Source organism: Pristiophorus japonicus, chromosome 8, assembly GCF_044704955.1.
Source record: "Pristiophorus japonicus isolate sPriJap1 chromosome 8, sPriJap1.hap1, whole genome shotgun sequence".
Taxonomy (NCBI): domain Eukaryota; kingdom Metazoa; phylum Chordata; class Chondrichthyes; family Pristiophoridae; genus Pristiophorus; species Pristiophorus japonicus.
Window position 1 is genome coordinate 143,490,105 of NC_091984.1, and position 72,089 is coordinate 143,562,193.

At 47.6% G+C, this 72,089-nt stretch overlaps 1 gene segment (V, D, J or C); it reads left to right on the forward strand.

The window, feature by feature from the left end:
• Positions 1-25,022: 25,022 nt before the first annotated feature.
• LOC139269170 (immunoglobulin kappa variable 3-20-like) lies at positions 25,023-38,808 on the forward strand (the record flags this gene model as incomplete). The annotated part of the segment is given in 4 exon segments: positions 25,023-25,071; positions 25,258-25,543; positions 31,576-31,696; positions 38,614-38,808. Coding segments are annotated over 4 exon segments (651 nt in total), but the record flags the coding sequence as incomplete, so codon positions are not given.
• Between the last annotated feature and the right edge of the window lie 33,281 nt (positions 38,809-72,089).

Sequence of the window (72,089 nt, forward strand, 5' to 3'; positions counted from 1 at the left end):
CCCCACAGTCCCAACAGGATCGCCCCCCTCGATACCCAGCACCCAGTCCCACCAGAGCCCCTGACCTCCCCGTGACCCCCATGATCCCTCCCCACCCCCCGATCACGCCAGTCCCCCCCGTTCCACGCACAGTCAGCCCCCGATAAAGCCCACCCTCCCCCGGCCCGGTCTCCCTTCTCCTGGGTAACAGTCTTGCACACACATACACACACCTACAGACAGTGCTGGGTAACAGTCTCACACACACACACACACACACCTACAGGCGGTGCTGGGTAAGTCACACTAACACGCAGCAACATGTACACGGTGATACACTGACTGCTCCTCTCCCTAAGCTGAGGCCTCACTTGGTACAGTTTTGTGCTGCTGCCATGAGCCACCCGTTAAGGAGAGAGAATGCAACATTGTGACTGTGGCCTCCTGCCCCCAGATTGCCCCCAGCAGTCAGCACACAGTGCACAGTGCGATCCCACCATCGGGGGCAGCCCCAACAACCCCAGTGTGCAGAGTGAGAACCAACAAGCTCCCCGCTGGAGTGGAACTAAACTACAGAACCAGTGGGAACCTGTTCAACCTGCGCAGTCTCCAGGCCAGATCCAAGGCCACTCCAACCTCGGTCGTCGAGCTACAGTATGTGGACGATGTCCGCATCTGCGCACATACAGAGGCCGCACTCCAGGACATAGTCGACGTATTTACTGAGGCATACGAAAGCATGGGCCTTACGCTAAACATCTGTAAGACAAAGGTCCTCCATCAGCCTGCCCTCATCACACAGCACTGCCCCCAGTCATCAAGATCCATGGCGCTGCCCTGGACACCGTGGACCACTTCCCATATCTCGGGAGCCACCAATCAACAAGAGCAGGTATTGACGACGAGATCCAACACTGCCTCCATGCGCCAGTGCAGCCTTCAGTCGCCTGAGGAAAAGAGTGTTTGAAGATCAGGCCCTCCAAACTGCCACCAAGCTCATGGTCTACAGGGCTGTAGTAATACCTGCCCTCCAATATGGCTCAGAGACATGGACCATGTACAGCAGACACCTCAAGTTGCTGGACAAATATCACCAACGATGTCTCCGCTAGATCCGACAAATCCCCTGGGAGGACAGGCACACCAACATCAGCGTCCTCAGTCAGGCTAACATCCCCAGCATTGAAGCACTGTCCACACTCGATAGCTCCGCTGGGCAGGCCACATAGTCTGCAAGCTAGACACGAGACTCCCAAAGCAAGTGCTGTACTCGGAGCTCCTTCATGGCAAACGAGCCAAAGGTGGGCAGCGGAAACGCTACAAGGACACCCTCAAAGCCTCCCTGATAAAGTGCAACATCTCCACTGACACCTGGGAGTCCCTGGCCCAAGACCACCCTAAGTGGAGGAAGTGCATCCGACAGGGCGCTGAGCACCTCGAGTCTCGTCGCCAAGAGCATGCAGAAACCAAGTGCAGGCAGCGGAAAGAGCGTGCGGCGAATCTGTCCCCACCCACCCCTTCCCTCAATGACTGTCTGTCTCACCTGTGACAGAGTCTGTGGTTCTCGTATTGGACTGTTCAGCCACAAAAGAACTCACTTCAGGATGGAAGCAAGTCTTTCTTGATTCCGAGGGACTGCCGATGATATGATGAGAATGGGATGGTTTAATCCCAGCAGCTTTTAGTGTCTGTGTTTAATCTTGTGCACTCCAGGGGTTCGAGGACAAATTGATCGTTTTGAAATGATTGATAATTGGCTTTGAATCAAATCTCCTGCCAACGTGCCATTGATTGACAGCCCACTCAGCCAATCAGGACAGACACTTACTGAAATGCAGCCAATCCAGCTGAGGGGGAGGTGGGACATTTCCAAAGCACTCGCCAGACACAGACTAAATATTATTCACATTTATTGCCTTTTACAGATTCACATTTAGAGAAACAAGATTTGAATAAACAGCCCAGCGAGAGCGAGCTGGAGACATTCACAGGGAGAATGCAGCTTTATTAAAACAGTTGTGGGGATTTTCTCCACACCGAGAGAATCCTGTCCCTTTAAACGTGGACAAAACCTTGAATTGTAACAGCAGGGTGAGCAGGGAGGGGATCTGCTTACTGAAGCGGCACTTCGCAGTTTAACATTAGTTTTACTCTGCTGACAGTCTTCAGCATCTTCGAGAGGTTTTACTTGGCAGCACGAGTCAACACTGTCCCATCAAACCCTCCCAGGGCAGGTACAGCACGGGTCAGATACAGAGTAAAGATCCCTCTACACTGTCCCATCAAACACTCCCAGGGCAGGTACTGAACAGGTTAGATACAGAGTAAAGCTCCCTCGACACTGCCCCAATAATGTGCCTTACCCCCTGACCCTCAGATGCTTTCCCTGACCCAGTCCCGAGAAGGAAGAGAGTAGAAATGCAGTGCTGACAATGACCTTTGTCCTCCCGGCTCACCCCCTGTTCTATTTAAAGTTGCGTCTCCCCCGCGGATTGTCCCTGACACACTACGCACATTCTGCTCTCCTGACTCCCTTGCTGAGGGGAGAGGAGAGACTCTCGTGGGTGAGGCTGCAGGAGAAGCTGGCGTTGGACTCCCAGTCGGAGCCAGAGAGGGTCAGCAGGCTGCTGACACTGTAGGTGTTGTCCGAAGCTCGCAGGTAGTCGCTGGTCTGGACCCCGGCCGAAATGGTCGCCCCGTCCTTCTTCCACTCCATCTCCACCGCATCGGGGTAGAAGTGATCGGCGAGGCACACCAGGGTGGCAGTGCCCTTGGTCGTGACCTCCTCCGGGGAGGGGGGCAGCAGGGTCAGCGTGGGCGGTGTCTTCCCTCGGCCTGAAAGGGAGGAGAAGGATGTTTAACAGGTGTATATTAGTCTGTGTGTGTGTGTGTGTCACTGTGGGTGTTTCCGTGTGGGGATAATTCACATCTGATAACGGAGAGTTGGGTTAATGAACTCCTGGCTGGCGATTAACCATTAGAGGCGAGCAACACTAATTCTTAATCTTCTTTGCCTCGCTTGATAAGTTCAATATAAATATAAATGCGTTTGAAGTTAAGGTATTTAAAAAAAAAAATCTTTCATTTATATTATGCCTTTCACAACCACCGGACATCTCAAAGCACTTTTCAGCCAATGAAGTACTTTTGGAGTGTCGTCACTGTTGTAATGTGGGAAACACGGCAGTCAATCTGCGCACAGCAAGCTCCCACAAACAGCGATGTGATAATGACCTGATAATCTGTTCTTTTGTCATGTTGGTTGAGGGATAAATATTGACCAGGGCACCGGGGAGAACTCCCCTGCTCTTCTTCAAAATAGGGGCATTGGATCTTTTACATCTACCTGAGAGGGCAGACGAGGCCTCAGTTTAAAATTTCATCTGAAAGACGACACCTCCAACAGTGTTGCACTCACTCAGCACTGCCCTGCAGTGTCAGCCTCGATTTTTGTGCTCAAGTGCCTGGTATGGGACTTGAACCCACAACATTCTGAATCAGAAGCGAGAGTGCAACGCATTGAGCCACGGCTGATGCTCAAAATCATACTGGGGTGAGGTCAAGGGTGAGGCTACAATTAGCCTCAGTGTACCAGGGTCAGGCAGGGTCACTGCTCCCAATGATCCCGTGACCTCCTGGAAGGTCAGAGTGCGCAAACAATGGCCGAGGGTCAGGATCAGGGCCCTCCCACTTCAATGAAAGAAAGCCTTGAATTTATATCGCGCCTTTCACAACCTCAGGATGTCCCAAGGTGCTTTACAACCAATTGTACACAGGGAGATTTACGAGGATGTTGCCTGGACTGGAAAATGTTAGCTATGAAGAAAGATTGGATAGGCTTGGGTTGTTTTCTTTGGAATAGAGGAGTCTGAGGGGAGACCTTATTGAGTTGTATAATATTATGAGGGGCCGAGATAGAGTGGATAGGACGGACCTATTTCCTTAAGCAGATTGGCCAACAACCAGGGCATAGATTTTAAAGTAATTGCTAGGAGGTTTAGAGGGGATTTGAGGGGAAATATCTTCACCCAGAGGGGGTGGGGGTCTGGAACTCACTGACTGAAAGGGTGGTAGAGGCAGAAACTCTCATCACTTTTAAAAATTACTTGGATGTACACTAGAAGTGCTGTAACCTACAGGGCTACGGACCAAGAGCTGAAAAGTATGATTAGGCTGGATAGATCTTTGCCAGCCAGTGCAGACACGAATGGCCTCCTTTCATGCTGTAAATTTCTCTGATTCTATGAGCTCCCAGACTGCAATGAGATTATGACCAGATCATCGGCTTTAACTATGTTAGTTGTGGGTTAAATATTGGCCAGGACACTGGGAAGAACCCCCATGCCCTTCCAATAATGATTATGAGATCTTTCATGTTCACTTAAGAGGGCAGATGGGACTTCGGTTTAACGTCTCATCTGAAAGACGGCACCTCTGACAGAGGGAAGATATGTTTGAAGGATCATCAAATGAGGCCATATGGTTTAAACTGATGAACAGAAAAGGGACAATCACACTGCTGGGAGTGTACTATCGACCCCTAAACAGTCAGAGGGAGATAGAAGAGAAAATATGTCGGCAAATTGCTGAGAAGTGCAAAAACAATCGGGCAGCAATAGTCAGGGATTTCAACTCCCCTCACATTAACTGGGATGGAATCATGTCAAAGGTATAGAGGGTGCAGAATTCTTCAAATGCATTTAGGAGAACTTTTACAGTCAGTACGTAGCAAGCCCAGCAAGGGAGGCGCGGTTCTTGGCTTAGTTTTTGGAAATGAAGCTGGGCAGGTGGAAGGGAGATCAGTGAGAGAGCATTGTGGTGCTCGTGATTATAATTCAGTTAGATTTAGTGTAGTTATGGAAAAGGACAAAGATAGAGCAGGAATAAAGGTTCTCAATTGGGGAAAGGCCAATTTTACTAAGCTGAGAGGTGATTTAGCAAAAGTGGTCTGGAAACAGCTACTTGAAGGTAAATCAGTGTCAGAGCAGTGGGAGGCATTCAAGGGGGAGATAGTGAGGGTTCAGAGCAAGTATGTTCCCACAAAGGAAAAGGGTGGCACTCCCAAATCTAGAGCCCCCTGGATGTCAAAGGGCATACAGGATAGGTTATGGCAAAAAAGGGAAGTTTATGTCAAATACCCAGAGCTAAATACTGCAGAAAGCCCAGAGGTGTATAGAAAGTGCAGGGGTGAAATTAAAAAGGAAATTCGAAATACAAAGAGAGGGCATAAAAAAATACTGGCAAGTAAAATCAAGGAATACTCAAAGATGTTTTATAAATAAAGAGCAAGAGGATAACTAAAGAAAGAGTTGGGCCTATTGGAGACCAAAAAGGTACCCTGTGTGTGGAGGCGGAAGACGGGGGAATGGTTCTTAATGAATATTTTGCATCTGTCTTCACAGAAGAGAGGGACGATGCAGACATTGTAATTAAGGAGGACAAGTGTGAAATATTAGATGAGATAAACATAGTGAGAGAAGAAGTATTAAGGAGCTTAGCATCTTTGATCGTAGAAAAATCACCAGGCCCGGATGAAATGTATCCCAGGCTTTTAAGAGAAGCAAGCGGGGATATAGCAGAGGCTCTGACCATCATTTTCCAATCTACTCTGGCTACAAGTGTGGTGCCAGAGGACTGGAGGACTGCTAATGTGTACCTTTGTTTGAAAAGTGAGAAAGGGATAGACCGAGTAATTACAGGCCAGTCAGCCGAACCTTGGTGGAGGGAAAATTATTGGAAACAATAATTGTCATATAGAAAGGGACATATTAATCAAGGACAGTCAGCATGGATTTATTCAGGGAAGGTCGTGCCTGACTAACTTGATTTAATTTTTTGCGGAGATAATAAGGAGAGTCGATGAGTTTTGCATCTTTGATGTCGTACACATGGACTTTTGCAAGGTTTTTGGTGAGGTCTCACATGGCAGAAAAGTAAAAAGCCCAGGGATCCAAGGGAAAGTGGCAAGTTGGATCCAAAATTGGCTCAGTGGCAGGAAGCAAAGTGTAATGATCAACGGGTGTTTTTGTGACTGGAAGGCTGTTTCATGTGGGGTTTCAAGCCAGGTTTGCTGATAATACAAAGATGGGAGGAAAAGCAATGTGTGATGAGGATACAAAAAACCTGCAAAAAGACAGACAGGCAAAGTGAGTGGGCAAAAATTTGGCAGATCGAGTATAATGTTGGAAAGTGTGAGGTTATGCACATTGGCAGAAAAAAATCAAAGAGCAAGTTATTATTCCAATGGAGAAAAATTGCAAAGTGCTGTAGTACAGCGGGACCTGAGGGTACTTGTGCATGAAACACAAAAGGATAGTATGCAGGTACAGCAAGTGGTCTGGAAGGCCAATGGAATCTTGGCCATTAATGCAATGGGGATGGAGTATAAAAGCAGGGAAGTCTAGCTACAGTTATACAGGGTATTGGTGAGGCCATAGCTGGAATACTGCGTGCAGTTTTGGCTTCAATATTTAAGAAAGGATAGACTTGCTTTGGAGGCAGTTCAGAGAAGGTTCACTAGGTTGATTCCAGAGATGAGGGGAGTTGTCTTTTGAAGAAAAGTTGAGTAGGTTGGGCTTCGACTCATTGGAATTCAGAAGAATAAGAGGTGATCTTATCAAAACATGTAAGATTATGAGGGGCCATGCAAGGTGGATGCAGAGAGGATGTTTCCACTGATAAGGGAGACTAGAACTAGGGGGCTTAATCTTAGAATAAGTGGCCGCCCATTTAAAACTGAGATGAGGAGGAATTTCTTCTCTCAGAATCTTTAACCTCTAAGTATTCTCTAATCTTTGGATTACTCCCGGTGCCGCGAGCTAGTGAATACAGAAACAGGAGGATAGAGCAGATGAATGTGTGACGGGAGAGATGGTGCAGGCGGGATGCATTAGGTTCCTGAGGCATTGGGACCGCTTCTGGGGGAGGTGGGACCTGTACAAGCCGACCGGGTTGCTCCTCAACAGAGCCGGGACCAATAGCCACGAGTGGGGCATTTGCTCGTGCTGTTGGGGAGGGTTTAAACTAGCTTGGCAGGGGGATGGGAACCGGAGAATAGATTCAGTAGGGAGGGAAGTAAAGCTGGAATTAGAAAGCAAAAATAAAGAAAGTGAGTTTGAAGGAGAGAGGAAACAAGCAGATAAAAAGGGTAAAAAAACAAATTTAAAGGCTCTTTGCCTAAATAACAAAATAGCTGAGTTGATGGCACAAATAGATACAAATGAATATGATCTGATAGCCATTACAGAGACGTGGTTGCAAGGTGACCAGGACTGAGAACTAAATACTCAGGAGTCCTTGACAATCCGGAAAGGACAGACAGAAAGGTAAAGTAGGTGGGGTAGCTCTGTTGACAAAGGATGGAATTACTGCAATAGTGAGAAATTATATTGGCTCAAATGATCAGGATGTTGAAACTGTTTGGGAGGAGATAAGGAATAATAAGGGGAAAAAGTCACTGGTGGGCATAGTCTATAGGTCCCCTAACAGTAGCAACTCTGTTGGTCGGAGTATAAACCAAGAAATAGTGGGGGCCTGTAAAAATGGAACAGCAATAATTATGGGTGATTTTAACCTCCACATTGATTGGATAAATCAAATTGGTCAGGGTAGTCTTGAGGAAGAGTTCATAGAGTACATAAGGGACGGGTTCCTTGAGCAGTCTGTAATGGAACCAACCAGGGGGCAGGCTATCTTAAATCTGGTCCTGTGTAATGAGACAGGATTAGTAAACAATCTCCCAGTAAAGGATCCCCTTGGACTGAGTGATGATAACATGGTTCAATTTCAAATTCAGATGGAGGGTGAGAAAGATGGATCTCTAACCAGCGTACTAAGCTTAAATAAAGGAGACTACAAAGGTATAAGTGCAGAGTTGGCTAAAATGGACTGGGAAAATAGATTAAAGTGTAGGACAGCTGATGAACAGTGGCGTACATATGAAGGAGATATTTCACAACTCTCAAGAAAAATATATTCTAGTGAGGAGGAAAGGGTGCAAAAGAAAAGATAGCCATCCGTGGCTAACTAAAGAAATAAACAACGGTATCCAATTAAAAACAAGGGCATACAAAGTGGCCAAAACTAGTGGAAGGACAGAAGATTGGGAAGCTTTTAAAAGCCAACAAAGAATGACTAAAAAAATGATTAAGAAGGGGAAGATAGACGATGAAAGTAAACGAGCACAAAATATAAAAACAGATAGCAAGAGTTTCTATCGGTATATAAAAAGGAAAAGAGTGGCTAAAGTAAATGATGGTCCCTGAGAGGACAAAACCAGGGAATTAGTGATGAGGAACATGGAGATGGCAGAAACTCTGAACAAAGATTTTGTATCAGTCTTTACGGTAGAGGACACTGAGATGAGGAGGAATGTTTTCTCTCAGAGGGTTGTAAATCTGTGGAATTTGCTGCCTCAGAGAGCTGTGGAGGCTGGGTCATTGAATATATTTAAGACAGAGATGGACAGTTTCATAACTGATAAGGGAATAAGGGGTTATGGGGAGCGGGCAGGGAAGTTGACCTGAGTCCATGATCGGATTGGCCATGATCGTATTAAATGGTGGAGCAGGCTCGAGGGGCTGTGTGGCCTACTCCTGCTCCTATTTCGTATGTTCTTAAAATGAGGAGGAGTGGGACTAATTGGGTAAATCTTTCAAAGAGCCGGCACAGGCACGATGGGCCGAATGGCCTCCTTCTGTGCTGTAAGATTCTAGTCTGTGAGCGCGGTTCACAGTTTTCTCCCACGTCATTAACAAACGTACAGCTGTGACAACCTCTCTCTTTCACTTCCTCTGTGGGTGAAGTTTAATTCTTCCGATCTGACAATCTCTTCAGTTATTTTTTGCACGGGGGATTTCTGCTGTGGTCTGAGTCTCTAATAATAACGGTCCAATCAGGCAGAATAACAGCAGCTCGGACCGGCTAGGACAGCGGACCCAGGCTCAGTGCTGACCCTGCAACGTCCTCCTCACCAACATCTGGGGACTTGTGCCAAAAGTGGGAGAGCTGCCCCACAGACTAGTCAAGCACCAGCCTGACATTGTCCTACTCACAGAATCAGAGCTTTCAGCCAATGTCCTACTGCACCCCCACCACTGACCTTCCTGCCCCCGAAATCCGTGAATCCTTAAACAGGAACCCGTTTGAAGAACAGTTTGTATTGAAGTTCTGGGTGTGAAAGAGTCTTTGCTGAGAAAACAATCACTATCACGAGAGAAAAAGTTACTCGGTAAAATAATGGAACTAAAGGTGCACAAGTCCCCTGTACCTGATGGCCTGCATCCTAGGCTCTTAAATGAAGTGGCTGCAGAGATAGTGGATGCATTGGTTGAAATGCATCAGAGGGTCTAGTGAGGAGGAGGAACTGAAGGATATCCTTGTTCGGCGGGAAATTGTGTAAGTGAAATTGATGGGATTGAAGGCCGATAAATCCCCGGGGCCTGATAGTCTGCATCCCAGAGTACTTAAGGATGTGGCCCTAGAAATAGCGGATGCATTTGTGATAATTTTCCAACAGTCTACTGACTCTGGATCAGTTCCTTTGGACTGGAGGGTAGCTAATGCAACACCACTTTTTAAAAAAGGAGGGAGAGAGAAAGTGGATAATTATGGACCGGTTAGCCTGACATCAGTACTGCGGAAAATGTTGGAATCAATTATTAAGGATGAAATAGCAGCGCAATTGGAAAGCAGTGACAGGATTGGTCCAAGTCAGCATGGATTTATAAAGGGGAAATCATGCTTGACAAATCTTCTGGAATGTTTTGAGGATGTAACTGGGAGAGTAGACAAGGGAGAACCAGTGGATGTGGTGTATTTGGACTTTCAAAAGGCTTTTGACTAGATCCCACACAGGAGATTGGTGTGCAAAATCAAAGCACTTGGTATTGGGGGTAATATACTGACGCGGATAGAGAACTGGTTGGCAGACAGGAAGCAGAGAGTCGGGATAAATTGGTCCTTTTCAGAATGGCAGGCAGTGACTAGTGGAGTGCCACAGGGCTCAGTGCTGGAACCCCAGCTCTTTACAATATACGTCAATGATTTGGATGAAGGAATCGAGTGTAATATCTCCAAGTTTGCAGATGACACTAAACTGGGTGGCAGTGTGAGCTGTGAGAGGGACGCTAGGAGGCTGCAGGGTGAATTGGACAGGTTAGGTGAGTGGGCAAATGCATGGCAGATGCAGTATAATGTGGATAAATGTGAGGTTATCCACTTTGGGGGTAAAAATGCGAAGACAGAATATTATCTGAATGGTGGCAGATTCGGAAAAGGGGAGGTGCAATGAGACCTGGGTGTCATGGTTCATCAGTCATTGAAAGTTGGCACACAGGTACAGCAGGCGGTGAGGAAGGCAAATGGTATGTTGGCCTTCATTGCTAGGCGATTTGAGTACAGGAGCAGGGAGGCCTTACTGCAGTTGTACAGGGCCTTAGTGAGGCCTCACCTGGAATATTGTGTTCAGTTTTGGTCTCCTAATCTGAGGAAGGACGTTCTTGCTATTGAGGGAGTGCAGCGAAGGTTCATCAGACTGATTCCCGGGATGGCTGGACTGACATATGAGGAGAGACTGGATCAACTGGGCCTGTATTCACTGGAGTTTAGAAGGATGAGATGGGATCTCATAGAAACATATAAAATTCTGACGAGACTGGACAGGTTAGATGTGGGTAGAATGTTCCCGATGTTGGGGAAGTCCAGAACCAGGGGACACAGTCTTAGGATACGGGGTAGGCCATTTAGGACTGCGATGAGGAGAAACTTCTTCAATCAGAGAGTTGTTAACCTGTGGAATTCCCTGCCGCAGAGATTTGTTGATGCCAGTTCATTAGGTATATTCAAGAGGGAGTTAGATATGGCCCTTACTGCTAAGGGGATCAAGGGATATGGAGAGAAAGCAGGAAAGGGGTACTAAGGGAATGATCAGCCATGATCTTATTGAATGGTGGTGCAGGCTCGAAGGGCCGAATGGCCTACTCCTGCACCTATTTTCTATGTTTCTATGTAAATCTACCAAAGTTCCCTGGATTCTAGAGATGTCCCAGCAGATTGGAAAACTGCAAATATAACGACCCTATTTAAAAAAGGAAGGAGACAGAAAACAGTAAACTATAGACCAGTTAGCCTAACATCTGTCGTTGGGAAAATGCTGGTGTCCATTATTAAGAAAGCAGTAATAGGACATTTGGAAAAGCATAATTCAGTCAAGCAGAGTCAGCATGGACTTATGAAAGGGAAATCATGTTTGACACATTTGCTGGAGTTCTTTGAGGAAGTAATGTGCAGGATGGATATGGGGGAACAAGTGGATACGGTGTATTTGGATTTCCAGAAGGGATTCAATAAGGTGCCACATAAAAGAATACCGCACACGATAAGAGAACACGGGGTTGGTGCTAATACATTAGCATGGTTCGAGGATTGGCTAACTAACAGAAAACAGAGAGTCAAGATAAATGGGTCATTTTCTGGTCGGCAACCAGTAACTAGTGGGGTTTCACAGGGATCGGTGTTGGGGCCTCACCTATTTACAATCTATATTAATAACTTGAATGAAAGGACTGAGTGTAAAAAATCGAAGAGCAAATTATTATTTAAATGGAGAAAGATTACAAAATGCTGTCGGACAGAGGGACCTGGGGGCCCTTGTGCATGAGACACAAAAAGTTAGTATGCAGATACAGCAAGTAATCAGGAAGCAAATGGAATGTTGGCCTTAATTGCAAGGGGGATGGAGTATAAAAGCAGGGAAGTCCTGCTACATCTGTACAGGGTATTGGTGAGACCACACCGAGAATATTGTGTACAGTTTTGGTCTCCTTATGTAAGGAGGGATATATTTGCACTGGAGGCAGTTCAGAGAAGGTTCACAAGGTTGATTCCTGAGATGAAGGGGCTGACTTATGAAGAAAGATTGAGCAGGTTAATCAGAACATAAGAAATAGGAACAGGAGTAGGACATACGGCCCCTCCGCCATTCAATAAGGTCATGGCTGATCTGATCATGGACTCAGCTCAACTTCCACGCTCGCTCCACATATTCTTGTAAACTCCAAAGAGTATGAGAGGTGAACTTATTGAAACATATAAGATTCTGAGGGGATTCGACAAGATAGATGCAGTGAGGATGTTTCCACTCATAGGGGAACCAAGAACGAGCGGGCAGAGTTTAAGTATAAGGGGTCGGTCATTTGGAACTGAGATGAGGAGGAATTTCTTCTCTCAGAGGGTTGTAAATCTGTGCAATTCTCTGCCCCAGAGAGCTGTGGAGGCTGGGTCAGTGAATATATTGAAGGTGGAGATAGAAAGATTTTTGAACGATAAGGCAGTAAAGGGTTCTGGGTAGCAGGCAGGGAAGTGGAGCTGAGCCCATTATCAGATCAGCCATGATCTTATTGAATGGCGGAGCAGGCTCGAGGGGCCAAATGGCCTAATCCTGCTCCTATTTCTTATGTTCTGATGATTCTTTGGCCTAGAATTTCCCTGGTCCAGCACCAGCTAATAAGAGGGTTTTGTTCAAATAATTGGTTCAAAGGCAGGAAGCAAAGGGTAATAGTTAACGAGTGTTTTTGTGACTGGAAGGCTGTTTCCAGTGGGGTTCCGCAGGTCTCAGTACTAGGTCCCTTGCTTTTTGTGGTATATATCAATGACTTGGACTTGAATGTAAGGGGCATGATCAAGAATTTTGCAATTGAAACTAAAATTGGCCGTGTGGTTGATAATGAAGAAGAAAGCTGTAGACTGCAGGAAGATATCAATTAAATGGTCAGGTGGGCAGAACAGGGCAAATGGAATTCAATCCGGAGTAGTGTGAGGTAATGCATTTGGGGAGGGCTAACAAGGCAAGGGAATACACATTAACTGGTACGACACTGAAAAGTGCAGAGAAACAAAGGGACCTTGGAGTACAGGTCCACAGATCCCTGATGGTAGCAGGTCAGGAAGGTAAGATGGTTAAGAAAGCATGTGGAATACTTGCCTTTATTCGACGAGGCATGAATACAAGAGCAAGGACATTATGCTTAAACTGTATAAAACACTGGTTAGGCCACAGCAGGAGTACTTTCGTGCATTTCTGGTCACTACATTACATTACATTACAAGAAAGATGTGATTGCACTGGAAAGGGTGCAGAGGATGCAGAGGTTACAGGGCTACGGACAGAGAGCTGGAAAGTGGGATGAGGCTGGATAGCTCTTGATCAGCCGGTGCAGACACGGTGGGCCGAAACGGATTCCCTCCGTGCTGTGAATTTCTATCATGGACAGATGCATCTACAACAGGCAGATTGTTGAGGACGAGGTCAAGTAGGTTTTTCCCTCGTGTTGGTTCTCTCCCCATCTGCTCTGGGCCCAGTCTGGCAGATATGTCATAGAATCATAGAATCACAGAGGTTTACAGCACAGAAGGAGGCCATTTCAGACCATCATATCCGCGCCACCCAACAAAGAGCTATCCAGCCTAATCCCACTTTCCAGCTCTGGGTCCATAGCCCTGCAGGTTACAGAACTTCAAGTGCACATCCAAGTACTTTTTAAATGTGGTGAGGGTTTCTGCCTCTACTAATGAAGGACCTAATATTCCAGGTCCTGACCTACATCCTGAAGGGTGGAGGATGCTTGTGCGTGGATTTTTTTTAACATGTGGTGACCATTGCACACCAGCCTTCACACGGGCTCGACAGAGCTAGGTCTTGGTCCAGTGGCAAGGGTTAACCAGGACGACTGGAGACCTGCTCTGCTGTACGGACCGAGTGTGCACACATATCACAGTGTGGGCTGGCCCGTGCTACCCCTGGGCCCCTGGCCACACCCCCACGACACTCTGGGTGAAGAAATTTCCCCTCAAGTCCCCTCCAATCACTTTAAATCTATGCCCCCTGATTGTTGAGCTGGAGGAGGAAATTCAGAAACTCCAACCCTGAGTTCAAGCACAGACCATTGCTTCTTTGAGTATGAATTGAAGCATAATTAAAGTTACATGCTCTGTTGAAGATTTTGTTCATGGGAAAAAAACTTATTTTATTGTAGGAGAGAGCAATTTCAGGTAATATTTGTGTGTCTGGCTAACAGAAATAGGTCCATCCTACCAATTCTTTCCAGGCCCCTCATAATTTTGTACACCTCAATCAGGTCTCCCCTCAGCCTCCTCTGTCCAAAGAAAACAAACCCAGCCTATCCCATCGTTCCTCATAGTTAAAATTCTCCAGTCCAGGCAACATCCTCATATATCCTCTCCACCCTCGGTTTAACGTCCCATCCGAAGAAATCGTACTGTTAATGAAACACTGAAGGCAAGAACTTTGAAGTGGTGGGAATACTCAATGTATCAAGACAGGAACATTGTAAACATTGATTGTGACATCATGCACTCACAATCTCCCCATAGTATGCACAATGTGAGCACCAGACCCGAGGACAGAACCCAAGGAGATGTGCCCAGCACCAATCCAGGACAATGATCAATGTAAAGCCAAAGCTGAATGTTATCAGGGCTGCTTTGCCGATGATTGCCCTGTGATCGCGGGCACCAGCAGCACACACACCTCTTGTGGGTACAGTCGTGTTGTGGTTATGTTGCTGCAGAGCACTCCACAGGCCTGCAATAATAATCCCCACAATCTCACCATGGCCCTTTGACTATTTCAATTCAGCTCTTTTTTAAATTCTGGAAATAAAAAGCTGGACTCAGTAAAAGTGACCACAAAGCTGTCAAATTGTCACAAAAGCCCAATTGGTTCACTGACATCCTTTAGGGAAGGAAACCTGCCGTCCTTGCCACATAAAAGGTTGCTGCCCAAGATAAGAGCTCACGGGGTTGGGGGTAATATATTAGCATGGATAGAGGATTGGCTAACTAACAGCAAACAGAGAGTCAGGATAAATGGGTCATTTTCAGGTCGGCAAATTGTAATAAGTGGGGTGCCGCAGGGATCAGTGCTGGGGCCTCAACTATTTACAACCTATATTAATGACTTGAATGAAGGGACCGAGTGTAATGTAACCAAATTTGCTGATGTACAAAGATAGGTGAGAAAGCAAGTTGTGAGGAAGGCACAAAGATTCTGCAAATGGATATAGACAGGCTGAGTGAGTGGACAAAGATTTGGCAGATGGAGTATAATGTTGGAAAATGTGAATTTATCCACTTTGGTAGGAAAAATAATTATTATTTAAATGGGGAAAGATTACAAAATGCTGTGGTACAGTTCATTGATATCTTCCTGCAGTCTACAGCTTTCTTCTTCATTATCAACCATAGCCGAGTTTAGTATCATCTGCAAACTTAGTATCATCTGTAATCATTCTCCCTACATTCAAGTCTAAATCATTGATATATACCACAAAAAGCCAGGGACCCAGCACTGATCCCTGCCGAGCCCCACTGGAAACAGCCTGCCAGTCACAAAAACACCCATCAACCATTACCCTCTGCTTCCTGCCTCTGAACCAATTTTGGATCCAACTTGTCACTTTGTCCTGGATCCCATGGGCTTTTACTTTTGTGACCAGTCTGCTGTGTGGGACCTTCTCAAAAGCCTTGTTAAAATCCAAATACACTGCATCATATGCACTGCCCTCATCGACCCTCCTGGTTATCTCCTCAAAAAATTCAATCAAGTTATTCAGACACGACCTTCCCTTAACAAATCCATGCTGACTATCCTTGATTAATCCGTGTTTTGTTAAATGAAGATTCCTCCTATCCCGCCCCCGAGGTTAGGCTGACTGACCTGTAGTGACTCGATCTATCCCTTGCTCCCTTTTTAAACAAAGGTACCACGTTTGCAGTCCTCCAGTCCTCCGGTACCTGGGATTGCAATGTCAGCATCGCCCCTCTCGGCCAGCTCGGTCAGTAATGGTGCTACCGAGACACTCTTGGTGATGGACAGTGAAGTCCCCCACCCAGAGTACATTCTGTACCCTTGCTACTCTGCGTGCTTCTTCCAAGTGGTGTTCAACATGGAGGAGTACTAATTCATCAGCTGGGGGAGGGCGGGAGGTGGTAATCAGCAGGAGGTTTCATTGACCTGATGCCATGAGACTTCATGGGGTCCGGAGTCAATGTTGAGGACTCCCAGGGCCACTCCCTCCCGACTGTATACCACTGAGCCGCCACCTCGGGTGATGGAGGAATCTGGGACATTGGCTGAAAGGTCTGATTCTGTGAGTAGGACAATGTCAGGCTGGTGCTTGACTAGTCTGTGGGGCAGCTCTCTCACTTTTGACACTTTTGGTGAGGCGGACGTTGCAGGGTCAGCACTGAGCCTGGGTCCACTGTCCGAGCCGGTCCGAGCTGCTGTTATTCTGCCTGATTGGGCGGTTATTATTAGAGACTCAGACCACAGCAGAAATCCCCCGTGCAAAAAATAACTGAAGAGACTGACAGATCGGAAGAATGAAACTTCAGCCACAGAGGAAGTGAAAGAGGGAGGTTGTCACAGCTGTACGTTTATTAGTGACACAGGAGAAAACTGCGAACTGCGCTCACAGCCTAGAATCTTACAGCACAGAAGGAGGCCATTCGGCCCATCGTGCCTGTGCTGGCTCTTTGACAGAATTACCCAATTAGTCCCACCCCCCCTCTATTTCCCCGTAACCCAGCAAATTGTTCCTTTTCAAGTATATATCCAATTCCCTCTTGCAGACCTGGGCCCACAGCATTAGATTGCCCCTAACCTGGGCACCACATTGGCATCTCATTCATTCACTGGGACAGGAAATGCCTGGTGTGGGAAATGGAGTCCAGGGCTCTGAACATTCCCTCTCCTCTCCTGAGGAAGTCTTCATGCTGGGGTCCAGTTCCATGGGCCCCGACAGCACATTCCGACCTCACCTACTTCCTCATTCCACGTGTGTAAGCCTGGACCCTATCACCAGGATATCTGACTGCAGGAGGCCTCACCACTGTGTCCAGCACTGTCCTCACCCGAAATCCACACACAGTCTGCATTGATCTGGGGCCTTTAACGTGCCAAAGGTCACAAGACACTTATCATCGCTGTTGTAAGAACGTGGGGAACGGGGGTTCGGGGGGCTTTAGGAAGGGTGATTGAAGGCCTGGGTGCAAGGATGGCGTTAGCTGGAGGAGAGAGAGCTGGAGAGGGGGAGGGATTAGAACATAAGAAATAGGAGCAGGAGTAGGCCTACGGCCCCTCGAGCCTGCTCCACCTTTTAATATGATCATGGCTGATCCGATCATGGACTCAGCTCCACTTTCCTGCTTGCTCTCCATAACTCCTTATTCCCTTATCGGTTAAGAAACTGTCTATTTCTGTCTTAAATTTATTCAATGACCCATCTTCCACAACTCTCTGAGGCAGCGAATTCCACAGATTTACAACCCTCAGAGAAGAAATTCCTCCACATTTCAGTTTTAAATGGGCGGCCCCTTATTCTAAGATTATGCCTCCTAGTTCTTGTCTCCCCTATCAGTGGAAACAGCCTCTGCATCCACCTTGTCAAGCACCCTCATAATCTTACATGTTTCGATAAGATTACCTTTCATTCTTCTGATTTCCATTCAGTATAGGCCCAACCTACTCAACCTTTCCTCATAAGTCATTGCCCTCATCTACGGAATCAACCTAGTGAACCTTCTCTGAATGCCTCCAAAGCAAGTGTATCCTTTCTTAAATATGGAAACCAAAACTGCACGCAGTATTCCAGTTGTCGCTTCACCAATACCCGGTATAACTGTAGCAAACACTTCCTTGCATTTATACTCTATCCCCTTTGCAATAAAGGCCAAGATTGCATTGGCCTTCCTGATCACTTGCTGAACCTGCATAATAAACTTTTGTGTTTCATGCACCAGGACCCCCAGTTCCCGCTGTACTGCAACACTTTGTTATTTTTCTCCATTTAAATAATAACTTGCTCTTTGATTTTTTTCTGACAAAGTGTATAACCTCACACTTTCCAACATTATATTCCATCTGCCAAATTTTTGCCCATTCACTTAGCCTGTCTATGTCCTTTTGCAGGTTTTTTGTTTCCTCCTCATACATTGTGTTTACTCCTTTCTTTATATTGTCAGCAAACTTGGCTACATTACACTCGGTTCCTTCTTCCAAGTCGTTGATATAGATTGTAAATAATTGGGGTCCCAGCACTGATTTCTGCGGCATCCCACTAGTGACTGATTGCCAACCCGAGAATGAACCATTTATCACGACTCTGTTTTCTGTTAGTTAGCCAATCCTCTATCCATGTTTATATATTACCCCCAACTCCGTGAACTTTTATCCTGTGCCTTTAATGTGGCACCTTATTGAATGCCTTCTGGAAATCCAAATACACCACATCCACTGGTTCCCCTTTATCCACCCTGCTTATAACATCCTCAAAGAATTCCAGCAAATTTGTCAAACATGACTTCCCCTTCATAAATCCATTCTGACTCTGCCTGACTGAATTATGTTTTTCCAAATGTACTGCTACTATTTCTTTAATATTTTCCCAACCACAGATGTTAGGCTAACTGTTCTCTAGTTTCCTGTTTTTTGTCTGCATCCTTTTTTTAATATGGGCATTACATTTGCAGTTTTCCAATCTGCTGGGATCTCCCCAGAATCCAGGGAATTTCGGTAAATTACAACCAATGCATCCACTATCCCTGTCATTACTTCTCTTAAGACCCTAGAATGCAAGCCATCAGGTCCAGTGGATTTATCCGCCTTTAGTCCCATTATCTTACTGAGAACCACCTCCTTAGTGATTGTGATTGTGTGAAGTTCCTCTCCCCCCCCCCCCCCCCATAGACCCCTGACTATGCACTGTTGGGATATTTTTAGTGTCCTCTACTGTAAAGATTGCTACAAAATATTTGCTCAGTGTTTCTGCCATCTCCATGTTCCCCATGTTCCCCATCACTAATTCCCCGGTCTCGTCCTCTAAGGGACCAACATTTATTTTATCCGCTCTTTTCCTTTTTATATACCTGTAGAAACTCTTGCTATCTGTTTTTATATTTTGTGCTAGTTTACTTTCATCTTCCATTTCTTAATCATTTTTTTAGTCATTCTTTGCTGGATTTTAAAAGCTTCCCAGTCTTCTGTCCTCCCACTAATTTTGGCCACCTTGTATGCCCTTGTTTTTAAATTGGATACCGTCCTTTATTTCTTTAGTTAGCCACGGATGGCTATCTTTTTTTTTTACATCCTTTCCATCTCACTGGAATATATTTTTCTTGAGAGTGATTAAATATCTCCTCAAATGTACGTCACTGTTCATTAACCGTCCTACATTTTAATCTATTTTCCCAGTCCATTTTAACCAACTCTGCCCTCATACTTTTGTAGTCTCCTTTATTTAATCTTAGTATACTAGTTTGAGATTCAACTTTCTCGCCCTCGATCTAAATTTGAAATTCAACCATGATATGGTCTCTCATTCCAAGGGGATCCTTTACTGGGAGATTGTTTATTAATCCTGTCTCATTGCACAAGACCAGATCTAAGATAGCCTGCCCCCGGTTAGTTTCTTTACATACTGTACAAGGAACCCATCCCTTATGCACTCTATCAACTCTTCTTCAAGGCTACCCTGACCAATTTGATTTGTCCAATCAATGTGTAGGTTAAAATCACCCATTACAATCATACCATGAGAACTTCCAGTGCGAGCTGCTCCAAGTGAGCGATGGCTTCGAAGTGGGTGATTGGGTGATGGGGTGATGTCATCAGGACCCAGGTCGGCATTTGGAGCGTGGGCAGGAACATCGGCGGACCCAGGTAAAGCAGAGGAGTGGGAAGGTCGCGGGGAGGTGTGGTGAGTGATCGAGGTGGAGGAGCGATGAGGGATCGTGGCTGAGATTCAGTTGGTGATCGTGGCGGAAGTCCGGCAAATGTTTGGCGCAGAGGTGCGGCGAGAGATCGTGGCGGAGGTGCGGCGAATGTTGGTGGCGGAGGAGCGCTGAGGGATCATGGTGGAGGTGCGGCAAATGAGGGTTCGGGGCCCAAAAGAGCCGAGGGCCCAGGGGCAGCACGGGCCAGCCCACACTGCGATATGTAAGCGCACTGGGTCCGTGCAGAGCAGGCCTCCAGTCATCCGGGTTAATCTTTGCCACTGGATAAAGGCCTAGCTCTGTCAAGCCCGTGTGGTGGCTGATGTGCAACGGTCACCACGTTAAAAAAAATCCATGCACAGGCATCTTCCAGCCCCTCAGTTGGAGTTCAGGACTGGATCATCGGGTCCTTCATTGAAACATCTGTGAACTCAGTTGGAAGCAAGTCATCCTCGTTCGAGGGACCGCCAATGATGATGATGAGTAGGTCAGTGAGGTCAGGGGCAGTAGGTCAGTGAGGTGAGAGGTAGTAGGTCAGTGAGGTCAGGGGCAGTAGGTCAGTGAGGTCAGGGTTCATATTGGAGTGAGGCAGGGTACGGACACTGCATTTTGGAAAGTTGGGGTTTATGGAGAGCGGATGAAGGAAGCCAGGAGGGGACAACGAAATAATCGAGTTTAGAGATGAGACTGCACACAGGGAGGTTAAAGTAATAGTGACCTCAGTCTTTATCAAGACATTCCAAAGTGAGGAACAGGCCTTAGGGGCTGGCTTATATACAGTGCTCCCAAGGGATGCTGGGATCCCTTGGGACTTCAGGGGATGTGCTCCCTGGTGGCAGAACATGGGAGTGCATGCTTTACAGATACACAACAGAGCCAAGCAGAGCCATGGGTTTCTTCCATCAAGGGGCTGATGTAGGGCGGAGATGGGCAATGTTGGAGATGGAAATAAGAGGATGTGGCGTACGAAGCTCAGTCTTTGGAGAACCAATAGGAAGGAGCCATGTTTCCTGGTCCCTAGTGGAAGAGCGGCACCCTTCAGTGAGAAAACCAAGGCCTGTCTGAGGCAGGTATTGTGACGGTCAGAGGTCCATTTTGTGGAAGGAGGAAAGGTCAGAGAGACCACAGACATTGTGCTCACCATGGACTCCGCCGCTGAGTGGGGTCAGCGGCCGGAAGGAGGCCAGAGCGTCGCCAGGGGCGACGGAGGCCCGAGCGTCGCCGGGGGGGGGGGGGGCGGGGGGAGGAAGGGAGGCCCGAGCATCGCCGAGGGGGGAGGGAGGGAGGGAGGCCCGTACTTTAGGGTGAGGAGTGAAGGTCGGGCCCAAACCTGTGGATGGGGCGGATCGGAGGCTCACAGCCGTTGAGTTCGCCGGGATAGGTTGGAGCAGCTGAGTCGGCCAATGGGGAGTGAGAAGCGAGGGTCCAGCTGGAGGGACATGGCAGCAGGCAGGTCGACCTGGAAGGTAGGCCGAGGATGGGCGATGGGCAGTGGGACCTTGCGTACAGGATTTTAGGGATTTAGCGGTAGGTAAAATACTTACACCGCAGTCAATCCACCTACGGCCCAAGCACCCAAGGCCCCACCCCACTGCTGGCCAAGAACGAGGAGACACTGAGGCAGTCAGAACCTGCTGGAAGGAACACTTTGAAGATCTCCTCAATCGAGAATCTGCCTTAGATCTGAGTGTCCTCGACTCCATCCCGCAGCATGCTACCCATCACCTTCTCAGTAAAACCCCAGCCCTGCACGAGGTTGAAAAGGCCATCTGTCAGCTCAAGAACAATAAGGCATCGGGGACGGATGGAATCCCCGCTGAGGCATTAATGTATGGCAGAGCGTCACTATTGACATGAATTTATGACCTCATCTCTCTCATCTTGAGGGAGGAGAGCATGCCGGGAGATCGCAGAGATGCAGTAATCGTGATCCATCTTTAAAAAAGGGGACAAGTCCGACTGCGGCAACAGCAGAGGAATCTCCCTGTTATCAGCCATTGGGAAAGTCATCGCGAGAATCCTCCTCAACCGTCTTCTCCCTGTGGCTGAGGAGCTCCTGCCGGAGTCACAATGCGGATTCCGTCCACTACGGAGTACAACGGACATGATATTTACAGCGCGACAACTGCAAGAGAAAAGCAGGGAACAGCACCAACCCTTGTCCATGGCCGCCTTTGAACTTACAATGGCCTTTGACACTGTTAACCGCGAGGGTCTGTGGAGCGTCCTCCTCCGTTTCGGCTGCCCCCAAAAGTTTGTCCCCATTCTCAGCCTGCACCACGACGACATGCAAGCCATGGTCCTAACCAACGGATCCATCATAGACGCAATCCACATTCGGACCGGAGTCAAGCAGGGCTGCGTCAACGCACAAAACCGATTCTCGATCTTCCTGACGACAATGCTCCACCTCACACTATTGGAGAACCAATAGGAAGGAGCCATGTTTCCTGGTCCCTATTGGAGGACCAATAGGAAGGAGCCATGTTTCCTGGTTCCTATTGGGGGACCAATAGGAAGGAGCCATGTTTACTTGTCCCGATTGGGGGACCAATAGGAAGGTATCATGTTTCATGCGACCTATTCGAGGACCAATAGGAAGGAGCCATGTTTCCTGGGCCCTATTCGAGGACCAATAGGAAGGAACCATGGTTCCTGGTCCCTATTGGGGGACCAATAGGAAGGAACGATGTTTCCTGGTCCCTATTGGGGGACGAATAGGAAGGAGCCATGTTTCCTGGCCCCTATTGGAGGACCTATAGGAAGGTGCTATGTTTTGTGGGCCCGATTGGAGAACCAGTGGGATGTGGAGTGTGCATCCGTCATGTTGTAAATGTTGGATCATCGGCACCTGATCCCAGCAAAAATATCCTGACCTGGAGAGGGGCCATGGAAGGGGAAAGGATTCGTAGGTGTTGTGAGCGGAAAGGATGGAGCAGTGGGTCATAGAAACATAGAAACATAGAAAATAGGTGCAGGAGCAGGCCATTCAGCCCTTCTAGCCTGCACCGCCATTCAATGAGTTCATGGCTGAACATGAAACTTCAGTACCTCCTTCCTGCTTTCTCGCCATAACCCTTGATCCCCCGAGTAGTAAGGACTTCATCTAACTCTCTTTTGAATATATTTAGTGAATTGGCCTCAACTACTTTCTGTGGTAGAGAATTCCACAGGTTCACCACTCTCTGGGTGAAGAAGTTTCTCCTCATCTCGGTCCTAAATGGCTTATCCCTTATCCTCAGACTGTGACCCCTGGTTCTGGACTTCCCCAACATTGGGAACATTCTTTCTGCATCTAACCTGTCTAAACCAATCAGAATTTTAAACGTTTCTATGAGGTCCCCTCTCATTCTTCTGAACTCCAGTGAATACAAGCCCAGTTGATCCAATCTTTCTTGATAGGTCAGTCCCGCCATCCCGGGAATCAGTCTGGTGAACCTTCGCTGCACTCCCTCAATAGCAAGAATGTCCTTCCTCAAGTTAGGAGACCAAAACTGTACACAATACTCCAGCTGTGGCCTCACCAAGGCCCTGTACAACTGTAGCAACACCTCCCTGCCCCTGTATTCAAATCCCCTTGCTATGAAGGCCAACATGCCATTTGCTTTCTTAACCGCCTGCTGTACCTGCATGCTAACCTTCAATGACTGATGTACCATGACACCCAGGTCTCGTTGCACCTTCCCTTTTCCTAATCTGTCACCATTCAGATAATAGTCTGTCTCTCTGTTTTTACCACCAAAGTGGATAACCTCACATTTATCCACATTATACTTCATCTGCCATGCATTTGCCCACTCACCTAACCTATCCAAGTCACTCTGCAGCCTAATAGCATCCTCCTCGCAGCTCACACTGCCACCCAACTTAGTATCATCCGCAAATTTGGAGATACTGCATTTAATCCCCTCGTCTAAATCATTAATGTACAATGTAAACAGCTGGGGCCCCAGCACAGAACCTTGCGGCACTCCACTAGTCACTGCCTGCCATTCTGAAAAGTACCCGTTTACTCCTACTCTTTGCTTCCTGTCTGACAACCAGTTCTCAATCCACGTCAGCACACTACCCCCAATCCCATGTGCTTTAACTTTGCACATTAATTTCTTGTGTGGGACCTTGTCGAAAGCCTTCTGAAAGTCCAAATATACCACATCAACTGGTTCTCCTTTGTCCACTTTACTGGAAACATCCTCAAAAAATTCCAGAAGATTTGTCAAGCATGATTTCCCTTTCACAAATCCATGCTGACTTGGACCTATCATGTCACCATTTTCCAGATGCACTGCTATGACATCCTTAATAATTGATTCCATCATTTTACCCACTACTGAGGTCAGGCTGACCGGTCTATAATTCCCTGTTTTCTCTCTCCCTCCTTTTTTAAAAAGTGGGGTTACATTGGCTACCCTCCACTCCATAGGAACTGATCCAGAGTCAATGGAATGTTGGAAAATGACTGTCAATGCATCCGCTATTTCCAAGGCCACCTCCTTAAGTACTCTAGGATGCAGTCCATCAGGCCCTGGGGATTTATCGGCCTTCAATCCCATCAATTTCCCCAACACAATTTCCCGACTAATAAAGATTTCCCTCAGTTCCCCCTCCTTACTAGACCCTCTGACCCCTTTTATATCCGGTCAGATCCTGTCCTGTCGCTCCAGCTCACACTGATGGGGTGAGGATCTCCACCCTCTGCTGGGCCTTCATGAAACCAGCTTTCTGTCCAAACCGGTCCCCACTGAGAAAAGGCCCTTAATTTGGCAATAAACAGCCAGTGTACTGAGAGAGGCCAAGGGATGGCCACTGTGGGGAATGGGGCCTTACTCCAGGAGAATGCATGCTCTGGGGTCAAGGGTTAACATCCATCGGTGGGGCAGGGCACAGGGAGGTTTATTCTGCATTTCAGTATGCTGCACCGGGGAGTCTGTGGGGAAGGGAGAGTGGAAACGGGGAGAGAGAGGCTATGAATCAGAGACAGAGAGGTGTAGAGGAAAGCTGTGAGACATAGAGCAATGAAGGCTGAGAGAGAGAGAGAGAGAGAGAGAGAGAGAGAGAGAGAGAAGAACCGGGAAGGAGATGGAGGGAGAGAAGAAGAGGAAGTGAAATGTGCTGACGTGGCTTTCTCTGGGTGAAGACATTTACATACTGAGGGATGGGCAATGAGGCTCTCACAGGCTGCAGGTTTATAAAGCAGAGCCCAGTGAAGGGTAGTTTATCAGTAAGCAGGCACAGGGACAGGAGCAGACACCATGATTTCACCCATCCAGCTGATCTGGCCTCTAGCATTCTGCGTCGCAGGTACCAATCTCTCTCCTTCCACGTTTAATATCTCCCTGCTGTCGATTTCTGTCCAACTCTACTGACCAATGATTGAAGGGCAAATGCTGACACTGGAGGAGAGCTCAGTGTCTCGAGCAATCTCTCATTTTACAGCGTCTTTCTGTGACGTGCTTACTTCACTTTCTTTCCCCATTTCCCCCTCAGGTATCAGTGGGGACATCATCATGACCCAGTCTCCCCCGGTGCTGTCAGTGAGTGAGGGACAGACTGCAACCATCACCTGTACCGCCAGTGCATCTGTTAGCAGCAGTTATGTTCATTGGTATCAGCAGAAAGCCGGGCAGAAACCCACTCTGCTGATCTATTATGCAACAACTCGTTTCACTGGAACCTCCGATCGCTTCACCGGCAGTTACCAGTCCAACACGTTCACCCTGAGCATCAGCAACGTGCAGAGCGAGGATGTCGCAGTCTATTACTGTGGGCAAGGGTATAGCTACCCTCTACACTGTGATACATAGCTGTACAAAAACCTCAATATACACAGCCCCACCTCCTGTACTGACTCACCCCACAATTATATATAATTTATAATAATGGACACACAGCCCCACCTCCTGTAAGGTTTTACACATGACTGACACACAGCTCGATGGGAGTGACGGCAGGAATATTCAGCTGGAAGCTGCAGTGAATTGGGAAAGGATGGAGTGGGTCAGAGAGGAGTTGGTGCTGTGTCTTCATCACTGAGAATCTCACAGCTCCACTCTGTACATTCAGACAGCACGGAGACACTGGGTGTTCCCTGTGTCCTCAATCCAAATCATCTCACAAACCCCCCACTATTGAAAGGGCCACAACTTATAAAACCCAAAGCAGAAACATGAAAGGAAAGTGAACAAGTGAAATGTTCGTGCTCTTTCCCTGCCCACCCCACACTCGAGGCCCTGCGGTGCCCACCTGTCGCAGAAGGCCTCAGGCCTACCCTGGGCTCCGTCCCCAGGTCCACCCGGGTGTGGACAAAGCCCCCGAAGGGAGACAGGCAGGCAGTGCGGCCACCCCATGGGCCCCGTCCAACTGGGACCTGTGGATGGTCACCTCCGACCTGCCCACTCCACCCGCAGCGGGTGACCCGACCCAGGAGCAGGCGCACGGGGAGGCCCTCCAACCTGCCCACTCCCCCGGCACTGGGTGGCCAGGCCCAGGAGCAGGCCCACGGGGAGGCCCTCCAACCTGCCCACTCCCCCCGCACCGGGTGACCAGGCCCAGGACCGTGGGACTGAAGTGGAGCCAGAAATCGAGGAGCAGCCCCTTCAAATAGTGGCAGAGGGGCTGCATCCTCTCACACTCCACGTACACACGGGTCACGGACTGAGGAAACAGGTTTCTAAAGCCCCTGAAACTCGTTATTTTATAATGATCCCCGAGGAAGGCCTGTGTCAGCAACACAAACATCTCGCTTGCAGACGGAGCCCGTTGTTCAAGGGGCACAAAGAGGTGAGCCCTGTGTGACGGGGACTTTCATTCTCCAGCAATTCCGTGGCCCCAGGGTTACCGTCTGATGGGGCGGGAAGGGCAGCTGGGAGATTTGTCCCAAACACGTTGGATCTCCCAACTCTCCCGGGCACTACCACAGGCAACTCGGACACAAAGAGAGGAAGGGAGAGTGAGAGAAAGAGAGTGAGAGGGAAGGAAAGAGAGACTGAGGGAGAGAGAGGGAGTGAGTGAGGGGAAGATGCAGAGAGAGAGTGAAGGAGAAAGGGTGAGAGAGAGAGAGAAACCGAGAGAGCAACAGATAGAGTGAGACACTGAGAAAGAGACAGAGGGAGACACACACACACACACACACACACAGACAGAGAGAGGGGGAGAGAGACTGAGTGAGCCAGGGACGGAGTATATTGTACAGCTACTGCACTGGAAGCTGTCACTGTGGCTCACGTTCGGTAAAGGAACCAAGCTCAGACTGAGTAAGTAAACCCCAATGCTCCATTATTAAATCTTTAAATACTGAATCTTTCTAAGACACAAATGCTGAATATGCGAAGGTGTTTGTTTACATATGATTACATTTGATCCTCCCATCTTTCCTCATCTAAATCTATCAGCATAACCCTCTATTCCCTTCTCCTTCATATCCCTGTCTAGCCTCCCCTAAAATACATCGATACTATTCACTTCAATCACTCTCTCTGGTAGCCAGTTCCACATTCTCACCACTTGCTGGGTAAAGAATTTTCTCCTGAATTCCCGATTGGATTTCTTGCTGACTATCTTATATTGATGGCCTCTAGTTCTGCTCTTCCCCACAAGTGGAAACAGTCTCTCTCTATCCACTCTATCAAAACCTTTCCGAATGTTAAAGACCTCTATCAGGTCACCCCTCAGCCTCAAGAGAAAAGAGCCCCAGCCTGTTCATCCTTTCCTGATATGTACACTCTCGCATTTCTGGTCTCATCCTTGTAAACCTTCTCTGCACCCTCTCCAGTGCCTGTGTATGGGTTATATAATATGGTGGGGAGCTGCGGTGAATGAAAGGGTTAATTGAAGAGTGCTGTGTATGACAGGGAGCCCGGCTGTATTCCTTTACCACACTCCCCCTTTACCCAGCAAAGTATAAGTAACGAACTGTTACCCACCGTGTGGAGGAGATCTGGACGTTGACACACTGCGGTCCCGTCCCTGCACCATCCCCGGAAATCGCTCCCGAGCCTCCTGCCTGTCTCAGTGTGACAGACACAGTGTGTGAGACACGGTCAGAGTGTGGGTGTGAGTGAGTGAGCTCGCTGGGGGCAGTCTGTGCTCCTGTCACAGTCTCTGATATAACTGAGCTCAGCCTCAGCACACATGACACTCCCGAGGTCCCGCCTCCCCCAGCTCCAACTCTGATCTGTCCAGCCCCCGCTCACCTCCTGTCCAACTTCTGATCACAAACAGGGGCAGCAGGGCTCGCAATCCGGCGGCTGCAGTGCTCCAGGGTTGTGGGGAGACTCTCAGTTGCTGTTTCTGTGGCTCGAGTTCAGGCCGATATTTATCCCTCAATCTACATCACTTAAACATAGAAAATAGGAGCAGTAGTAGGCCATTCGGCCCTTCGAGTCTGCACCGACATTCAATATGATCATGTCTGTTCCCCTGTCTCAACATCATATTCCCGCTTTTTCCCTATACCCTTTGATGCCTTTTGTAAGCCAAGGGGTAAGCCATTTAGGACCGAGATGAGGAGAAACTTCTTCACCCAGAGAGTGGTGAACCTGTGGAGTTCTCTACCACAGAAAGTTGTTGAGGCCAATTCACTAAATATATTCAAAAAGGATTTAGATTAAGTCCTTACTACTAGGGGGATCAAGGGGTATGGCAAGAAAACAGGAATGGGGTACTGAAGTTGCATGTTCAGCCATGAACTCATTGAATGGTGGTGCAGGCTAGAAGGGCCGAATGGCCTACTCCTGCATCTATTTTCTATGTTTCTAGAAATCCATCTATCTGCCTCTTAAATATATTCAGTGACTTGGCCTCCACAGCCTTCTGTGGTGGAGAATTCCACAGGTTCACCACCCTCTGAGTGAAAACATTTCTCCTCATCTCGGTCCTAAATTTCCTACCCCGTATCCTGAGATTGTGACCACTTATTCTAAACTTCCCAGCCCGGGAAAACATCCTCCCCAGATCCAGTCTATCCAACCCAGTCAGAATTTTATATGTTTCAATGAGATCCCCTCATTCTTCTGAACTCTAGTGACTGCAGGCCCAGTCGACCCAATCTCTCCTTATACGACAGTCCTGCCATCCCAGGAATCAGTCTGGTGAACCTTCGCTGCACTCCCTCTATGGCAAGGATATCCTTTCTTAGGTAAGGAGACCAAAGCTGCACATAATATTCCAGGTGCGGTCTCACCAAGGCCCTGTAGTAAGACCTCGTTGCTCCTGTACTCAAATCCTCTTGCAATGAAGGCCAACGTACCATTTGCTTTCCTAACTGCTTGCTGCACCTGTATGTTTGCTTTCACTGACTGGTGTACAAGAACACCCAGGTCCCTCTGTACATCTACACTTCACAAACCATCACCATTTAAATAATACTTTGTCCTTATGTTTTTCCTACCAAAGTGAGTAACTTCACACTTATCCACAATATGTTACATCTGTCATGTGTTTGCTCACTCACTCAACCTGTCTAAGTTTCATTGCATCCTCCTCACAACTCATAATCCAATCTAATTATGTGCTGTCAGAAAACTTGGAAATATTACATTTGGTTCCCTAATTCAAATCATTTATTTATACATTGTGAATATCTGGGGCCCAAGCACTGATCCCTGTGGTACCCCACTCGTCACTGCCCACCACCCTGAAACACACCCATTTATTCCGACTGTTTCCTGTCAGTTAACCAATTTTCAATCCATGTCAATACATTACCCACAATCCTATGTGCTTTAATTTTGCACACTAACCTCTTTTGTGGGATTTTTATCGAAAGCCTTCTGAAAATCCAAATACACTACATCCACTGGTTCTCCATTACCTATTCTATCAGTTAGATCCTCAAAAAACTCCAGTATGTTACTTTCATAAATCCACGTGACTGTCTTTAACCCCGTTGATGTTATCGAAGTGCACCGTTATCACTTCCTTTATAATAGACTCTAGCATTTTCCCTATTAATGACCGGTCTGTAGTTCCCCGTTTTCTCTCCCTCCTTTTTTAAATAGTGGGGTTACATTTGCCACCCTCCAATCTGCAGGAACTGTTCCATAATCTATAGAATTTTGGAAGATGACAATCAATGCATCTACTATTTCCATGGCTACCTCTTTTAATACTCTGGGATGCAGATCATCAGACCCTGGGGATTTATCAGCCTTCAGGCCCATTAGTTTCTCCAGCACTATTTTCTTACTAATAATCATTTCCTTTAATTCCTCTTGTTCACTGGACCCATGGTTCCCTAGCATTTCTGGGAAGTTATTTGTATCCTCCTCCGTGAAGAGATTATTTACCTCAGTGCTGTGTGTGGGAGCTTGCTGTGCACAAATTGGCTCCCGTGTTGGCCACATTACAACAGTGACGACACTTCAAAATGTACTTCATTGGCTGTGAAGCACTTTGGGACATCCTGAAGTGTGAAAGGTGCAATATAAATGCAGGTCTTTCTTTAATTTCTCTTTTCTTTTTATTAACTGGGACTCGCACAATTCCCCTGCTGATTAAACCTGGACCCAGCAGAAAATCCCCAGAACACGGACTAACGTTCCATAAGAACATGGGAATTAGGAGCAGGAGGAGGCCATTTGGCCCCTCGAGCCTACTCCATCATTCAATGAGATCATGGCTGATCTTCTACCTCAACTCCACTTTCCTGCACTGTCCCCATATCCATCGATCCCTTAATATCCAAAAATCTATCGATCTCCGGAATATAGAAACATAGAAACATAGAAAATAGGTGCAGGAGTAGGCCATTCGGCCCTTCTAGCCTGCACCGCCATTCAATGAGTTCATGGCTGAACATTCAACTTCAGTACCCCATTCCTGCTTTCTCGCCATACCCGTTGATCCCCCTGGTAGTAAGGACTTCATCTAACTCCTTTTTGAATATATTTAGTGAATTGGCCTCAACAACTTTCTGTGGTAGAGAATTCCACAGGTTCACCACTCTCTGGGTGAAGAAGTTCCTCCGCATCTCGGTCCTAAATGGCTTACCCCTTATCCTTAGACTGTGACCTCTGGTTCTGGACTTCCCCAACATTGGGAACATTCTTCCTGCATCTAACCTGTCTAACCCCGTCAGAATTTTAAATGTTTCTATGAGGTCCCCTCTCATTCTTCTGAACTCCAGTGAATACAAGCCCAGTTGATCCAGTCTTTCTTGATAGGTCAGTCCCGCCATCCCGGGAATCAGTCTGGTGAACCTTCGCTGCACTCCCTCAATAGCAAGAATGTCCTTCCTCAGGTTAGGAGACCAAAACTGTACACAATACTCCAGGTGTGGCCTCACCAATGCCCTGTACAACTGTAGCAACACCTCCCTGCCCCCGTACTCAAATCCCCTTGCTATGAAGGCCAACATGCCATTTGCTTTCTTAACCGCCTGCTGCACCTGCATGCCAACCTTCAATGACTGATGTACCATGACACCCAGGTCTCTTTGCACCTCCCCTTTTCCTAATCTGTCACCATTCAGATAATAGTCTGTCTCTCTGTTTTTACCACCAAAGTGGATATATTCAAGGACTGAGCCTCCACAGCCCTCTGGGGTAGAGAATTCCAGAGATTCACCACCCTCTGAATGAAGAGGTTTCTCCTCATCTCAGTCCTAAATGGCCGACCCCTTATTCTGAGACTGTGACCCCTGGTTCTAGACTTCCCAGCCAGAGGAAACATCCTCCCTGCATCTACCCTGTCAAGCCCTGTCAGAATATTGTATGATTCAATGAGATCCCCTCTCATTCTTCTAAACACTAGAGAATATAAGCCTAATATACTCGATCTCTCCATAGGACAATTTCCCCATCCCAGATGTCCGTCTGATGTGTCTGCGTGTTTGTCACACGTGACGGAGCAGGAGTTCCACCAGCAACACCGGACGTTACCTCAGTGCCCGGCCCACTTTCCCCATCCACTTACCACATTCTTACAGGTAAACGGGCTCAGCACCTGCCCTCAGCCGGTGAAATGTCTCCCCTCTACACCACGGGCTGCCCGTCATCTGCTCCCCATTTCACTCCTGTAGGCACTACCTCTGGCTGGGGCTCAGCTCCTCTCCCCAAGTGGGCTCATTGTCCCAGTGTGAGCCCAGAGACTGAGCTCCCCAAGTGGGCTCATTGTCCCAGTGTGAGTCCAGAGAGTGAGCGTGTCAGGCTAATCGACCGTGAGGTGTCAGCCGTGGCTCAGTCGTTAGCATGCTCGGCTCTGAGAAAAGGAAGATTTGCATTTATATAGCGCCTTTCACGACCACCAGACATCCCAAAGTGCTTTACAGCCAATGAAGTACTTTTTGAAGTGTACTCACTGTTGTAATGTAGGAAACTCAGCAACCAATTTGTGCACAGCAAGCTCCCACAAACAGCAATGTGCTGATGACCAAATAACCTGTTTTTGTTTTGTTGATTGTGGGATAAATATTGGCCAGGACACCAGAGTTTGATTTGAACCCACAATCTCTGACTCAGAAGCGAGGGTGGTTCCAACTGAGCCACTGGCTGATACCATTCGGCCCATCGTGTCCGTGCCGGCCGACAAAGATCTATCCAGCCTAATCCCACTTTCCAGCTCTGGGTCCGTAGCTCTGTAGGTTACGGCACTTCAAGTGCACATCCAAGTACTTCTTAAATGTGGTGAGGGTTTCTGCCCCTACCACCCTTTCAGGTAGTGAGTTCCAGACCCCCACCACCCTCTGGGTGAAAAGGATTCTCCTCAACTACCCTCTAATCCTTCTATCAATTACTTTAAATCTGTGACACCTGGTTAGTGACCCTACTGCAGAGGGAAATAGGTCTTGGCCGCATCCTCCGCCAGGATCAACTGAGAAATGTTCCGCACTCCTGGTGGGTCAGTGGCAGGTGGACTCCCTGCTGGAGGAGCTCAGGCCTTTTGCCTAGAGCACGACCCATTTCCTCTATCTGGGAGTCTACCTTAGCCCTGACGAGGAAGCCTGGCCGGCGAACTGCCAGGAGCTGGAGGCCAAAGTCGCCGCTCACCTAGGGCGCTGGACAGGACTGCTCCGAGTGCTGTCCTACAGGGGTCCAGTGCCATCATAAACCAGCTGGTGGCCTCTATGCTGTGGTACTGGCTGGTCACTTTGACCCCTCCCCCGCGTTTGTCGCCAAGATACAGAAGAAGCTGGTGGACTTCTTCTGGAACAACAGGAAACATTGGGTCTTTGCTGCGGATTTAAGTCTCCCACTTAGGGAGGGCGGTCAGGCGTTGGTGTGCATCAGTACCCAGCATGTGACTTTCCATCTTCAGTCCCTACAGAGATACCTGTACGTCGAGCCCCCTCCTACGTGCATTGGGGACGTATTTCTTCCGCCAGCAGTACTGCCTCAATTATGACATGCAGCTCCTGTTTGTGAGCCTGGGGGGCATCAGGACCCCCATACGGGGGCTTCCTGTCTTTTACCAGGAATTCATCAGAGTCTGGAACAGTGTCACCACCAAGCGCAGGTCTCCCCCGTCTGGAGTGGCGGCTGTCCTGCAGGAGCCGCTGCTCAGGAATCTGTACCTCCATGACCGCGGTTTTAGGTGGCAGGCAGACGAGAGTGCTGTGGCTGGCGAGGTGACCAGGGTCAGGGATCTGCTTGATGGCGGAGGAGTGGGCTGGATGTGGCCAGACTTGGTAGGATGTTGCCTAAACTGGGTCAACATCCAACGTGCGGCCAATGCCATCGAGTCGCTAAAAACAGCACTGGTCCCTGACTCCGTTAGGTGTGTCGAGGAGGCTCAAGCACGTGGGTTGATCCCCTCCGAACTGACCCCCGTCCAGACAGAATTCCTCATCGCACCAAGCCCCAAAACCTCCTTTTGGAGCCGGCACCTCCCAACTTGAGCCTCCTCGGGGAAATCCCCTCGTGCCTTTCAGTTCTGCGTGGAGGGGTTTCCTGTACGGGCTGTTCCTGCACACTCTCAACCTTGCCATTCTCGTCTGCCGTCCAGACACGCCATGGCATACCATCTTGTCGTCCGGAGGAGGCGGGGGTCCCCAGTGGAGTGCACTCTACGCGGGAGTCCTCCCTCTATTTATTGGGGACTTGGCCTGGAGGGTGTTGCACGGAGCAGTCCCGTGCAATAAGTTTTTAAGTCGGTTCACGGGCTCCCAGGCCGCTTGCAATTTCTGCTGTCTGGAAGAGTCCGTGTTCCTTGTTTTTATGGAGTGTGTGAGGTTGCAGCCCCTCTTCTGTTATTTGAAGGGGCTGCTCCTCAAATTCTGGTTGCACTTCAGTCCCATACACCTGATCTTTGGGCACCCTGTGCGGAGAGGAGCGGGCAGGTCAGAAGGCCTCCCCGTAGGACTGCTCCTGGGCATGGCCAAGTGGGCCATCAGCCGGTCCAGGCAGCGGGCGGTCGAAGGGGTTGTTCATCCTGACTGCCTGCCTCTCTTCCACGGTTACATCCGAGCCAGGGTATCCCTGGAGCTGGAGCACGCGGTGTCCACCGGTACTTTCACGAGAGGTGGGCACTGGAGGGACTGGAGTGCATCATCACCCCCGGCAGCCAAATTTTAATTTGATCATTTAATTTTATAGTTTAATTTGTTTAATTTGCCAGTTTTAGTGCCCCCCCTTTTTGGCCCAGGGGACACTTGTATAATTTGTGTGTTGGTGCCCTCAAAAAAAAACGGGCACTGGAAAAATGTATCTTGGTGTGTGACCCTCCCCCCGCCCCCCTTCAGGGGGCATTTGTTTAAAGTGCACAAATAAAATAGTTGTGGGAAATAGGTCCTTCTTAACCACTCTATCTCGGCCCCTCATAGTTTTATACACCTCAATTAAATCTCCCCTCAGCCTCCTCTGCTCCAAAGAAAATAACCCAGCCTATCCAATCTTTCATCATAACTAAAATTTTCCAGTCCTGGTAACATCCTCATAAATCTCCTTTGTACTCTAGCTGTGGCTGAACTACTATTTTAAACAGTTATAACATAACCTCCCTGCTCTTATATTCAGTGCCACGACTAATAAAGGCAAGTATCCCATATGCCTTCTTAGCCACCTTATCTACCTGGCCTGCTACCTTCAGGGATCTGTGGTCCTGCACTCCAAGGTCCCTTTGTTCCTCTACACTTCTCAGGGTCCTACCATTTAATGTGTCTTCCCTTGCCTTGTTAGCCTTCCCCAAATGCATTACCTCACAGTTCTGGATTGAAATCCATTTGCCACTGTTCTGCCCACCTGACCAGTCCATTGATACCTTCCTGCAGTCGATAGCTTTCTTCCTCACTATCATCTGCAAACTTCTTAATCATGTTCTCGACATTGAAATCTAAATCATTGGTGTACATTACAAAGAGCAAGGGACTTAGTACTGAGCCCTACGGAACCCCACTCGAAACAGCCTTCCAGTCACAAAAACATCCGTTAACCATTACCCTTGGCTTCCTGCCACTGAGCCAATTTTGGATCCAACTTGCTACTTTCCCTTGGATCCCATGGGCTTTTACTTTTCTGCCACATGAGACTTTGCCAAATGCCTTGCAAAAATCCATGTAGACTACATCAAAGGTGCAACACTCATCGACCCTCCTTGTTATCTCCGCAAAAAATTCACTCAAGTTAGTCAGGCACGACCTTCCCTTAACAATTCCATGCTGACTGTCCTTGATTAATCTGTCGCTTTCTATATGACAATTTATCCTCTCCCTCAGAATTGTTTCCAATAATTTTCCAACCACCGAGGTTAGGCTGACTGGCCTGTAATTACTCGGTCTATCCCTTTCTCACTTTTTAAACAAAGGTACCACGTTAGCAGTCCTCCAGTCCTCTGACACCACACCTGGAGCCAGAGAGGATTGGAAAATGATAGTCAGAGCCTCTGCTATTTCCTCCCTTGCTTCTCTTAACAACCTGGGATACATTTGATCTGGGCCTGGTGATTTATCCACTTTCAAAGCTGCTAAGCCCCTCAATACTTCCTCTCTCACTTTGTTTATCTTATCTCATATTTCATACTTCTCCTCCTTAATTACAATGTCTGCATCGTCCCTCTCTTCTGTGAAGACAGATGCAAAGTATTCACAAAGAACCATACCCACGTCTTCCGTCTCCACACACAGGTTATCTTTTTGGTCTCCAATAGGCCCCACTCTTGCCTTGCTCTTTATGTATTTATAAAACATCTTTGGGTTTTCCTTGATATTACTTGCCAATATGTTTTCATGCCTTCTCTTTGCATTCCTAATTTCCTTTTTAATTTCACCCCTGCACTTTCTAAACTTCTCTGGGCTTTCTGCAGTATTTAGCACTGGGTATCTGACATAAGCTTCCCTTTTTTGCCTTATCCTACCCTGTATGACCTGTGCCATCCAGGGGGCTCTAGATTTGGGAGTGCCACCCTTTTCCTTTGTGGGAACATACTTGCTCTGAACCCTCACTATCTCCCACTGCTCTGACACTGATTTACCTTCAAGTAGCTGTTTCCAGCCCACTTTTGCTAAATCACCTCTCAGCTTAGTAAAATGGGCCTTTCCCCAATTGAGAACCTTTATTCCTGCTCTGTCTTTGTCCTTTTCCAAAACTACGCTAAATCTAACTGAATTATAATCACTAGCACCAAAATGCTCTCCCACTGATACCCTTTCCACCTGCCCAGCTTCATTCCCTAAAACTAAGTCCAGAACCACCCCTCCCTTGTTGGGCTTGCTACGTACTGGCTATAAAAGTTCTCCTGAATGCATTTGAAGAATTCTGGGACCTCTGTACCTTTGACACTGATTCCATCCCAGTTAATGTGAGGGGAGTTGAAATCCCCGACTATTGCTGCCCGATTGTTTTTGACCTTCTCAGCAATTTGCCGACATATTTTCTCTTCTATCTCCCTCTGACTGTTGAGGGGTCTATAGTACACTCCCAGCAGTGTGATCGCCCCTTTTATGTTCATCATTTTAACCCATATGGACTCATTTGATGATCCTTCTAACATATCCTCCCTCTGTCAGAGGTGCTGTCTTTCAGATGAGACGTTAAACCAAAGTCCCGTCTGCCCTCTCAGGTGGACATGAAAGATCCCATAACTACTACTGGAAGGGCAAGGGGGTTCTTCCCAGTGTCCTGGCCAATATTTATCCCACAACAAACATAGTTAAAACTGATGATCTGGTCATGATCTCATTGCCGTCTGGGAGCTTCATAGAATCAGAGAAATTTACAGCATGAAAGGAGGCCATTCGGCCCATCGTGTCCACACCGGTCGACAAAGATCTATCCAGCCTAATCCCACTTCCCAGCTCTTGGTCCGTAGCCCTGTGGGTTACCGCATTTCAAGTGTACATCCAAGTATTTCTTAAATGTGCTAAGGGTTTCTGCCTCTACCATCCTTTCAGGCAGTGAGTTCCAAACCCTCACCACCCTCTGGGTAATGACATATCCCCTCAAATCCCCTCTAAATCTCCGACCAATCACTTTAGATCTATGCCCTGGTTATTGAGCCCTATGCTAAGTGAAATAGGTCCGTCTTATCCATGCTATCTAGGGCCCTCATAATTTTATACACCTCAATAAGGTCTCCCCTCAGCCTCCTCTGTTCCAAAGAAAACAACCCCAGCCTATCCAATCTTTCCTCATAGCTAAAATTTTGCAGTCCAGGCAGCATACTCGTAAACCTTCCTGTGTGCAATTGGTTGTGAAGCAACTTCGGAAGTCCTGAGGTTGTGAAAGGCGCTATATAAATTCAAGGCTTTCTTTCATTGAAGTGGGTGGGCCCTGATCCTGACCCTCAGCCATTGTCCGCACACTCTGACCTTCCAGGAGGTCATTGGGAGCAGTGACCCTGCCTGACCCCGGTACACTGAGGCTAATTGTAGCCTCACCATTGACCTCACCCCGGTGCTGGGCAGCAAGCTTTTAAATGCAATCTAGAAGCATCTACACCGACACCCAACATGAAGCCTTGCTGAAGTGTGTTTATACAAGTGTGCCGCAATGTTCCCGGATAAAGTTCTCCCGATCTGTGTGTGATCTGAGCTTTCTCACTGCTGAGCCTGTTTCCCCTGTATCCACCCATCCACAGTTCGAGCTTCCTGCCAGTGAACAGTGTCTTAACGGGACACTCAGTCTTTACCGACTCTTACTGTTAACCATTTCAGTGCTGAATGTGTGCCAACCCTGCACTGCAGATGTTTATACAACAGTCCAATCTGATTTTGAGTATCAGCTGTGGCTCACTGCGTTGCACTCTCGCCTCGGAGTCAGAAGGTTGTGGGATCAAGTCCCACTCTACGGACTTGAGCACAAAAATCGAGGCTGACACTCCAGTGCAGTGCTGAGGGAGCGATGTAAAACCGAGGCCCCGTCTGCCATCTCAGGTAGATGTAAAAGATCCCATGCCACTATTTTGAAGAAGAGCAGGGGAGTTCTCCCCGGTGTCCTGGCCAATATTTATCCCTCAACCAACATGACAAAAGAACAGATTATCAGGTCGTTATCACATCGCTGTTTGTGGGAGCTTGCTGTGCACAGATTGGCTGCCGTGTTTCCCACATTACAACAGTGACTACACTCCAAAAGTACTTCATTGGCTGTAAAATGCTTTGAGATGTCCGGTGGTTGTGAAAGTTGCAATATAAATGCAATATTTCCTTTTTTTTTAATCACCTTAACATCAAACGCATTTATATTTAGATCAAGCTGATCAAGTGAGGCAAAGAAGATGAAGAATTAGTGTTGCTCACCTCTAATGGTTAATCACCAGCCAGGAGTTCATTAACCCAACTCTCCGTTATCAGATGTGAATTATCCCCACACGGAAACACCCACAGTGACACACACACACACACTAATATACACCTATTAAACATCCTTCTCCTCCCTTTCAGGCCGAGGGAAGACACCACCCATGCTGACCCTGCTGCCCCCCTCCCCGGAGGAGGTCACGACCAAGGGCACTGCCACCCTGGTGTGCCTCGCCGATCACTTCTACCCCGATGCGGTGGAGGTGGAGTGGAAGAAGGACGGGGCGACCATTTCGGCCGGGGTCCAGACCAGCGACTACCTGCGAGCTTCGGACAACACCTACAGTGTCAGCAGCCTGCTGACCCTCTCTGGCTCCGACTGGGAGTCCAACGCCAGCTTCTCCTGCAGCCTCACCCACGAGAGCCTCTCCTCTCCCCTCAGCAAGGGCATCAGGAGAGCAGAATGTGCGTAGTGTGTCAGGGACAGTCCGCAGGGGAGACACAACTTTAAATAGAACAAGGGGTGAGCCGGGAGGGCAAAGGTCATTGTCAGCACTGCATTTCTCCTTTCTTCCTTCTCGGGACTGGGTCAAGGAAAGCATCTGAGTCTCAGGGGGTAAGGCACGTTATTGGGACAGTGTAGAGGAAGCTTTACTCTGTATCTAACCCGTGCTGTACCTGCCCTGGGAGTGTTTGATGGGACAGTGTTGACTCGTGCTGCCAAGTAAAACCTCTTGAAGATGCTGAAGACTGTCAGCAGAGTAAAACTAATGTTAAACTGTGAAGTGCCGCTTCAGTAAGCAGACCTCCTCCCTGCTCACCCTGTTGTTACAATTCAAGGTTTAGTCCCCGTTTAAAAGGGACAGGATTCTCACGGTGTGGAGAAAATCCCCACAACTGTTTTAATAAAGCTGCATTCTCCCTGTGAATGTCTCCAGCTCGCTCTCGCTGGGCTGTTTATTCAATTCTTGTTACTCTAAATGTGAATCTGTAAAAGGCAATAAACGTGAAGAATATTCATTCTGTGTCTGGCGAGTGCTTTGGAAATGCCCCTCCTCCCCCTCAGCTAGATTGGCTGCATTTCAGTAAGTGTATGTCCTGATTGGCTCGGTGGGCTGTCAATCAATGGCATGTTAGCAGGAGATTTGTTTTAAAGCCAATTATCAATCATTTTAAAACGATCAATTTGACCTCGAACCCCTGGAGTGCACAAGATTAAACACAGAGACAGTAAAAGCTGCTGGGATTAAACTCTTCCAGTCTGGGCATTGTCTCTCACTCTGCACACTGGGCGTGTTGGGGCAGCCCCGATAGTGGGATCGCACTGTGCACTTGTGCTGACTGCTGGGGGCAATCTGGGGGCAGGAGGCCAAGGTCACAACGTTGCATTCTCTCTCCTTAACGTGTGGCTCGTGGCAGCAGCACAAAACTGTCCCGAGTGAGGCCTCAGCTTCGGGAGAGGAGCAGTCAGTGTATCACCGTGTACATGTCCCTGAATGTTAGTGTGGCTTACCTAGCACCGCCTGTAGGTGTGTGTGTGTGTGTGTGAGTGTTACCCAGCATTGTTATGTCGGCCTGAGGAGTGCTCCGCGGTGATGCGGTCTTTAAGGGACTGTGGGGGAGGAGGGGAGTGGAGGGGTGACCAGGGCGATGATCAGGGGCTGACCTTGTGTGGAATGGTGGGGACCAGGGCGATCGGGGGGGTGTTCTCAGGGAGTCTCACCAATACCCTGTGCAGATGTAGCAGGACTTCTCTGCTTTTATACTCCATCCCCCTTACAATAAAGGGCAACATTACATTAGCTTCCCTTATCACTTGCTGTACCTGCATACTAACTTTTTGTGTTTCATGCACCAGGACCCCCAGGTCCCTCTGTACTGCAGCAGTTTGCAAGTTTTCTCCTTTTAAATAATAAATTGCTTTCCTATTCTTTCTGCCAAATGGATAACCTCACATTTTCCCACATTATACTCCATCTGCCAACGTTTTGCCCACTCACTGAGCCTGTCTATATCCCTTTGCAGATTTTTAGTGTCCTCTTCACAATGTGCTTTCCCAGCCACCATCATAGGCAGTCCCTCGGAATTGAGGAAGACTTGCTTCCAATCTTAAAATGAGTCGTTAGGTGACTGAGCAGTCCAATACGAGAACCACAGTCCCTGCCACAGGTGGGACAGACAGTCACTGAGGGTAAGGGAGGGTGGGACAGGTTTGCTGCACGTTCCTTCCGCTGCCTGCACTTGATTTCTGCATGCACCACGGCGATGAGATGCGAAGTGCTCAGCGCCATCCCAGATACATTTCCTCCACTTCGGGAAGTCTTTGGCCAGGGTCTCCCAGGTGTCAGTGGGGATTTTTCACTTCATCAGGGAGGCTTTGAGGGTGTCCTTGTAACGTTCCTCTGCCCACCTTTGGCTAGTTTGCCGTGAAAGAGTTCCGAGTAGAGCGAGTATTCAAAAAGGAGTTAGATGTAGTCCTTACTACTAGGGTTAGGGTTAGGGGTCAAGGGGTATGGCGAGAAAGCAGGAATGGGGTACTGAAGTTGCATGTTCAGCCATGAACTCATTGAATGACGGTGCAGGCTCGAAGGGCCGAATGGCCTACTCCTGCACCTAGTTTCTATGTTTCTATGTTTCTATGTTTGGGTGTCTTGTATCTGGCATGTGGACAATGTGGCCTGCCCATGGAGCTGATCAAGTGTGGTCATGCTTCAATGCTGGGGATGTTGACCTGGTCGAGGACACTAATGTTGGTGCGTCTGTCCTCCCAGCAAATTTTGCTACTTTACACTCAGTTCCTTCGTCATTAATAGAGATTGGAAATAATTGAGGCCACAGCACCGATCCCTGTGGCACCTCACTAGTTACTGTTTGCCAAAGGGAAAATGACCCATTTATCCTGATTCTCTGTTTTCTGTTAGTTAGCCAATCTTCTATCCATGCTAATATATTACCCCCAACCCCGTGAACTTTTATCTTGTGTCTTTTATGTGGCACCTTATCGAATGCCTTCTGGAAATACAAATACACCACATCCACTGGTTCCCCTTTGTCCACCCTGCTCGTTACATCCTCAAAGAATTCCAGCAAATTTGTCAAACATGATTTCCCTTTCATAAAACCATGCTGACTCTGCTTGATTGAAATACGCTTTTCCAAATGTCCTGCTACTGCTTCCTTAATAATGGACTCCAGCATTTTCCCAACGACAGATGTTAGGCTAACTGGTCTATAGTTTCCTGCTTTCTGTCTGCCTCCTTTTTTAAATAGGGGCGTTACATTTGCTGTGCGTGCTTTGGAGAGGGCGTTAAAAGGAGCGGCGACATCCAGAATACCAGATTTTGCCTCAATTCAACAACAACAACTTGTATTTATATAGCGCCTTTAACGTAGTGAAATGTCCCAAGGCACTTCCCAGGCGTATTATGAGATACAAAATTTGACACCAAGTCACAAAAGAAGAAATTAGTGTAGGTGACTAAAGAGGTATGTTTTAAGGATCGTCTTGAAGGAGGAAAGAGAAGTAGAGAGGCGGAGAGGTTTAGGGAGAGAGTTCCAGAGCTTGGGGTCTCGGCAACAGAAGGCACGGCCACCAATGGTTGAGCGATTATAATCAGGGATGCTCAGGAGGGCAGAATTGGAGGAGCACAGACATTTCGGGGGCTTGTGGGGCTGGAGGAGATTACAGAGATAGGGAGGGGCGAGGCCATGGAGGGATTTGAAAACAAGGATGAGAATTTTAAAAATCGAGGCATTGCTTAACCGGAAGCTGATGTTGGTCTCTACCCTCCCCTTTCCCCCGCCCCCCCGAGCTGCTCCCAAGCCTCGCTCCCTCCCCTCCCTCACTCCTGCCTTCCTCACACCCCATCCCTCCTTCTCCCTCCCCCCAATCCCAACCCTCCCATCCATCACCCTGCACTCCCTCCCCACCTCCGTGCCCCCCTACCTCACATGCCCCTCCTCCCCCCCCCATCCTCTCTGTCCCTCCCAAACTGGAGTAGCCCATTCGGCCCCTCGAGCCTGCTCCACCATTCAATGAGATCATGGCTGATCATTTATCACAACTCCACTTTCCTGCACTGTCCCCATATCTCTCGATTCCCTTAATATCCAAAAATCTATCGATCTCCATCTTAAATATACTCAACGACTGAGCCTCCACAGCCCTCTGGGGTAAAAAAATTCCAACGATTCACTACATTTTCTGAGTGAAGAGGTTTCTCCTCATCTCAGTCCTAAATAGAGGACCCCTTATTCTGAGACTGTGACCCCTGGTTCTTGACTCCCCAGCCAGAGGAAACATCCTCCCTGCATCTACCCTGTGAAGCCCTGTCAGAATTCTGTATGTTTCAATGAGATCCCCTCTCATTCTTCGAAACTAGAGAGTATAGGTCTAGTCTACTCAATCTCTCCAAAGGACAATCCCCCATCCCAGATGTCCGTCTGATGTGTCAGCGTGTTTGTCACATGTGACGGAGCAGACAGCAGGAGTTCCACCAGCAACACAGGACGTTACCTCAGTGCCCGGCCCACTTTCCCCATCCACTTACCACATTCTTACAGGTAAACGGGCTCAGCCCCTGCCCTCGGCCGGTGAAATGTCTCCCCTCTACACCACAGGCTGCCCGTCATCTGTTCCCCATCTCACTACTGAAGGCATTACCTCTGGCTGGGGCACAGCTCCCCTCCCCAAGTGGGCTCACTGTCCCAGTGTGAGCCCAGAGACTGAGCTCCCAAGTGGGCTCACTGTCCCAGTGTGAGCATTTCAGGCTAATCGACCATGAGGTCTCAGCCGTGGCTCAGTCACTAGCACGCTCGTCTCTGAGAAAAGAAAGAAAGACTAGCATTTATATAGCGCCTTTCACAACCGCCAGACATCCCAAATGCTTTACAGCCAATGAAGTAATTTTTGAAGTGTACTCACTGTCGTAATGTCGGATATGCAGCAGCCAATTTGTGCACAGCAAGCTCCCACAAACTGCAATGTGATGATGACCAAATAACCTGTTTTTGTTATGTTGATTGAGGAATAAATATTGGCCAGGACACCGCAGTGGGATTTGAACCCTCAAATTCTGACTCAGAGACTAGGGTGCTACCAACTGAGCCACTGGCTGACTCCATTCGGCCCATCTTGTCCGCGCTGGCCGACAAAGGGCTATCCAGCCTAATCCCACTTTCCAGTTCTGGGTCCGTAGCCCTGTAGGTTACGGCACTTCAAGTGTATATCCAAGTACTTCTTAAATGTGGAGATTGTTTCTGCCTCTACAACCCTTTCAGGCAGTGAGTTCCAGACCCCCACCATCCTCTGGGTGAAGGCATTTCATAAGAACATAACAACATAAGAATTAGGAACAGGAGTAGGCCATCTAGCCCCTCGAGCCTGCTCCGCCATTATACAAGATCATGGCTGATCTGGCCGTAGACTCAGCTCCACTTACCCGCCCGCTTCCCAGAACCCTTAATTGCCTTATTGGTTAAAAATCTATCTATCTGTGATTTGAATACATTCAATGAGCTAGCCTCAACTGCTTCCTTGGGCAGAGAATTCCACAGATTCACAACTCTCTGGGAGAAGAAATTTCTTCTCAACTTGGTTTTAAATTGGCTCCCCCATATTTTGAGGCTGTGCCCCCTAGTTCTCGTCTCCCCGACCAGTGGAAACAACCTCTCTGCCTCTATCTTGTCTATCCCTTTCATTATTTTAAATGTTTCTACAATATCACCCCTCATCCTTCTGAACTCCAACGAGTAAAGACCCAGTCTACTCAATCTATCATCATAAGGTAACCCCCTCATCTCTGGAATCAGCTGAGTGAATCGTCTCTGTACCCCCTCCAAAGCTAGCATATACTTCCTTAAGTAAGGTGACCAAAACTGCACGCAGTACTCCAGGTGCGGCCTCACCAATACCCTGTACATTTGCAGCAGGACCTCCCTGCTTTTGTACTCCATCCCTCTCGCAATGAAGGCCAACATTCCATTCGCCTTCCTGATTACCTGCTGCACCTGCAAACTAACTTTTTGGGATTCATGCACAAGGACCCCCAGGTCCCTCTGCACCGCAGCATGTTGTAATTTCTCCCCATTCAAATAATATTTCCTTTTACTGTTTTTTTTTTCCAAGGTGGATGATCTCATATTTCCTGACATTGTATTCCATCTGCCAAACCTTAGCCCATTCGCTTAATCTATCTAAATCTCTTTGCAGCTTCTCTGTGTCCTCTACACAACCCGCTTTCCCACTAATCTTTGTGTCATCTGCAAATTTTGTTACGTTACACTCTGTCCCCTCTTCCAGGTCATTGTAAACAGTTGTGGTCCCAGCACCGATCTCTGTGGCACACGACTAACCACTGATTCCAACCCGAAAAGAATCCATTTATCCCGAATCTCTGCTTTCTGTTAGCCAGCCAATTCTCTATCCATGCTAATACATTTCCTCTGACCCCGCGTACCTTTATCTTCTGCAGTAACCTTTTGTGTGGCACCTTATTGAATGCCTTTTGGAAATCTAAATACACCACATCCATCGGTACACCTCTATCCACCATGCTTGTTATATCCTCAAAGAATTCCAGTAAATTAGTTAAACATGATTTCCCCTTCATGAATCCATGTTGCGTCTGCTTGATTGCACTATTCCTATGTAGATGACCCGCTATTTCTTCCTTAATGATAGCTTCAAGCATTTTCCCACTACAGATGTTAAACTAACCGACCTATAGTTACCTGCCTTTTGTCTGCCCCCTTTTTAAAACAGAGGCGTCACATTAGCTGCTTTCCAATCCGCTGGTACCTCCCCAGAGTCCAGAGAATTTTGGTAGATTATAACGAATGCATCTGCTATAACTTCCACATCTCTTTTAATACCCTGGGATGCATTTCATCAGGACCAGGGGACTTGTCTACCTTGAGTCCCATTAGCCTGTCTAGCACTACCCCTCTAGTGATAGTGATTGTCTCAAGGTCCTCCGTTCCTACATTCACGTGACCAGCAATTTTTGACATGGTTTCTGTGTCTTCCACTGTGAAGACCGAAGCAAAATAATTGTTTAAGGTCTCAGCCATTTCCACATTTCCCATTATTAAATCCCCCTTCTCATCTTCTAAGGGACCAACATTTACTTTAATCACTCCTTTCCGTTTTATATATCGGTAAAATCTTTTACTATCTGTTTTTATGTTTTGCGCAAGTTTACTTTCGTAATCTATCTTTCCTTTCTTTATTGCTTTCTTAGTCATTCTTTGCTGTCGTTTAAAATTTTCCCAATCTTCTAGTTTCCCACTAACCTTGGCCACCTTATACCCATTGGTTTTTAATTTGATACTCTCCTTTATTCCTTGGTTATCCACGGCTGGTTATCCCTTCTCTTCCCGCCCTTCTTTTCACTGGAATATATTTTTGTTGAGCACTATGAAAGAGCTCCGTCCAGTCCTCCACTGTTCCTCAATTGTGCCACCGTTTAGTCTGTGTTTCCAGTCTACTTTAGCCAACTCTGCCCTCATCCCACTGCAGTCCCCTTTGTTGAAGCACAGTACGCTCGTTTGAGACACTACTTCCTCACCCTCAATCTGTATTACAATATCAACCATACTGTGATCACTCATTCCGAGAGGATCTTTTACTTGGAGATCGTTTATTATTCCTGTCTCATGACACAGGACCAGATCTAAGATAGCTTGCTCCCTGCTCCCTTCCCCTCACATACCCTCGAAACCTCCGACCAATTACTTTAAATCTATGCCCCCTGGTTGTTGACCCCTCTGCTAAGGGAAATAGATCCTTCCTATCCACTCTACTTCAGCCCCTCATAAGTTTATACACCTCAATAAGGTCTCCCCTCAGCCTCCTCTGTTCCACGGAAAACACCCCCAGCCTATCCAATCTTTCCTCATGGCTAAAATTTTCCAGTCCAGGCAACATCCTCGTAAATCTGCCTTTGTGCAATTGGTTGTAAAGCACCTTTGGATGTCCTGAGGTGGTGAAAGGCGCTATATAAATTCAAGGCTTTCTTTCATTGAAGTGGGAGGGCCCTGATCCTAACCCTCACCCATTGTCCGCGCACTCTGACCTTCCAGGAGGTCACGGGATCATTGGGAGCAGTGACCCTGTCTGACCTCGGTATTTTGAGGCTAATTGTCGCCTCACCCTTGACCTCACCCCGGTGCTGGGCAGCAAGCTTTTAAATACAATCTAGAAGCTTCTACACCGTCACCCAACATGAAGCCTTGCTGAAGTGTGTTTATACAAGTGTGTCGCAATATTCCCAGATAAAGTTCTCCCGATCTGTGTGTGATCTGAGCTTTCTCACTGCTGAGCCTGTTTCCCCTGTATCCACCCATCTACAGTTCGAGCTTCCTGCCAGTGAACAGCATCTTAACGGGACACTCAGTCTTTACCGACTCTTACTGTTAACCATTTCAGTGCTGAATGTGTGCCAACCCTGCACTGCAGATGTTTATACAACAGTCCAATATGATTTTGAGTATCAGCCATAGCTCAGTGCGTTGCACTCTCGCCTCTGAGTCAGAAGGTTGTGGGTTCAAGTCCCACTCCAGGGACTTGAGCACAAAAATCTAGGCTGACACTCCAGTGCAGTGCTGAGGGAGAGCTGCACTGTTGGAGGGGCCGTCTTTCAGATGAGACGTTAAACCGAGGCCCAGTCTGCCCTCTCAGGTGGATGTAAAAGATCCCAGGACGCTATTTTGAAGAAGAGCAGGGGAGTTCCCCCCGGTGTCCTGGTCAATATTAATCCATCAAGCAACATGACAGAAGAACACATTATCACCACACTCTGAGTGAAGATGTTTATCCTCATCTCAGTTCGAAATGGCTGACCTCTTATTCGGAGACTGTGACCCCTGGTTCTCGACTCCCCAGCCAGACGAAACATCCTCCCTGCATCTACCCTGTAAAGCCTTGTCAGAATTGTATATGTTTCAATGGGATCCCTTCTCATTCTTCAAAACTCTAGAGAGTACAGACCTTGGAACTTGCGGAACCAGGTGGGTAGATGGAGTTCAGATACAGATGAGCAATGATCTGATTGAATGGGGGAACAGGCTCAAGGGGCTGAATGGCCTCCTCCTGTTCATTGTGTCCAGCAGCAGCTGTGTACCTCTCCGCAACCTCATCTTGACTTTTATCAGTCGCATCAGAGCCTTGATTCCCTCACCAGGGGGTTGGTGTTTCCAGATCAATGTCCAGCTGATCGATGCCATGAGTCAGACTCAGTGAGCGCTGTCAGAGGATGGAAAGGCTGCTCTCACTGCAGCCTTGTTCTAATGCATTTGGGGAGGGGCAACAAGGCAAGGGAATTCACAATAAATGGAATGGTACTGAGAGGGGTGGAGGAACGGAGGGACCTTGGAGTGCATGTCCACAGATCCCTGAAGGTAGCAGGCCAGGTCGATAAGGTGGTTAAAAAGGCATATGGAATACTTGCCTTTATTAGCTGAGGCATTTGAATACAAGAGCAGGGAGGTTATGCTTGAACTGTATAAAACACTAGTTAGGCCACAGCTAGAGTACTGCGTGCAGTCCTGGTCACCACATTACAGGAAAGATGTGATTACAGGAAAGATGTGATTACAGAGGAGATTCACGAGGATGTTGCCAGAACTGGACAATTTTAGCTCTGAGGGAAGATTGGATCTGCTGGGGGTGTTTTCTTTGGAACAGAGGAGGCTGAGGGGAGACCTTATTGAGGTGTGTAAAATGATGAGGGGCCTAGATAGAGTGGATAGAATGGACCCATTTCCCTTAGCAGAGGGGTCAACAACCAGGGGGCATAGATTTAAAATAATTGGTGGAAGGTTTAGAGGGGAGATGAGGAAACAATTCTTCACCCAGAGGGTGGTGGGGGTCTGGAACTCACTGCCTGAAAGGGTGGTAGAGGCAAAAACTCTCACCACATTTAAAAAGTACTTGGATGTGCACTTAAAGTGCCGTAACTCACAGGGCTACGGACCCAGAGCTGTGTAGCTCTTTGTTGACCGGCGCGGACATGATGGGCCGAAATGGCCTCCTTCCGTCCTGTAATTTTCTGTGATTCTATGGTGGTGTTGACCACTTTAAAAGACGCAGCATACATTTTATTGAAACTATTTCTGTTCCCGGTTTCCCCGCTGCCAATAATTGGATCAATTGATGCTGCAGCGCCCCCTTGTGGTACATCTATATGTGCTCCACCCAAACCCCTGCTTTCAACCCTTGAACCCACATTGCCTATGCTTGCTGGAGCCCCGCTCCTTTATCACAGCATCTCACAGCACAGAGGGAGGCTATTCGGCCTATCAAACCTGTGCTGGCTCTTTGAAAGAACTGTGGACTACAATGGCCTCGACTAATGATCCAGAGACACGAGTTCAAATCCCACCACGGCAACTGGGGAATTTAAATTCAGTTGATTAAATAAATTTGGAATAAAAAGCTAGTGTCAGTAATGGTGACCATGAAACTGCCGGATTGTCACAAAAACCCATCGACCTGGCCTGCTCCCTTCAGGGATCTGTGGACATGCAAACCCAGGTCCCTTTGTTCCTCGACACCTCTCAGTGTCCTACCATTTAATGTGTATTCCCTTGCCTTGATAGACCTCCCCAAATGCATGACCTCACACTTCTCCGGATTAAATTCCATTTGCCACTGTTCTGCCCACCTGATCATTTCATTGATATCTTTCTGCAATCTGCAGCTCTTTTCTTCATTATCAACCACATGACCGATTTTAGTATCATCTGCAAACTTCTGAATCATACCCCCTACATTCAAGTCCAAATCATTGATATGTACCACAAAAAGTTAGGGACCTTGTACTGACCTCTGCAGAACCCCACTGGAAACAGCCTTCCAGTCACAAAAACACCCATCAACCATTACCCTTTGCTTCCTGCCTCTGAGCCAATTTTGGATCCAACTTGCAACTTTGCCCTGGATCTCATGGGCTTTTACCTTCGTGACCAGTCTGCAATGTGGCACCTTATCAAAAGTCTTGGTAAAATCCATATACACTACATCAAATGCACTGCCCTCATCGACCCTCCTTATTACTTCTTCGGTGAATTCAATTAAGTTCGTCAGACACGACCTTCCCTGAACAAATCCATCCTGACTGTCCTTGATTAATCCCTCTATCTTAATGAAGATTTAACCTGTCTCTCAGGAGTTTTTTCCAATAACTTTCCCACTACTGAGGTTAGGCTGACTGGCCTGTAATTACTCGGTCTATCCCTTTCTCCCTTTTTAAACAAAGATACAATGTTAGCAGTCCTCCAGTCCTCCTGCACCACACCTGTAGCCAGAGAGGATTGGAAAATGATGGTCAGAGCCTCTGCTATTTCCTCTTTTGATTCTCTTAATAGCCTGGGATACATTTCATCCGGGCCAGGGGATTTATCCACTCTCAAAGCTGCTAAGCTCCTTAATACTTCCTCTCTCACTATGTTTCTTTCATCTCATATTTCCCACTCCTCCTCCCTGATTGCAATGTCTGCATTGCTCCTCTCTTTTGTGAAAACAGATGCAAAGTGTTCATTAAGAACCAGACCCACGTTTTATGCCTCCACACACAGATTACCTTTATGGTCTCTAATAGGCCCAACTCTTTCTTTAATTATCCTCCTGCTCGTAATGTATTTATAAAACATCTTTGGGTCTTCCTTGATTTTACTTGCCAAAATGTTTTCATGCTCTCTCTATGCTTTCCTAATTTACTTTTTAATTGCACCCCTGCACTTTCTATACCCCTCTAAAGTTCCTGCAGTATTGAGCCCTCGGTATCTGTCATAAGCCTCCCTTTTTTAATTTATCCTACACTGTATTTCCCTTGACATCAAGAGGCCTCGAGATTTGTTAGCCCCACTTTTTCTTTAAGGGAACAGACTTACTCTGAAACTACAGGATTTCCTCCTTGAATGCCTCCCACTGCTCTGACACTGATTTACCTTCAAGTAGCCGTTTCCAGTCCACTTTGGCCAAATCTCATCTCAGCTCAGCAAAATTGGCTTTTCCCCAACTGAGAACTTTTATTCCTGCTCTATCTTTGTCCTTTTCCATAACTACCCTAAATCTAACTGAATTATGATCACTAGCACCAAAATGCTCTCCCACTGATACCCCTTCCACCTGCCCCTCTTCATCCCCCCAAACCAAGTCCAGAACCGTCCCCTCCCTTGTTGGGCTTGTTACAAACTGGCTAAAAAAGTTCTCCTGAAGGCATTTTAGGAATTCCGCACCCTCTATATCTTTCACATTAATTTTATCCCAGTTAATATTAGGGTAGTTGAAATCCCCTACTATAACTGCCCTATAGTTTTTGCACTTGTCAGAAATGGGCCGACATATTTGATCTTCTCTCTCCCTCTGACTGTTTGGGGGTCTATAGTACACTCCCAGCAGTGTGATTACCCCTTTTTCGTTCTTCAATTCGACCTATATGGCCTCATTTGATGATCTTTCCGACATATCATCCCTCCTCATAGCTGTAATTGTTTCTTTCAATTGTTTCAGAACAGCGACCCCCTCCTTTTTTATCCCCCTCTCTATCCCGTCTGAAATCCTGTAACCAGGAATGTTGAGCTGCCATACCTGCCCTTCTTTCAGCCATGTCTCAGTAATAGCTATAATATCGTACTCCCAAGTGTCTATCTGTGCTCTCAGCTCATCTGCCTTATTCCCTATACTCCATGCATTGAAGTATATACCATTTAGCACTGCCAAACTGCCTTGTTGTCTATTTTCTAGGCTTTGTTTCCTCTGTCTTCCAAAATCACTTTCTATTTTTCTGCTTTCCAATTCCAGCTTTGCTTCTCTTCCCACTGAATCCATTCTCAGGTTCCCATCCCCTGGCAAGCAAGTTTAAACCCTCCCCAAAGGCAATAGCAAATCCCCCCACAACGATATTCGTCCCGGCTCTGTTGAGGTGCAACCCATCCGGCTTGTACAGGTCCCACCTGCCCCAGAAATGGTCCCAATGCCTTAGGAAACTAAAGCCCTCTCTCCTGCAACATCTTTCTAGCCATGTAGTCATCTGCTCTACCCTCCTATTTCTGTAGTCACTATTGTGAGCTCAAAATAAAGTGTGACGTTAGTCTTTTTTGCAGGTCTCCAGAGTGCCCCCGCATCCTGTGAAGCCTCCTTAAATACCTTTGCTCTCAAGCGATTATGGGATTCCTTGGGACTCCAGGGGATGAGCCCTTTGGTGGCTGTACATAGTAAATACAAGTCCACATATACAACAACTAGCACGTGGCACTGGCAGTAATACGGAGATTACTACCTTTGAGGTCTTGCTTTTTTATCTCTCTCCTTGGTCCCTACTCTCCCCCTGTAGGATCTCATCCCTCTTTCTACCTGTGTCATTGGTACAGATATGGACCACAACCTCTGGCTGTTCACCCTCCCCCCTCAGAATGTACTGCAGCCTCTCAGTGACATCCTTGACCCTGGCACCAGGCAGGCAACATACCATCCTGGAGTCACGTCTGCGGCCGCAAAAATGCCTGTCTGTTCCCCGAACTATCGAATCCCCTACCACTATTGCTCTTCCACTCTTCTTCCTCCTCCCTGTGCAGCTGAGCCACCCGTGGTGCCGTGGACTTGGCTCTGGCTGCATTTCCTAGAGGTACCATCGCCCCCACCAGTACTCAGAACACAATACTGGTTGGAGAGCGAGATGGACTCAGGGGACTCCTGCACTACCTGCCTGGACCTCCTCTTCTGTCTGGTGGTCACCCATTCCCTCTCTGCCTGCACAGTCTTAAGCTGCGGGGTGACCACCTCTAGAAACGTGTTATCCACGAAGTTCTCAGCCTCATGGATGCACCGTAGTGACTCCAGCCACCGCTCAATCTCCGAAACGCGGAGCTCGAGTTGCTGTAGCTGGTGACACTTCCTGCACATGTGGTCGTCCAGGCCACGAGAAGTGTCCAGGACTTCCCACATGGCACAGGATGTGCACTGCACGGGATAGAACTGCTCTGCCATGCCTCTATTTAATAGACTGAGAAGTGACTGAGCAGAAATAAACTTAAAACTATTAAAAAAACAAATAATAGCCTGGCCTACATCAGTTAGGCCATAATTTGTGGATTCTTTCATCCCACTGAGGGCGAACACCATCGATGGGCCATTAATGGTCTTAAGTTTTCAGCTCAGTCAGCTGTGGCTCAATGGGCAGCACATTCGTCTCTGAGTCCAAAAGTTGTAGGTTCAAGTCCCACTCCAGAGACTAAGCTCAGAAATCTAGACTGACAGTCCCAGTGCAGGACTGAGGTAGTGATGCACTGTTGGAGGAGCCGTCTTTCTGGTGAGAGGTTAAACCGAGGCCTTGCCTGCCCTCTCAGGTGGGTGTTAACAATCCCATGCCACTACTTTGAAGAAGAGCAGGGGAGTTTTGCCTGGTGTCCTGGCCAATATTTATTCCTCAATCAAAATCAGACTGGGGACGAAATTGCCCTGCTGTGCACCTACCATTAGTGCCTCAAGGGGATGTGACAGTGTTTTCCCCGGGGAGGTGGGGACAGCTACCAGCTCCCGCGGGATTTAGCAGAAACACGCAACGGAGAACGTCCCATGAGCCGTGTCTGTGCCAGTCCTGAGGGTCACGAACCGGTCCGCACTTCGCTGGCGAGGTGAAGCTTACTGCGATGTGCGTGTTGCCATTTGTTTTTGCCGAATTACCGGTTGGGCCTTTCTGTGCCAATGTGGCGGGGTCGGTGCTGCGATGGTGCAGCCCAACACTCGCCCCCCCGAGCCCACCCCCAGGGGAAGTGCAGTGCACCACATTGCGCTCCACTTCCTGTCAGGGGCCGCGACCCCAATTTCGCTTCCGGGGCGGGACTTCGTCGTGGGAAAAGTTACTGCACCATCCGGGGCAATACGCAATTTGGGTCCATTATCTGGTCATAGTCACATGTGGGAGCTTGCTATGCACAAACTGTCTGTCGTGTCTCCTCCATTACCGCTGTGACTACACTTCAAAAATACTTCATTGGCTGTAAAGCGTTTTGGGACGTCCTGAGGTGGTGAAAGGCGCTATATAAATGCAAGTCTTTCTTACCAATTCAGCTCAACATCTTTGAAACCCAAACCCACGGACAGTGACGGACAGGTAAAGACCCTGTGGTCCATCCAGCCCATCCCACACAATTGTGATACCTTGTGTATCACAGTATAGACTCTCCACCCCACCCAAAACGACCTGATCTCCTGGGAGAGGCGAAAAACCAGGGAAAAAACCCATTGGGGGAAATAAATCTGGGAAACTCCTCTCCGACCGCCCCCGCTCTCCCCCCGGGCGATGGAAACTAGTCCAGGAGGTCACTGTGGCCCTGAATTCCCTGCAGTAACTACCTTCTGTAAGTGGTGATCTCCGCACCGGCCACAAACAGGTCCTGCTCTCGCTTATGTACAGCTCATGGATTTAAAATTACAAGCTTTCCCCACAGTGTCAAGTGCTGCAAATACTGTGTTACATTATCAGGGTTATATTCTCACTGTCTGTCATTGTCACAACACTTGCTATATAAATGCAAGTTGTTGTTGTGTTCAGGGGCCGCTGTATCTGGCTCAGGCTTCTTATCCATCCCCCCTTCCCTTCCCCCTCCATTGGGGGCCATGCCTTCAGCTGCCTGGGCCCTAACTCCCTGCTCCCTAAACCTCTCTGCCGCTCCACCCCTCTCCTCTTTTAAGATCTCCCTTCAAACCCAATCTGTGACTCTCCCTCCCAGCCCCTGCCCCTTTGGCTCAGCACCACTTTGACCAGATTACGCCTCTGTCAGCTGCCTCGGGATGTTGTTCTAATGTTCCAGTTGCTATAGCAAATCAGGTTGTTGCTGCTGTACCTGGTGGCAGAGCGTCTCTGTGTAGATGTACCCCGTGCACCGAGCTCCGCGGTGATGCCTCCCACAGTGGAATGGCCTGCCGATGCTCGCTTCAGTGCGGAGTGGCTACTAACCCGCCAATCGGTCTGAGACACCGCCTCAAGAGCGGACAAGGAGATACACGCTGAGATCCACCATCAAATGACACACGGGGAACTGGAAATGATTCTGCAAACCTGACTGGAGGTTTGGTACAAACGGGTTTTACAAACCAATCAATTGAGTGACACAGAAATTGTTCAAAAATGTGGTCTTTTCAGAATCAACATCGCCCCCTTTTGGTATGAAGAGAGCACTGCCAATTTCCCTCACAATTTGACTGAGCTGCAATTTTCAATGTCTCCTTACGTGGTTCGCTGTCAATCTTTATTATATAACGCTCCTGTGAAGTTCTCGGGGAGTTTTCCTGTGTTAAAGGTGCTGCATAAAAGTTGCTGTTGTTGTTTGTTCTGAGTTAGCTGTTTCAACTGAGGTTGGGATATGACTCACAGCTCAGACTGTGCGGCATCCAGTGATGCAATGTTGTATCTGGGTTCAAGCCCCACTCCAGGGACCTGAGTGTAAAAGAAAGACATACACTACTGTGCAGTCCTGAGGGAATGCTGCACTGTCAGAGGGGCAGTACTGAGGGAGTGCCGCACTGTCAGAGGGGCAGTACTGAGGGAGTGCCGCACTGTCGGAGGGGTGGTACTGAGGGAGTGCCGCACTGTCGGAGGGTGTGCGTGTGTGCATTGGTAAATTTCAGTCCTAGTCACACAGCAATTGTTGGCAACGTTCTCTGATGAAGTCCATGTAGCCCCTGTTGGGTTCTCCTGGATTATTCTCAGTTACTGAGGAAGTCTCGGCCGATCCAATACATGGGAATACCGAGCGCAGTGTTGACCGACTGGACCTGGTGACCTGCAGCAACACCTGGACCCTCCGATTCCCCTCTTGGCCAAGTTTCCCAGCACACTGAGCGCTTCAGTCCTCACTTTATCTCACGGCATCGCAGAGCGGTTGAATCCTTGCCTGGGATTTGTCTGCAAACAGTTGGATGGTGTCTGCTCTCAACTGGATTATGTTCTTACAGAGGCTCGACAGCGCCTCCTTCTGGTTCTCCTTGTTCCCCCACAACAACAACAACAACAACTTGTATTTATATAGCGCCTTTAATGGAGTGAAACGTCCCAAGGCGCTTCACAGGAGTATTATGGGATACAAATTTGACACCTAGCCGCATAAGTAGAAATTAGTGCTGGTCAAACAGGTCGGTTTTAAGGGGCGTCTTGAAGGAGGAAAGAGAGGTAAAGAGGCAGAGAGGTTTAGGGAGAGAGTTCCAGAGCTTGGGGCTCAAGCAACAGAAGGCACGGCCACCAATGGTTGAGCGATTATAATCAGGGGTGCTCAGAAGGGCAGAATTAGAGGAGCGCAGACATCTTGGTTGGTTGTGGGGCTGGAGGAGATTACAGAGATAGGGAGGGGCGAGGCCATGGAGGGTTTTGAAAATAAGGATGAGAATTTTGAAATCAAAGGCGTTGCTTAACCGGGAGCCAATGTAGGTCAGCGAGCACAGGGGTGATGGGTGAACAGGACTTGGTGCGAGTTAGGACACAGGCAGCTGAGTTTTGGGTCACCTCTAGTTTACATCGAGTAGAATCTGGGAGACCAGCCAGGATTGCGTTGGAATAGTCGAATCTAGAGGTAACAAAGCATGGATGAGGGTTTCAGCAGCGGATGAGCTGAGGCAAGTGCGGGGACACGTAATGTTGTGGAGATGGAAATAGATGGTCTTAGTTATGCTGCGGATGTGTGGTCGAAAGCTCAGACTAATCAATGTGCCCGTCACTTTATGAGACCAGTAATGGGCTCCAATTGTAATGTTGCCCAGTCCCGTGACACGGCAACTGGACAAGTGTAGAGCAAACACCCCAACAATCTGCTCACCAGCGTGTCTGTGAGCTGCAGCTGTGAAACCCGTGGAGATTTGAACAACTCTCCGAAGGAGGAAGCCACGGTGATTGGCTGACAGTCTGGGACGGGAAGGATCGGAGCTGCCAGCCCTTCCACAATGCCAGGCAGGCTGAGGCCAGTGTATTTCACCATTGCTCTGACCGGCAGGACAGCCTCCTTGTCGGACTTTCCCAGGTCCATCATCTGGTCCCATCCCCCCCTTTTCACCGTGTCCTTACCGACTGTTTTATTATTGGTCGGAGCCAGTGGGTCCTTTAGTGCCCCCACACAGTTCATGCCCATCTCTGCTTCTCCATGTTCCACAGCCAGCTGAGAAATCTCTCTGGTTGGATTTGCCGTGGGGAGCAGTACCATTGAGCAGAGAAACATTAACACAGGGGTTGAGATGAATGAGCAGGGCGCAGAATAACAGCGGGAATAATGTAGTCACTGCCTCTGCCAACTCGGGCTTAGTGTTCAGACGGTGGCCAGGGTTCGAAGGGTTAATTAGATTGAAGCTCTCTCCTCGTTGCTCTCTCAGGCACAAATGCACAGTCTGTAGCACTTTGCTGTGATTGGTCCACCCCTGAGGTTTCTGTGTTGCCATGGTTTCCATTATGAGGCCAGGGGACATGTGCCCTCAGTGGTGATGTGACCCGCGGAGGTCATGTGCCCATATAAATCCTGCCCGCTGTGTGTATCAGTTTAAGGTGGGTGTTGGGGGTGAAGGGCCAGACCTGAGATACAGACCATACGGACAAGGCAACATTCACATCCCTGGGCAGCCATGTTGCATTGAGCAGCTGGTTGTTCCTAATAGACAACCCTCCGCACCACAGACTCTCAAAGTCCTTGTGGCAAAAGGTGTAGAAATGGGAGTGTCCCACAGACATTTCCAGCAGCATTGCCCCAAATTGGGATTTTCATGTGTCGGGGATTGAAACTGTTTAATGACGTCATGAAGAATTAGTTGTGACATCAGAGCATTTTGTTGTGACATCAGAGCGGTCCATTGTGACATGTGTTCCAGTCTTCGCCCCTTAAAATGGCCGTTTATTGCCGACCAGCCCAGGTTTCTACCCCACATATCCTCCCTGCTTTCCTCCTTTGGCCTCGAGAGAGAAATCTCAGATCACACACAGATCGGGAGAACTTTATCCGGGAACATTGCGGCACACTTGTATAAACACACTTCAGCAAGGCTTCATGTTGGGTGTCGGTGTAGAAGCTTCTAGATTGCATTTAAAAGCTTGCTGCCCAGCACCGGGGTGAGGTCAAGGGTGAGGCGACAATTAGCCTCAGTTGACCGGGGTCAGGCAGGGTCACTGCTCCCAATGATCCCGTGACCTCCTGGAAGGTCAGAGTGCGTGGACAATGGGCGAGGGTCAGGATCAGGGCCCTCTCACTTCAATGAAAGAAAGCCTTAAATTTATATTGCGCCTTTCACAACCTCAGGACGTCCCAAGATGCTTTACAACCAATTGCACACAGGAAGATTTTCGAGGATGTTGCGAAGACTGGAAAATTTTAGCTATGAGGAGAGATTGGATAGGCTGGGTTTGTTTTCTTTGGCACAGAGGAGGCTGAGGGGAGATTTAATTGAGGTGTATAAAATTATGAAGGGCCTAGATAGAGTGGATAGGATGGAACTATTTTCCTCAGCAGATTGGTCAACAACCAGGGCATAGATTTAAAGTAATTGGTGAGAGGTTTAGAGGGGATTTGAGGGGAAATTTCTTCACCCAGAGGGTGGTGGGGGTCTGGAACTCACTGCCTAAAAGGGTGGTAGAGGCAGAAACCCTCACCACTTTTAAAAAGTACTTGGATGTGCACTTGAGTTGCCGTAACCCACAGGGTTACGGACCCAGAGCTGGAAAGTAGGATTAGGGTGGATAGATCTTTGTCGGCTGGCGTGGACACGATGGGCCGAATGGCCTCCTTTCATGCAGTAAATTTCTCTGATTCTATGAAGCTCCAGACTGCAATGAGATCATGACCAGATCATCGGTTTTAACTATGTTAGTTGTGGGATAAATATTGGCCAGGACACTGGGAAGAACCTCCTTGTCCTTCCAATCATGATTATATGAGCTTTCATGCCCACTTGAGTTAGATTTAGCGTAGTTATGTAAAAGGACAAAGATAGAGCAGGAATAAAGGTTCTCAATTGCGGAAAGGCCCATTTTACTAAGCTGAGAGGTGATTTAGCAAAAGTGGGCTGGAAACAGCTGCTTGAAGGTAAATCAGTGTCAGAGCAGTGGGAGGTATTCAAGGGGGAGATAGTGAGTGTTCAGAGTAAGTATGTTCCACAAAGGAAAAGGGTGGCCCCTGGATGGCAAAGGGCATACAGGGTAGGATAAGGCAAAAAAGGGAAGCTTATGTCAGATACCCAGAGCTAAATACTGCAGAAAGCCCAGAGGCACATCGAAAGTGCAGGGGTGAAATTAAAAAGGAAACTAGGAATGCAAAGAAAGGGCATGAAAAGATATTGGCAAGTAAAATCAAGGAAAACCCAAAGATGCTTTGTAAATACATAAAGAGCAAGAGGATAACTCAGGAAAGAGTTGGGCCGATTGGAGACCAAAAAGGGAACCAGTGTGTGGAGGCAGAAGACGTGGGTATGGTTGTAAGTGAATACTTTGCATCTGTCTTCACAGAAGAGAGGAACGATGCAGACATTGTAATTAAGGAGAAGTATGAAATATTAGATGTGATAAACATAGTGAGAGAGGAAGCATTCAGGGGTTTAGCTTCTTGGAAAGTGGATAAATCCCCAGGCCCAGTTGAAATATATCCCAAGGGAGGAAATAGCGGAGGTTCTGACCATCATTTTCCAATCATCCCTGGCTACAGGTGTGGTGTTGGAGGACTGGAGGACTGCTAACGTGGTACCTTTGTTTAAAAAGTGAGAAAAGGATAGCCCAAGTAATTACAGGCCAGTCAGCCTAACCTCGGTGGTGGGAAAATTATTGGAAACAAATCTGAGGGAGAGGATAAATTGAGCAATAGTGATTGGGGATTCAATGGTGAGGGGAATAGATAGGCGTTTCTGCGGCCGCAACCGAGACTCCAGGATGGTATGTTGCCTCCCTGGTGCAAGGGTCAAGGATGTCTCGGAGCGGGTGCAGGACATTCTAAAAAGGGAGGGAGAACAGCCAGTTGTCGTGGTGCACATTGGTACCAACGACATAGGTAAAAAAAGGGATGAGGTCCTACGAAACGAATTTAAGGAGCTAGGAGCTAAATTAAAAAGTAGGACCTCAAAAGTAGTAATCTCGGGATTGCTACCAGTGCCATGTGATAGTCAGAGTAGGAATCGCAGGATAGCGCAGATGAATACGTGGCTTGAGCAGTGGTGCAACAGGGAGGGATTCAAATTCCTGGGGCATTGGAACCGGTTCTGGGGGAGGTGGGACCAGTACAAACCGGACGGTCTGCACCTGGGCAGGACCGGAACCAATGTCCTAGAGGGAGTGTTTGCTAGTGCTGTTGGGGAGGATTTAAACTGATATGGCAGGGGGATGGGAACCAATGCAGGGAGACAGAGGGAAACAAAAAGGAGGCAAAAGCAAAAGACAGAAAGGAGATGAGGAAAAGTGGAGGGCAGAGAAACCCAAGGCAAAGAACAAAAAGGGCCACTGTACAGCAAAATTCTAAAAGGACAAAGGGTGTTAAAAGAACAAGCCTGAAGGCTTTGTGTCTTAATGCAAGGAGTATCTGCAATAAAGTGGATGAATTAACTGTGCAAATAGATGTTAACAAATATGATGTGATTGGGATTACAGAGAAGTGGCTCCGGAATGATCAGGGCTGGGAACTCAACATCCAGGGGTATTCAACATTCAGGAAAGATAGAATAAAAGGAAAAGGAGGTGGGGTAGCATTGCTGGTTAAGGAGCAAATTAAGGCAATAGTTCGGAAGAACATTAGCTTGGATGATGTGGAATCTATATGGGTAGAGCTGCAGAATACCAAAGGACAAAAAACGTTAGTGGGAGTTGTGTACAGACCTCCAAACATTAGTAGTGATGTTGGGGAGGGCATCAAACATGAAATTAGGGGTGCGTGCAATAAAGGTGCAGCAGTTATAATGGGTGACTTTAATATGCACATAGATTGGGTTAACCAAACTGGAAGCAATACGGTAGAGGAGGATTTCCTGGAGTGCATAAGGGATGGTTTTTTAGACCAATATGTCGAGGAACCAACTAGGGGGGAGGCCATCTTAGACTGGGTGTTGTGTAATGAGAGAGGATTAATTAGCAATCTCGTTGTGCGAGGCCCCTTGGGGAAGAGTGACCATAATATGGTGGAATTCTGCATTAGGATGGAGAATGAAACAGTTAATTCAGAGACCATGGTCCAGAACTTAAAGAAGGGTAACTTTGAAGGTATGAGGCGTGAATTGGCTAGGATAGATTGGCGAATGATACTGAAGGGGTTGACTGTGGATGGGCAATGGCAGACATTTAGAGACCGCATGGATGAACTACAACAATTGTACATTCCTGTCTGTCGTAAAAATAAAAAAGGGAAGGTGGCTCAACCGTGGCTATCAAGGGAAATCAGGGATAGCATTAAAGCCAAGGAAGTGGCATACAAATTGGCCAGAAATAGCAGAGAACCCGGGGACTGGGAGAAATTTAGAACTCAGCAGAGGAGGACAAAGGGTTTGATTAGGGCAGGGAAAATGGAGTACGAGAAGAAGCTTGCAGGGAACATTAAGACGGATTGCAAAAGTTTCGATAGATATGTAAAGAGAAAAAGGTTAGTAAAGACAAACGTAGGTCCCCTGCAGTCAGAATCAGGGGAAGTCATAACGGGGAACAAAGAAATGGCGGACCAATTGAACAATTACTTTGGTTCGGTATTCACTGAGGAGGACACAAACAACCTTCCGGATATAAAAGGGGTCGGAGGGTCTAGTAAGGAGGAGGAACTGAGGGAACTCCTTATTAGTCGGGAAATTGTGTTGGGAAAATTGATGGGATTGAAGGCCGATAAATCCCCAGGGCCTGATGGACTGCATCCCAGAGTACTTAAGGAGGTGGCCTTGGAAATAGTGGATGCATTGACAGTCATTTTCCAACATTCCATTGACTCTGGATCAGTTCCTATGGAGTGGAGGGTAGCCAATGTAACCCCACTTTTTAAAAAAGGAGGGAGAGAGAAAACAGGGAATTACAGACCGGTCAGCCTGACATCGGTAGTGGGTAAAATGATGGAATCAATTATTAAGGATGTCATCGCAGTGCATTTGGAAAGAGGTAATATGATAGGTCCAAGTCAGCATGGATTTGTGAAAGGGAAATCATGCTTGACAAATCTTCTGGAATTTTTTGAGGATGTTTCCAGTAGAGTGGACAAGGGAGAACCAGTTGATGTGGTATATTTGGACTTTCAGAAGGCTTTCGACAAGGTCCCACACAAGAGATTAATGTGCAAAGTTAAAGCACATGGGATTGGGGGTAGTGTGCTGACATGGATTGAGAACTGGTTGTCAGACAGGAAGCAAAGAGTAGGAGTAAATGGGGACTTTTCAGAATGGCAGGCAGTGACTAGTGGGGTACCGCAGGGTTCTGTGCTGGGGCCCCAGCTTTTTACACTGTACATTAATGATTTAGACGAGGGGATTAAATGTAGTATCTCCAAATTTGCGGATGACACTAAGTTGGGTGGCAGTGTGAGCTGCGAGGAGGATGCTATGAGGCTGCAGAGCGACTTGGATAGGTTAGGTGAGTGGGCAAATGCATGGCAGATGAAGTATAATGTGGATAAATGTGAGGTTATCCACTTTGGTGGTAAAAACAGAGAGACAGACTATTATCTGAATGGTGACAGATTAGGAAAAGGGCAGGTGCAAAGAGACCTGGGTGTCATGGTACATCAGTCATTGAAGGTTGGCATGCAGGTACAGCACGCGGTTAAGAAAGCAAATGGCATGTTGGCCTTCATAGCAAGGGGATTTGAGTACAAGGGCAGGGAGGTGTTGCTACAATTGTACAGGGCCTTGGTGAGGCCACACCTGGAGTATTGTGTACAGTTTTGGTCTCCTAACCTGAGGTAGGACATTCTTGCTATTGAGGGAGTGCAGCGAAGGTTCACCAGACTGATTCCCGGGATGGCGGGACTGACCTATCAAGAAAGACGGGATCAACTGGGCTTGTATTCACTGGAGTTCAGAAGAATGAGAGGGGACCTCATAGAAACGTTTAAAATTCTGACGGGGTTAGACAGGTTAGATGCAGGAAGAATGTTCCCAATGTTGGGGAAGTCCAGAACCAGGGGACACAGTCTAAGGATAAGGGGGAAGCCATTTAAGACCGAGATGAGGAGGAATTTCTTCACCCAGAGAGTGGTGAACCTGTGGAATTCTCTACCACAGAAAGTTGTTGAGGCCAATTCACTAAATATATTCAAAAAGGAGTTAGATGAATTCCTTACTACTAGGGGAATCAAGGGGTATGGTGAGAAAGCAGGAATGGGGTACTGAAGTTGCATGTTCAGCCATGAACTCATTGAATGGCGGTGCAGGCTAGAAGGGCCAAATGGCCTACTCCTGCACCTATTTTCTATGTTTCTATGTTTCTATGTCATATAGAAAGGGACGGATTAATCAAGGACAGTCAGCATGGATTTGTTAGTGGAAGGTCGCGCCTGACTAACTTGAGTGAATTTTTTGCGGAGATAACAAGGAGGGTCGATGAATGTTGCACCTTTCATGTTGTCTACATGGATTTTTGCAAGGCATTTGGTAAAGTCTCACATGGCAGAAAAGTAAAAAGCCCAGGGATCCAAGGGAAAGTGGCAAGTGGGATCCAAAATTGGCTGAGTGGCAGTCTCTCACTCTGTCTCCGTCTCTCGCTCTCCCTTCCCCACAGACTCCCAGGTGCAGCACACTGAAATGCAGAGTAAACCTCCCTGTGCCCTGCCCCACCAATGGATGTTAACCCTTGACCCCAGAGCATGCCTTCTCCTGGAGTAAGGCCCCATTCCCCACAGTGGCCATCCCTTTACCTCTCTCAGTACACTGGCTGTTTATTGCCCAATTAAGGGCCGTTCTGTGCTGTGGGCCAATTCTCAGTGGGGACCGGTTTGGACAGAAATCTCATTTCATGAAGGCTCAACAGAGGGAGGAGATCCTCACCCCATCGATGTGAGCTGGAGCGACAGGACAGGGTCTGACCCACGGCCCGATCCTGTCTGCTCAGAACATCTTCGAATCCCTTCCCCTCTCCTTCCCCTTCCCCTTCCATGGCCTGGCTCCAGGTCAGGGTGTGCCAATGATCCCAAATTTGCACCAGGAAGGGTCCGCACTCCACGTCTACCATGGACTCCATATCCCACTGGTCCTCCAATCGAGCCCAGGCAACATGGTTCCTTCTTATTGGTCCCCCAGTAGGGACCAGGAAACATGGCTCCTTCCTATTGGTCCCACAATAGGGACCAAGAAATATGGATCCTTCCTATTGGTCCCCCAATAGGGACCAGGCAACATTGCTCCTTCCTATTGGACCACACTGAACTACTGCCCCTGACATCCCTGCCCTCTGAGAGTCTGTGCTGAGGGTGAGGTGCCCTGCGGTCAGTTATCCTGTTGGCAAGCATCTTGAGAATGTTGGCACGTTAAAGGCACCAGATCAATGCAGACTGTGTGTGGATTTCGGGTGTGGATAGTGCTGGACACAATGGTGAGGCCTCCTGCAGTCGGATATCCTGCTGAGAGAGTCCAGGCTTACACACGTGGAATGGGGAAGTGGGTGAGGTTGGAACGTGCTGTCAGGGCCCATGGAACTGGACCCCAGCATGAAGCCTTCCTCAGGAGAGGAGAGGGAATGTTCAGAGCCCTGGGCTCCATTTTCCACACCAGGCATTTCCTGTCCCAGTGAATGAATGAGATGCCAATTTTGTGCCCAGGTTAGGGGCAATCTAGTGCTGTGGAAAACTGCAAAAGTAATGCCCCTCTTTAGAAAAGAAGGCAGTCAAAAAGCAGGAAACTATAGACCAGTTAGGCTAACATCTGTAGTTGGGAAAATGTTGGAGTCCATTATTAAAGAAGCAGTGGCAGGAGATTTGGGAAAGCATAATTCAGTCCGGCAGAGTCAGCATGGATTTATGAAGGGGAAGTCATGCTTGACAAATTTGCTGGAATTCTTTGAGGTTGTAAAGAACAGGGTGGATAAAGGGGAACCAGTGGATGTGGTGTATTTGGACTTCCAGAAGGCATTTGAGAAGGTGCCACGTAAAAGGTTACTGCGCAAGATAAAAGTTCATGGGGTTGGGGGTAATATATTAGTATGGTTAGAGGATTGGCTAACTAACAGAAAACAGAGAGTCGGGATAAATGGTTCATTCTCAGGTTGGCAATCAGGAACTAGTGGGGTGCCATAGGGATCAGTGCTGGGACCTCAATATTTACAATCTATATTAACGACTTGGATGAAGGGACTGAGTGTAATGTAGCCAAATTTGCTGATGATACAAAGATGGGAGGAAAAGCAATGTGTGAGGAGCACACACAAAATCTGCAAAAAGACATTGACAAGCTAAGTGAGTGGGCAAACATTTGGTAGGTGGTGTATAATGTTGGAAAGTGTGAGGTTATGCCCTTTGCCACAAATAATCATTAAGCAAATTATTATTTAAATGGAAACAAATTACCAAGTGCTTCAGTACAGCAGGACCTGGGGGTCCTGGTGCATGAAGCACAACAGGATAGTATGCAGGTACAGCAATTGATCAGGAAGACAAATGGAATCTTGGCCTTTATTGCAAAGGGGATGGAGTATAAAAGCAGGGAAGTCTTGATACAATTATACAGGGTATTGGTGAGGCCACACCAGGAAAACTGCATACAGTTTTGCTTTCCATATTTACGAAAGGCTAAGCTTTCAAGCAGTTCAGAGAAGGTTCATAGAAACATACAAACAAAGAAAATAGGTGTTGGAGTAGGCCATTCGGCCCTTCGAGCCTGCACCACCATTCAATATGATCATGGCTGATCATGCAACTGCAGTACCCCATTCCTGCTTTCTCTCTATACCCCTTGATCCCTTTAGCTATAAGGGCCATATCTAACTCCCTTTTGAATATATCTAACAAAGTGGCCTCAACAACTTTCTGTAGCAGAAAATTCCACATGCTCACAACTCTCTGACTGAAGAAGTTTCTCCTCAACTCGGTTCTAAATGGCTTACCCCTTATCCTCAGACAGTGATCCCTGGTTCTGGACTTCCCCAACATCGCAAACATTCTTCCTGCATCTAATCTGTCCAATCCCGGCAGAATTTTATATGCTTCTATGAGATCCCCACTCATTCTTCTAAATTTAATTGAATATAAGCCTAGTCGATCCAGTCTTTCTTCATTTGTCAGTCCTGTCATCCCAGGCATCAGTCTGGTGAACCTTCGCTGCACTCACTCAATAGCAAGAACGTCCTTCCTCAGATTAGGAGACCAAAACTGTACACAATATTCAAGGTGTGGCCTCATCAAGGCCCTGTACAACTGCAGTAAGACTTCCCTGCTCCTATACTCAAATCCTCTCGCTATGAAGGCCAACATGCTATTTGCCATCTTCACCACCTGCTGTACCAGATGTCTCATTGAGCAAGAGGCGCTTCAGGTGCCTGGACAGGTCTGGAGGCGCCCTTCAGTACTCACCAGCGAGGATGTACAGGATAATTGTGGTGTGCTGCATTATGCAAAACATAGCACATCAATGAGGACTATTTGTGCAGGAGGAACCAGTAGCTCAGCACTCCTCATCTGATCTGCATTCCAATGAAGTGGAGGAGGACAAGGAGCAGGAAGAGAAAGAAGAAGCCGCCAAAGTCACCACTGGGATGATTCCGGGGATGAGGGGGTTGACTTATGAGGAAGGTTGAGTCAGTTGTGCCCTTGCTCATTGGAATTTAGAAGAATGAGAGGTGATCTTATCGAAACGTATAAGGTTATGAGGGGGCTCGACAAGGTGGATGCAGAGAGGATGTTTCCACTGATAGGAGAGACTAGAATGAGCGGGCATGATCTTAGAATAAGGGGCCACCCATTTAAAACTGAGATGAGGAGGAATTTTTCCTCTCAGAGGGTTGTGAATCTGTGGAATTCGCTGCCTCAGAGACCTGTGGAAGCTGGGTCATTGAATAAATTTACAAAAGCGAGCGACAGTTTCTTAACCGATAAGGGAATAAAGGGTTATGGGGAGCGGGCATGGAAGTGGAGCTGAGTCCATGATCGGATCACCCATGATCTTATTAAATGGTGGAGCAGGCGCGAGGGGCCGTATGGTCTCCTCCTGCTCCTATTTCTTATGTTCAATATGTTCTTAAAGTGAGGAGGAGTGGGACTAAATGGGTAATTCTTTCAAAGAGCCGGCACAGGCACGATGGGCCGAATGGCCTCTTTCTGTGTTATAAGATTCTAGGCTGTGAGTGCAATTCACAGTTTTCTCCCGTGTCATTAACAAACGTACAGCTGTGACAACCTCCCTCTTTCACTTCCTCTGTGGGTGAAGTTTCATTCTTCTGATCTGACAATCTCTTCAGTTATTTTTTGCACGGGGGATTTCTGCTGTGGTCTGTGTCTCTAATAATAACCATCCAATCAGGCAGAATAACAGCAGCTCGGACCGGCTAGGACAGCGGACCCAGGCTCAGTACTGACCCTGCAACGTCCTCCTCACCAACATCTGGGGACTTGTGTCAAAAGTGGGAGAGCTGCCCCACAGACTAGTCAAGCACCAGTCTGACATTGTCCTACTCACAGAATCAGATCTTTCAGCCAATGTCCCACAGCCCACCCCTCACACCGCACCCCCCCACCCCCCGAATCCCGTGAAAAATAAACAGGAACTCTTTTGAAGAAGAGTCTGTTCTGAGATTCTGGGTGTGAGATATTCTGTGCTGAGAAAACAATCACTATCACTACAGAAAAAGTACTTGGTAAAATAATGGAACTAAAGGTGGACAAATCCCCTGGACCTGATGGCCTGCATCCTCGGGTCTTAAATGAAGTTGCTGCAGAGATAGTGGATGCATTGGTTGCAATCTACCAAAGTTCCCTGGATTCTGGAAAGGTCCCAGCAGATTGGAAAACTGCAAATGTAACGCCGCTATTTAAAAAAGGAGGGAGACAGAAAGCAGGAAACTGTAGACCAATTATGCCCAACATCTGTGGTTGGGAAAATGCTGGAGTCCATTATTAAGGAAGCAGTAGCAGGACATTTGGAAAAGCATCATTCAATCAAGCAGAGTTAGCATGGTTTTATGAAGGGAAAGTCATGTTTGACACATTTGCTGGAGTTCTTTAAGGATGTAACGAGCAGGGTGGAAAAGGGAGAACCAATGGTTGTGGTGCATTTGGATTTCAAGAAGGCATTCAATAAGCTGACACAAAAGATTAATGCGCAAGATAAGTTGCCCCTCGAGCCTGCTCCGCCATTAAATAAGATCATGGCTGACCTGATCATGGAGTCAGCTCTACTTCCCTGCCCGCTCTCTATAACCCTATGTTCCCTTATCGCTCAAAAATCTATCGATCTCCGCCTTAAATATATTCAATAACCCAGCCTCCACAGCTCCCTGGGGCAGAGAATTCCATAGATTTACAACCATCTGAGAGAAGAAATTCCTCCTCATCTCAGTTTTAAATGGGCGGTCCCTTATTTTGAGACTATGCCCCCCAGTTTTAGTTTCCCCTATGAGTGGAAATATCCTCTCTGCATCCACCTTGCCGAGCCCCCTCATTATCTTGTATCTTTCAATAAGATCACCTTTCATTCTTCTGAACTCCAATGAGTATAGGCCCAACCTACTCAACCTATCTTCATACGTCAACTTCTCATCCCTAATTGCCCTTGAGAAGATGATGGCGAGCCGCCTTCTTGATCTGCTGCAGTCCCAAAGTGCTGTTATTGAGGGGTATCACTCCAGTGTGTGGGTTTATCACTCCATTGGAGGCACTGAGGCCGATGAACACCGTAAACCAGAGGCAATCGTATTGGAGGGCAACTATTAGAAAAGGAAGATTGAGGTTGTAATTAAAGAATATCATAAATGGAGGAACTATTTTAAAAATAGATCACACAAGAATAGAGATGATGATTTGTCCAGCCTGGAAAACGAGGATATCATTGCAAAGAGTGTGGAAAAATGGTCACGTCAAATATTACAAGATTCAGTCCCCATGGAGGAGGGGGACACAATTCTCTGCGACTTAGAATACCTTCTCTCCGATATCTCGGATACGCTGTTCACCATGATGCACCAGACAAAGCCATGGCCAAATGCAGGCCGGGGCCATTAGAGGGAGCAGCACCTGCTGATGCACTGTGGGCAGGTACAGCAGGAATGGCAATGTCAGGACGAAGGAGCGGCAATAGTTTGTAGAATGATGTGATCGGTGCCCAGGAGAGGCGAGGGCCCAGGGACAGCACGGGCCAGCCCACATTGTTATATGTGTGCGCACTAGGTCCATGCAGCAGAGCTGGTCTCTGGTCGTCTTGGTTAATCCTTGCCACTAGACCAAGACCTAGCTCTTGCACATCAGCCACTACACGGGCTTGAAACAGCCACCACACGTTAAAAAAAGTCCATGCACAGAAATCTTCCACCCTTCAGGATGTAGTTTGGGATCCGGAATAGCAATGAAATACCTGTGAACTCATCCCTTTTCGGCATGGAAGCAAGTCATCCTCATTTCGGGGGACTGCCTATGATGATGATGACATTGAGGAAGTTCTATGATTTTGACCTCGTGACGATGAAGAAACAGAATATACGTTTCCAAGTCTGGATGGTGTGTGACTTGGAGGGGAACTTGGAGGTGATGGTGTTCCCATGCGCCGGCAGCACTTGTCATTCTAGGTGGTAGAGGTCGTGGGTTTGGGAGGTGCTGCCGAAGAAGCCTTGGCAAGATGCTGCAGTGCATCTTGTACATAGTACACACTGCAGCCACGGTGCGCCGGTGGTGGAGGGAGTGAATGTTTAAGGTGGTGGTGCCAGTCAAGCGGGCTCCTTTGTCCTGGATGGTGTCGAGTATCTTGAGAATTGTTGGAGCTGCCCTCAGCCAGGCAAGTGGAGAGGTTCCATCACACTCCTGACTTGTGCCTTGTAGATGGTGGAAAGGCTTTGGGGAGTCAGGAGGTGAGACACTCGCCACAGAATACCCAGCCTCTGACCTGCTCTTGTTGCCACAGTATTTATGTTAAGTTTCTGGTCAATGGTGACCCCCAGGATGTAGGTGGTGGGAGGTTTGGCGATGGTAATGCCGTTGAATGTCAAGGGGCAGTGGTTAGATTCTCTCTTGTTGGGAGAATGCTCATTGCCTGACACTTGTTTGGTGTGAATGTGACTTGCCACTTATCAGCCCAAGCCTGAATGTCGTCCAGGTTTTGCTGCATGTGGGCATGTGCCAGTTCATTGGATATATTCAAGAGGGAGTTAGATATGGCCCTTACGGCTAAGGGGATCAAGGGATATGGAGAGAAAGCAGGAAAGGGTTACTGAGGGAATGATCAGCCATGATCTTATTGAATGGTGGTGCAGGCTTGAAGGGCCAAATGGCCTACCCCTGCACCTATTTTCTATGCTTCATTATCTGAGGAATATTAATTAAGGAAAGCCAACATAGATTTGTTGAAGGCAAATTGTGTTTTGCCAATTTGATTGAGTTTTTTGATGAGGTAACAGAGAGGGTTGATGAGGATAATGCGGTTGACGTATTCCAAAAGACATTTGATAAATTGCCACATAATAGGCTTGCCAGCAAATTTGGAGCCCATGGAATGGGGAATGGTAGCATAGTGGTAATGCTACTAAACTCATAATCCAGAGACCTGAACCAATAATCCACAGACATGAGTTCAAATCCCATCACATCAGCTGGGAAATTTAGATTTAGTTAATTAAATAAATCTGGAATAAAAAAGCTAGTGTTAGTAATGGTGACCATAGAAACATAGAAAATGGGTGCAGGAGTCGGCCATTCGGCCCTTCGAGCCTGCACCGCCATTCAATAAGATCATGGCTGATCATTCCTTCAGTACCGCTTTCCTGCTTTATCTCCATACCCCTTGATCCCCTTAACCGTAAGGGCCATATCTAACTCCCTCTTGAATATATCCAGTGAACTGACATCAACAACTCTCTGCGGCAGGAAATTCCACAGGTTAACAACTCTCTGAGTGAAGATGTTTCTCGTCATCTCAGTCCTAAATGGCCGACCCCTTATCCTAAGACTATGTCCCCTGGTTTTGGACTTCCCCAACATCGGGAACATTCTTCCCACATCTATCCTGTCCAGTCCCGTCAGAATCTTATATGTTTCTATGAGATCCTCTCTCATCCTTCTAAACTCCAGTGAATAAAGGCCCGGTTGAGCCAGTCTCTCCTCATATGAGAGCCCAGCCATCCCTGGAATCAGTCTGGTGAACCTTCGCTGCACTCCCTCAATAGCAAGAACGTCCTTCTTCAGACTAGATGAACAAAAATGAACTCAAGATTTGATAGAGAATTCAAACTGGCTGCATTCAGACAGGCTGTGAAAATTCACAGACACCAAGTCAGAGCTGCTATGTGAGTGGGAGCATGTTGCATTAAGTCATCAATCAACTTGACATTTTAGGATTTTGGGTAGCGAGCCAATTAAAAGGTTAAAAGACTATAAATTAAGCCAATAAGGTCAAAGAAGGGGAGTTCTTTTCTGTAACTTGATCCAGGTATAAGTACAGCCATTTTGACCATGTGATATCAGAAGGACAAAGACCTGGCTTAAAGCCAAGAGCTTCTTACTGCTGCCAAAAATAAAGTGACATTAAAACTACAATCGGAGTTCGTATTTCATTGGAAATTAAGAGATCTAACAATTTTGACGTCACGAACACGATCGCTGAGGGAAGAAACTGAATTTTGGACATCGGACCTACATACTGAGGTAAGGACTCCTCTTTATAAAAGTCCTCAGTCAAAAGTCTAAATTCGCCTCTCCTTCTTCGTGATTCCAAAAGCCTCCGGTTTGCGAACCCTCCAGTTGGTAGTCGGTTCGAGGTCCCATCGACGTCTAAACTTCGGCGGTGTGTTAGTTAATTAATCACCGACCTATTGATCGGCTAGAAAGCTGACGACTCGAGACTCCAGCAAAAAAATCAGTATTATGGCAGCAGGAGATAAGAGCAAAGAATTGCCTACAACTGTTAAAAGTGGGCAAGCACCACCTGAGGTTTCGCTAGATGAAATTCTCGAACAGTTGAAAGAATACATGGAGCAACAATTCAATTTATCTAAAACCTATATTAAGATCGAACAAAAGTACGGAACCTCCAAAGGACAATGGTCCTTGGACGAGATTAAAAAGGTCTGGGGAAAAACGATCCGTGTGAAAAATAAAGAGCGAACTAGATGGTCCCTAGCCATTATGGGAACGATCCGAAACTGGAATGAAATTATAATGCGTTCCCAACCTGATCGAGAACTGACCAGTACAAAGGATCAATTGCAAGCTGTTTGTGCACAGCTGCGACAGAAAAAGCTTGAACTTGAAAAGCTGGAAGCGGAAGTTAAATATTTTAAAGGTGAAATTACAGAATGGAAAAAATCATTAGGTCAAGAGACAGTAATAGGAAAAGGAAAATGTATCGGTCAATTCCCAGGGTACCCATGTTTGGATAAATTAAAAGCGCAAACCCCAAGACACGACCGAGGAATAGATACGAATTCTGAATCCTCCGACGATACAGGGTCGGAGGATGAAGAATTAGGGGTGCACTTTGCCCCATTTAAAAAAAGACGAGTTGTAGTCAAATCAGAAGAGACTGCGGATGAGGGCGCAA